This window comes from Macadamia integrifolia, chromosome 4 (assembly GCF_013358625.1).
Source record: "Macadamia integrifolia cultivar HAES 741 chromosome 4, SCU_Mint_v3, whole genome shotgun sequence".
Lineage (NCBI taxonomy): Eukaryota > Viridiplantae > Streptophyta > Magnoliopsida > Proteales > Proteaceae > Macadamia > Macadamia integrifolia.
Genome location: NC_056560.1, coordinates 26,980,676 through 27,032,341, shown reverse-complemented (window position 1 = coordinate 27,032,341; position 51,666 = coordinate 26,980,676). Strand labels below are relative to the sequence as shown.

At 39.1% G+C, this 51,666-nt stretch overlaps 4 protein-coding genes across 6 annotated transcripts; all 4 read left to right on the top strand.

The window, feature by feature from the left end:
• The first annotated feature begins 12,465 nt into the window (after positions 1-12,465).
• On the top strand, positions 12,466-31,270 carry LOC122075682 (topless-related protein 4). 3 transcript variants are annotated; one of them, XM_042640812.1, is made up of 27 exons: positions 12,466-12,624; positions 12,719-12,754; positions 12,855-12,978; positions 13,123-13,302; positions 13,496-13,609; positions 13,716-13,874; positions 13,990-14,161; positions 14,251-14,374; positions 14,899-15,011; positions 15,148-15,316; positions 15,482-15,591; positions 15,695-15,764; positions 16,022-16,095; positions 16,286-16,381; positions 16,461-16,556; positions 16,704-16,831; positions 16,965-17,202; positions 17,309-17,473; positions 17,542-17,640; positions 17,806-17,955; positions 27,771-27,881; positions 27,965-28,141; positions 28,217-28,345; positions 28,449-28,544; positions 29,494-29,682; positions 30,424-30,590; positions 30,679-31,270. In XM_042640812.1, the coding sequence occupies exons 3-27, from the start codon at positions 12,899-12,901 to the stop codon at positions 30,875-30,877; spliced, it is 3,405 nt and encodes a 1,134-aa protein (XP_042496746.1). In that variant the 5' UTR covers positions 12,466-12,624; positions 12,719-12,754; positions 12,855-12,898; the 3' UTR covers positions 30,878-31,270. The 3 variants fall into 3 exon arrangements, with proteins under 3 accessions (XP_042496746.1, XP_042496744.1, XP_042496745.1); XM_042640810.1 differs by having other exon boundaries at positions 14,896-15,011; XM_042640811.1 differs by having other exon boundaries at positions 12,469-12,624; positions 12,722-12,754; positions 14,896-15,011.
• A 146-nt stretch (positions 31,271-31,416) lies between these two features.
• Positions 31,417-33,314, top strand: LOC122075684 (SNF1-related protein kinase regulatory subunit gamma-like PV42a). The gene is made up of 3 exons (XM_042640814.1): positions 31,417-32,373; positions 32,478-32,829; positions 32,904-33,314. The coding sequence occupies exons 1-3, from the start codon at positions 31,946-31,948 to the stop codon at positions 33,228-33,230; spliced, it is 1,107 nt and encodes a 368-aa protein (XP_042496748.1). The 5' UTR covers positions 31,417-31,945; the 3' UTR covers positions 33,231-33,314.
• Positions 33,315-38,357: 5,043 nt separating this feature from the next.
• On the top strand, positions 38,358-41,230 carry LOC122075683 (probable clathrin assembly protein At4g32285). Its single transcript, XM_042640813.1, has one exon. It carries the CDS (start codon positions 39,023-39,025, stop codon positions 40,952-40,954), a length of 1,932 nt encoding a protein of 643 aa, XP_042496747.1. The 5' UTR covers positions 38,358-39,022; the 3' UTR covers positions 40,955-41,230.
• Positions 41,231-46,817: 5,587 nt separating this feature from the next.
• Positions 46,818-48,317, top strand: LOC122075809 (phosphatidylcholine:diacylglycerol cholinephosphotransferase 1-like). The gene is made up of 2 exons (XM_042640980.1): positions 46,818-47,443; positions 47,528-48,317. Exons 1-2 carry the CDS (start codon positions 47,039-47,041, stop codon positions 47,978-47,980), a joined length of 858 nt encoding a protein of 285 aa, XP_042496914.1. The 5' UTR covers positions 46,818-47,038; the 3' UTR covers positions 47,981-48,317.
• Positions 48,318-51,666: the final 3,349 nt, after the last annotated feature.

The window sequence follows — 51,666 nt, the reverse complement described above, 5'->3', positions numbered from 1 at the left end:
CCCTTTATTTTTAGTGTCTTTAATCTATAATGATAATGATGTATCTACAAGTGTTTTGTCATTTAACGTTTATGGCCTATACAAGGTAAAACTCATGCACCTTCCTTTTTAAGATCTTTTTTCTTTTGGATTTGACCATTATTGCATTATTCTTCCACTAAAAGGAGGGTATGTGTTTGGATATTGATTATTTAAAGAGTATCCCATGGGCTTCTGCCATTTACAAAAACTAAGGTGATGATACACGACGTTGTTGTTGTTGTCTGGATCATAGTCCAATGGAAAAAAAGGTCAAAAGAATGGAAGATGGTTGGTTTTGAAGTGTTAATGACTTTTTAGTGCTTGTTTCTCATAGTGTTGATGTGGTCCCTTGAATTTCACTCTCATTCGATCATGATTTGACACGTCGATATTAGATCAATCATATTGATAATATCGTATTAGTATTGATTGAGATTGATCTTGATATCTGATCAACCTAAAATTAGATATTAAAATTAGGATAGATTTAAAACCCTAATTATTTTTTTTATATTTTATTTTTAATATCTTATGGATACCAACGAATACCGATATTGATTCAATACCCAAGAACTACATCCTTATTCTCACTACATAAATTTAAAGTTAAAAATTGATGTGAAGTGTGGTTCATCTTTTTCTTTCGAGAAATTGTGATTGGAGGGTCACGATAAGAAAGGTCTTTTTTTTTTTTTTTGGTAGAAAGGATAAGAAAGGTCATGAAGTGGGATTCGATCACCTAGCCATTATAATCTAAGGCTATTATTGTTAGGGCAAGTGGATTCTTGAAGTGGGGTCCATCTTCCTTTACATAGTTTTCAAAAAGTGGTTGCATTAAAAAAAAAAAAAAGAAGAAAAGGATGAAGAAAAAGAAGAAGAGACTCGGATTTTGATCCAAATCGGAATCGGTCTATCTAAATCCTAGAATCAGTTTATTCTTGGCTTCCAAAGTTTTCTAGTACAAATATTGAACAAATCAGATCAATCAGAATTAGGATCAACCTCAGCCTCGACTGAATCCCGATTATTGAAACCGTGGTTTCATTGCAATTCTAATTTGTTTGGGATTAAGTAGGGTTCAAGGTCAATTCTTCGTGTTTCTGATAATCCAACATTCCAACTTTTGCTGTAAACATTTAACCACAAAAAGGGAGCTAGTGAAATATAATAATAATAATAAAATCCTGAAAGGTTTTCAATCCATTCTATGCATACCTCCTTTTGCCATGTGAAAAGGTAATATATGTGGCAATAATTTCAATCTTTAGAAATCTAGCAAATATAATAGATTGGGCATATATAGTATTTCATATATGTCCTGCAGCTTTATATCTTTTTCTTTTTCATTCATATCTACATATTGTTATGTACCCTTTCTAGATTTTTAGAGCTTTGTTTCATCAAGTTGACCAATTATCATTTGAGATGGAACTTAACACATGAGAAAAGGACCTTGGGATCTACATTCAATTCCTACAAATTTTTATCGTGTCTAACCTATCAAGTGACAGGAAATATGTGTGATAGATAGAATAGAGATTCACTCTCTTTCTCTCTCTAACACACACACACACAAAACCCTTCTAATTCAATAATTTCATATTGAGAGAGGCACTGTTTGTTTCAAGGTGAAATATCATAAAGTAAACTAAATTAGAAAAAATTTTTATGTTTATATATATATATATTTATTTTTTTATTTTTGGAAGGGGTAAGGGGTGGGGGGGGGGGGGGAGTCAGTGACTTCATGTATGTGCTACTACAATCTCTCCCATATGAGGAGCTTAGACATAGATCCAGGCCAATGTATAGTCTGGTCGATAGAGCTCATTTTTGCCATCAGGGTGGGCTCCCTCATGCTCATTATCTGGTACAGGTCTCACTAACATCTCTAGCATATAGCCATATATAGGAGCATGAAGGAGCTCACCTTTACCTTAGGCCAGCCCACACACTAATCTCTATCCAGACTTTATGTTGCAGCTAGATCTATTGACTTGTATGCAGGGATATATATGAACCTTGGTGCTAGAGATGGGATTGGACCGATCCATGGTGGTAGATCCCAATTAGCCAGCACAATGGATCAGTGTTGGCTTATTGGGAGTAAAAAGAGTTATGTAGTGTCACATCGGTTTGTTCAAGCCTTAGTATCTTCATGTACTTTCTCCACTTAATGCCTTAAATTTGGGATTCAACAACCTTCAAATATGATATCAGAGGCCACGGTTCCTTGATACGTTTTCTTGAGCATTTTCTTTATGTATGATGATCTCTTATTCTACCTCCACGAGGAATACCTCATTCCCCCTATACACGTGGGGGTGCATTGGGACTTGGGAGTTATGGTTCTACATTTTTGTTCAGATCCTTGATATATGCCTTCATTTCTTGAGAAATTCTCCACAAGATTTTAGGTTGGACCCTCCAACATCCTTATCGACCTATATGTCCAATCCAACCCCAATGCTTAAAACTTAATTACCCCCATGGGTCAGCAGTACTATTGTACAAGTGGAAGACCGATATCGATACCAATTGGCGGTGTCAATAATGCATGGTATTTCTTTGAAGGAGAAAAGAATCCTATCTAGTTGTCTGTGATCTTAGGCCTAGACACGGGTGGTGAAATGAACACCCTCCTCTCCCCTTCCCTCCATATTGATTGTCTAGGTGTGTGATCTCTAGCCCTTGCGCTGACACAAGGGCACGCAATCAGATAGCATTTTCTCTCTTTATTTTTAGACAAACATATTCGTATAGCCAAAAAAAAAATCATATAAAGATAGGGTTTTAGAAATGGTGTGATTTCCATTCCAATTTAAAGATTCCAACTCATTGCATGATAGATTTTTAGTCATATAATAATATCCAAAAAAAAAAAAAAAACATATAATGATATGACCTTTTGAACTGGTTGAGCCAAGAATGGAAATATTCATATTCTGGGAATGTAGATTTGTGGAAAGGTAATCAAGGAATAAAGGGCAGTCTCTACAACATTGATGGACAGGAGAATCAGATTGAGATCCAACATTGATGATTAGATGATCAGATCAATGGTTTATAAGTAAGAGTAGGATCAGCATGGGTAGTGACCCATTTGAAAAAGGCTACCACTTTCATTTTGTGAAGTTTTCTTTGGTATGAATACAACTTTGAAGTACATACTCAGAAAGGATATATTGGAAATGCAAAGAATGTCTACGATCTTAAGTAGAGTATCAAGTGAAATGACTTAGCTCTCTTGCATCTCTGATGCAAATGCATCATGATTAATAGATGTCATAGGATTACTCCCAATTGCATCGTAAAGAATGTCTACGATCTTAAGTAGAGTGTTAAGTGGAATGACTCAACCCCTCCTACGTCTCTAACCACATGTGTACCTATTGCATATTGCAGTGTTTCAAACAAGTTCATGATGAAAGCTTTCCTATTATGTATACGAATGGCTATAATTATACATTCACCAAACGGATAAATTTTCTCTTAATATTAAATTATATTTTGGAATTATTTCCTATGAGACCCTATGAGATTTGGGTTTTAATTGATAAAAGAGAACATGGACATTCCTTGGAGCTTTTGGTGTAAGAATTATCTCTAGCGAACAGAGATAGGAGAGGTTAAGTAAGAGAAATGAGAGTTGAGGAAGAGGGTGTGTGAGTTTGTGGGCCCTCTTGGAGGATTCTGGCTTTCTCTTACTGAAGCGCTCCATCACTAGAGAGGGTACTATTTATAGGATATTGATGAAGAAAGAAACCACAGCTTATTGGTGATATTGTGGGCCATTACGGCCCATACTATGGGATCTAGTCCCTCCATCTTACTTACATGATTAGTAGCAACTTGATGCGCAGCCCTTATGATCTACCCACCCAAAATAAATAATACAAATTTAGGTGAGGACCATCCTAGCCCTATTGCTTATTTATAAAGTGAAAAATATAAATAAATATATGAACAAATAAAAATATGAGAATATTTATAATAAGTGAGGGGGATAGGGATGCTAGCAGGTTAGCTCGGAATTTTATGTGCTAGCGAGATTTTAACCGTAGGATTTGATCATCTTAAATAAAACTGTTAGATTGAGAAAAGAGGTCCAAAACCTTCAATCTACTGCTGCTACACGTTACCTCTCTCCTAAATCTATCTCCACCCTCAGTCTAATGATTCAAGCGACGCACGAAAGCAACGTTCATAGGGTTTTGGAGATCTCCACTCTCTTACTCCCCTCTGCAATTGTTCTATAAGGTCTAAGGATTCATGCCACGCCAGAAGCAACGTTCATAAGGTTTCGAATGTCTTTAGCGTTCATACGTTTCGGATGTCTTTGGGATCATCTGATGCTTTAAGTCCATTAAATCGACTGAGAAGTTTCCCTTTACTTGGAAATAGTTTCCAATTTATGTTTTCCTAATTAAATTGGTAAGCATTCTTTGGTAACTTTGCAGATACCTTGTGAGGAAAGATGAATTTCCTTTTGCGACCTGCTCGATCAATTGGTTTTAAGTCTATTAATTTCCCCTCGGATTCTTGTAGGATTGCGAAGGTTGTAGCAGTAGCAAAGAGCAGGATGAGGTGGGTAGTGAGCCATAGGGGGCGAGGTTGAGGGAGACGCAAGAAGACGTAGGTGGAAGGAAAGAGAAGGGAGGGGGAGAGGGAGCCGGAGGCAGATAGGGTAAGGGAGGTAGCGCCAGAGACAAAGACGGAGAGGAAGAAGAAGGGGAAGGAAAAAAGTTGCAAGAGAGCGGAATAGATAGGTACATACACACTATATTTAATCAATGGCATAGATCTAATCTATCTAATCTAAGGGCCAATAGATGCTAGCATACCTTATTCTTACGTAATGATCTAGCATACCCAACCTTTTCCCTTATAATAAAAACATTCCCATTGAAATTATATCGTTATACCTCTTGCAACATGCATCATGTGGATTTTTAATATTGATTCTCATTAGTATCGATTAATTGGTTTGGATTTATTTTTTTAGGAATATTTATTGAGTCTATTGGGTAAAAACTGAATTACAAGTTTTATGAGATCTTCGGGAAGTAAGACTCTCAAAGATCCTAAAGAGAGAAAACAATATCCATTTAGAAATGGCATGAGCAATAATATTCATAGATCTATTTGCATGAACAAAATAGTAGAAATCAAAGCAAATCTGCAAAACCTGGATATCCGGCAAAATGGTAGAAAATTTTACTGTAGGAGAGTTGATTATAAGTATCAAAGTATAAAAGGTATTTGAAGAGAAAAAATAAAAAGACTATGAAAAAAATTTCCTACAACATAGAGTATTGGAACTAATTTCTATTTTACACTGATTTTTAAATAATTTTTCTCTTATGTTCTAAATATATTGGCCTGATATGAATAATACTTTTTTCAAAACAAACATCGGCGGAGTGCACGACACAAATATATATTCCTCCTAGTATATTAAGCTCACGTAATGCATAAGATGCATGGATATAATGCTAAATGCATAGTCTACACGCCATTAATGGCTATTCAAGTTCATGAATTTGATCATATAGCTTCACCAAAAAAAAAAAAAAAAAAATTCTAATAGCATCAACAAAGAACTGTCCCAGAGTATATATATGTATATTGCGATCGACATAGGATGAAATGTTGCAGTTATTGGTAGCTAGGCATGCCTGCAAATTGCCTACCTATAATTAAAACGATCTTAAATATCAATCAATGGATAAAAAGTCTTCTAAATGATGGGCCATGTTGATGGTGACTCTTAATAGATTTCAAACTAACTGATCAACCTCACATAAGGACTCCACGTATTGACCAGAGATCAGCTCCAACATTAATTAAGTCCCTTTCGTAGCCGGCGGCTTTCAGCATCATTTATATACCATGTGGGAAAAGAATGCTACCCGATTATGCTTTCTACGTCTAAACATGTTATCGTGAAAAGATGTATCTACATTTTTAATTAGATGCATGTAGTAAATGCATTCTCATTGATTCAGGCGTTAGCATAATGGTCATGCGATTAAGTAGTGTTTTTTCTCCTGTATCAAGTCCTTTTATGATATGAACTAACTCGTATATTATTATGTGCTCCGATCACATATCAGCCTATGGGAGTTGATTTCACATCGATTTTTCATGAGAATTGATGTGAATTGATATGATCTTGGGTCTCCTCACCTTATAAGTTGGTGGTTTATAGGGTTAAGTTCTATGAACAATATAAAATTAACACATCATCCAAAAATGAGACTCTGACACTTCAAAACAATATTAGTTATAGCTAGCGAGGAGTGGTGTCTGTAAAACTTGATATTGTTCTTCGGATTGGTCCTGAGACTCAGGATCAGGTTTTCTAAACCGTTTTACTATTATACCTTATGGATCGATTTCAAATCAGTCAGGATTGGGGATTGGTCTAGGCTAATACTGATTCATTCCGAATAATCCTAATCAATCCAATCCAATTTTTTAAAATGTGCACTGAATAGATTTTTATTTTTTATTTTTTATTTTTTATTTTTTATTTGGTAGTTTCATTGAATAGATTATGTGATCAAGAAGGATGAAACTTTCAACCTCTACTCCCCCATCAATTTATGTGATGCTTTTGTAATTTACAAATAATCAAGGATGGAGTTTCTCTTCACCCATGATGAACAAATTAATTCTCTATAATTTTAATGGTGATGGAATGTTACTACTCATAGATAAGATGAGCTTCGCACGAGATGGAGAATGATGGCCCTTAATTGATTCTCTTCATCACCATAACCTTCTCCAATAATTGAACAATTAAATATTTCTAAAAGGTTTGAATCAAGATTTGAACTCTTGCACCTGTTTTAATTCATTTGTCTATTGGATTTTGGTCATTTAAAACTAGCCATAGTCACCCTAGCTAGTGAACAAGGAGACTAAAACTATTTTATATACAATTTAATTAGAAGACGTATGAGTAATGGCTTAAGTTGTTTAATCTACGAAAGATTAAGCTTCATGTATTAGTTATGTAATGATGATTAGATTAATTTGGATAAAGAGGAATAAAATGTAGTTGATGCCTCGGTTGCAGTCAAGTAGCTACAATACCTGTGATAATAAAAGAAATGAAATCTAAAAAGAGTATTTTGGGAAAGGCAATAACCTAGAAGGGAATTTGTAAACCCTAAGGGGAAGTAAAATATTCTATTTTTTTTGCTGCCAATAGGGGTTGCAACTCGGGTAGCAGCAATTTTTTTTTCCGATAAAGAGGTCTACCGTATTAGTCAGGTGTTTTGATTTTGGAATTTTCTTATTGTCACATTTTAAGGTGTCAAATAATTTGGAGAACCTTTTTTTTTTTTTTTTTTTTTTTTACATTTTAAAATAATATATAATTTTTTTTTCTCAACAAGGAAAATTTTGTCATTTCACATGTAGACTCAAAATATGTGCAAGATAATACTAATTTTGATAATAATATAATGATAAGAAACTTTTAATTATTTTTCCCCTAACTTTTAGAAATTAAATTTAAAGAAAAAATCAAAAGACAATCAAAAGAAGGTGCCATTGAGATGGTCCTTTCAACTTTTAACTATCACATAAATTAAGGAACTTTTCGCTATCAAGAAATAAAAGTAGTATTTTCATCACAAGGTTATATTATATAAGAATTTGTTCAACGTCATTGAAATTATTGAGATCATTTTTATAAGAAAACCCTTGAATCATTGTAAAGCTATTTCTAAGAAGTTAGTAAAGAACATTTATTTCACAAAGTTTGTGTATGGAAATTTGACAAATAACCTAAATCTTGATATGTTCTTGTTTTTCCATGTAAATCTCCATTACATCATGGTCATCGTTTAAGTTCACGGTATTGGGCATGATGTTGGTCTTTACTCATATTGATACGATACCGTCATAGATAGGTTCATATCGATCTAGAATTTTTGCCGCTATTTTTCTATAAAAATTGATTGTTTTGACATTTAACCCTTGGTTTGTCCTATTACACCAATATGTATTCGGTTAGGCATCAAGATCAGAGGATGTCCTTACTGATTTGGCCGATCCAAAATCAATACCTCAAACCATAATCATTTCCCACCTTTTTTTTTCATAAGTTTTACTTCACCTATGGAGAAGAGAGAAAAATGGTTTGAACTGGCTTGAACTGAAATTGGATAGCTATCAATTTTCCCTCTAGTTTGGTTTTTAAAATTATAATCCAAAATGTAATAACGGACCAACCTACTTTTGATAGGTTTGACAAACAAGTATTAATTTTCACCAAGGAAAGAAAAAAAATTAACGAGAATTAACTTTTAGGGCAATAATAAAATTCATAAATGTTGTCAAAAGTCATTAATTTGCCATATGAGATAATGAGAAGTAACATATATATATATATATATATATGTATGTATGTATATATGTATGTATGTATATTGTGTGTGCAAAATCCAAATTAGGGCTAGATGAGGGACAAGATAACTTGGGACCCACGAGGGGCCAACAATGGGGCCAACAATGGGGCCATTGGACCACGCTTGTTACTAAGTACTAACCTACTAACTATTATTTCAAGAAAAGAGAGAGTGGGAGGGTCAAACCTTCAACCTTTGTTGGACCTACACTAGAGCCAAACTACCTAACTAACTACCATTGAGCTAGAAACCGATGCCTACACTGCTATCATCTATAGAGTTCTAGCCTAAATGAGTTTTGTAATAATGGTCAAAACATAGTTCAAAGTTTTATCAAATTATTAAAAAAAAAAAAAATCCGTATTGACACCCTCAAGGTGTTAAATAAGTTGATAATCTTAACTTTTTTTTTTTCTCTCATAGTTTAATACACAAATTTTCCCAATGAGAATAATAGTATCATTTCACAGCTTTACTCAAGAAATGTGCATGAAAATGACACATTTATATTATTTTTTTAGGGGATGCAAAATGACACTTTGATGATAATATAATGATGTCACTTTTAGCTTATTTTTGAAAAACCTTTTATACCCCATCTTAAAGAATTTTTGGGAATATACAAGAGTCAATTAAAAGGTATCAACTTTTACACACTAATAGACATGGCATTACATTCTCATGATAGAAACAGTATCAACTACTAATACGTAATATTAAAAACTAATGGTATCTTCGTGATTCTCCCTGCAACTTTGGACGATGGACTTTTAACTTATATAGTATGTCAGTTTGGCAAGAAACTTGACCAATAAGATAGGTGGATTTATTCTATAACATGACCCAATGTTAACAAGTGATATGAGGTCAAAGTTAGAGAATTTTGGAAAGTTCCCAAACCTTTATGAAATGTAGTTAAAACTCTGTTCTTTTAAGTCCTTGACTTTTGAAGGATATTGGAACACAAAATTGTGATAATCTAAGAATTCATTCCACGATAATTGTATCTTAATGCATCAAAAGGTTCTACTAATGAAGTATGAACCATTTTAACATTGAAGTAACTTATTCCAGAAACACAAACAAAAAGGGTTTTCTTTCTCGTCGCTATGACTAGTGAAGAATAATGCTCCACCATTTACCACATAGAAGTAAATGGGTTAGTCTATGTGATAGAGGACTAGGTAAACATCGCATTGGTACAATTTCAACTTAAAATGAATAAAGAAAGTAGATAAAATTATAAAATGTCATTTTTTTTTACTAAAACTTTGAAACACAGTTTGAATTACTTTATTTACGTCGGACTAAAATTTGTTGGTTGAAGTGTATGTGGTGGGGACCTCCTCTATGATGTGAACTAACCAATGTACTACCAAGTGGCATATAATGTGCTATGCATACTTCAATAGGCATAGTAACTTCTAGAATGACCCAACAAAAAAAGTTATCTTTGCAAATTATGTTACCTTATTAGTCTTATAACCTAATCAACTACTTAAAAAGGGACTATTTTTTGACAAAATAAAAAGAGGGACTATTTAAATGACATGACAACACCACTATATGCGTATTAGTCTTCTTTTAATTGCACATTGTCTAATTTGTAAAAGTATTTCAAGTTAAGTACAAAAAAAAGTTTTAAAAAATAATTTGAAAGTGACTCATTAATACATCATTATCAAAAACTATCATTGTCTTTCATTTTTTTCAAGTAAAGAAGTAATATGACATGATTTACCCTCATTCCTCATTGAAAGAACAAAAAATGTATTATATTAGAAAGATACAAAAAATTTTTTTTTTTTAAATTTAAAATTATTTAAAAAATTAAAAGGTCTCAATATGAAAATTTCATTAAAATTTTATTTTTCATGTTTCTATTTTACACAAAAGGATCCTATGCGATATGGTTGTATTCAATTGATTTTATATATGGATTATGCCCTTGATTAATAATAATAATAATAATAAATCCAAACGCGAACGTCTTAGGAAAAACTTAAACAATTCAATTAGTGAAGATTACTTTGCCCACTAGGGTGAGAAAGCTAGGCTTGCTATTCGCAACTTTGAATCTTGCTTAGCAGCTTTCACATCAACTCTGAACATATGCCTTAATTTTAGATTTTCTTAATAAAGTAAAAGCTTTAAAGACAAATTTTTCTTAATAACTTTTTATCAATCTTAGTCATATCTCTAATCACCAATTTTTCTCTTTGAGGCAAGTATTAATTGAGTGACACAAGCAATACATAGCAAGTGGAGATGTCCCTTTCACACACACACACACACACACAAAAACAAAAAAATACAGAAGAAAAAATTCCCCCCTTGCATGGAGTGAACGGAATTGCTTACTTATGCTTTTAATTTTTCCGCCTCTCTATGATTTATTAATTAATCTTTTTTGGGATTGAGACTGTTACCACTACCTCAATCACTCATCATTTGGTGGTGCGTTCCTAATGGAAGAAAATCTGAAAGGGATCGAATCTAAGTCTCTAGGGTCGGTATGAATCTTAATTCCATACCTCTTTTCACTTTCAAAGAAGCCTTATTTTTTTGACCTTTTATTATCCCAAAAAATTGAATACACGTGGGTCAGTGCTATTGGGTAAACGTTTTACCTTGCCGATTACGTAGGTCTTTGTTATGTCCTATGAAGAGTGTGCCTCACGCGCTTGTCCAGGGTGCGTGAGAGGCAACGCGATATACCTTGTTTCTGGGACCACATTGTACGGCTAATGTGCATTGAATGCGCATGCTGGTGGAGAAACCACGGGACTGGATCTAACCGTACAATACATTTCCACGTTTTAGCCGTATTGTGGGTCCCACGTTTTACCATTTCAAAGTCCCTACGTTTGTTTATCCAACCCTTGCATGGCAGCCACGCGGTTTCATAGCGCGTAATATCACTTACCTAATTATACTTTTTTTTAAGCTGTGGGTGGTTAGTTGCACGAGCAACCCCGAGATTTAACATGCGACCAACCTATGCTTTTTTAGTTGAATTACCGAAAACACCCTCAGTCAAACACGTGGCAAAAAAGGAAAATCTTCCAATACAGATAAAGAAAGAGTCAAATGCAAGCTATCAATTTAAGTGGGACCCACTAATGTGGGGTTAACTAGCGAGGAAACTTATGTCTCCTAATGCAGTAGTCTCCACTGTAACATCGCTCTAAAGAAATACTTTTCCAAAGAATTATATGTAGACATCGAAGGCGTCAGTGAAGACTACATCTGGGACCCACAAAAATTGTGAAGTCATCCATCACGATCTTACGTGAGCTCTACCACCTCTCACTACCAAGCCGTTCTCTTTTGCCCAGCCATTTCCTCAACTTTCCTTTCTGTCGCTTTTTCCCAATTTTTAAATCTCCGAAATCACTATCGTATGTCGCGACCTATTTTATTACATTACATCTTCGAATACCAATTCCCAATTCCCAATTCCCAATTCCCAATTCCCTATTCGATCTGAATCCTACGATGCTAATGGACAGAAGTCCAACTAAATATGAAAGGTGATGGTGACCTTTTTTTAGAAACGTAAAAACTAATGTTACGTCAAATCTGGATCAGTTGTTTGAATCCTGCTCATGACTAGACAGTCTCTGTACACCGTCAATATTCAATTCAATATCATGAGATGATGTTGTGGGGTACGGTGCACTGAGGATAATACTGATTAAACGCATGGTATATATTCTCCTAAAAAGTCGTCATCGGTTCACACGAAGGCTTTTTTGGTAAAAGAATAGGCTTAGAAAAAGAACACCCGGTAGCTTCTCCTCGAAGTACCCGCGAATCTCGCCGGATAACCTATTCTCCGGTGATTTAATAACCTACTTATAAGTGAACGCAATTATTACTCATTCAGCATATCAGTTGATAAGTAGATTAACTTATCATAGGACAGTGGACTTATGATATAACTTTTTCTATACTGCCATCTCGCTTTCGTTTTGGGTATTTAATCTCTTTCTGACACTATATTGGTGTTTCACATTTCTCCAATTCCGTTTTTGTAGAGAGAGAGAGAAAAAAGAAAGTCTTGAGAGAAAGAAGAAAGACTATTAAAACGTCGTCTTCGTCATTGTTATCGTCTTCTGCAATTCTTGGTCCGATCTGCTCTTTTTTTTTCTCTCTCTATCAATCAATCGAAGAAGAGGTACACGGACGTCCTCCTTTATTCCTTTTTTACTTTTTTCTATCTATTTTGCTTTTAAATTTTGTTTATTTGTTTTGATTTTTTTTTTCTCCAGAAGACTTGGTTTAATCTTTCTTTGAGAACTGAATTGGTGAGACTTAAAACCCTATTTTGATCCCTTTTTTCTCTGAAGTTTCTTTGCTTTTTATTTTTTTGACTCGGTTCTCACTCGAGTTTCATCGATCTGATAGGGTTTTGATTTGTCACGAGTCGGTTCATCTCGGAGGGGACGAACATGTCTTCTCTTAGCAGAGAACTGGTATTTCTGATACTTCAGTTCCTTGATGAAGAAAAATTCAAGGAAACTGTTCACAAGTAAGTAGGCTGTTTCATGATTGTGTTTTTTTTTTCCTGAGACTTTGTATTCTAATGTCTCTTAAGACTTCTTGCTTGAAATTTGGGATATTGCCTAATTTTTTTTATGAATTTTTTTGTTGGTTTGTTCTCTTCTCTCATCAGGTTGGAGCAGGAGTCTGGGTTTTTCTTCAATATGAAGTATTTTGAGGATGCCGTGACAAACGGGGAATGGGATGAGGTCGAGAGGTATCTCTCTGGATTCACGAAGGTGGATGATAACAGATACTCGATGAAGATCTTTTTTGAGATCCGGAAGCAAAAATACCTTGAAGCCCTAGACAAGTAGGTGGTGGATGGGTTGAATTGGTTTTCTTTTCTTGTTTAAATCATTTATTTGTTATATATTCGTTTTAATGGGTTTGGGGTGTTGGGGGGGGGGGGGAGGGTGGTTTTAAAATTTTCTCATCTTATTTTTGATGTGCAATTTCTTTTAATTGAGGGATAATGAGTCTCTCTTTTCTTAATTTGTTTGAAGGCATGATCGTTCTAAAGCTGTAGAGATTCTTGTGAAGGACTTGAAAGTGTTCTCAGCTTTTAATGAAGAGCTTTTCAAGGAAATAACGCAGCTTCTCACATTGGAGAATTTCAGGTGTGCAAAAACATTGCACCGTTAAGTGCCTGTTTGACTTTAAGTACAAGTGGAACCTATAGTTTAGTGTCTCTTGGAATTCTGACGAGAAATGTCTTACTTACAGGGAGAACGAGCAGCTCTCTAAGTATGGAGATACTAAGTCTGCTAGGGGTATAATGCTTGCTGAACTCAAAAAATTGATTGAGGCAAATCCACTTTTCCGTGATAAGCTTCAGTTTCCCAGCCTGAAAAACTCAAGATTAAGGACCTTAATCAATCAGAGGTAATTCTTACTGCAGGATTTATGTTGTTTTCTTTCATCCATTCGTTGAGTTAAGTACTCCTTGACAGTTGAAATGATGGTCCTTCTTCCTGCCTTTCTTTGTACCTATTTACAGTTTAAATTGGCAACACCAACTTTGCAAGAATCCTAGGCCTAACCCCGACATAAAGACTCTCTTTGTGGATCATACTTGTGGACAACCAAATGGCGCTCGAGTTCCATCCCCTGCCCCAATTATGGGGTCCATTCCTAAAGCAGGAGGTTTCCCACAACTGGGTGCTCATGGTGTAAGTGAAATTAAGGAACAACTTCTGTTTCTTATGAGTGACTAAATTGTTCATCTTCATGAGGTCTGACTTGGTGTTCATTTTTTCAGCCATTTCCAACCGCACCAACACCTCATCCATCTTCTATTGCATGGATGGCTAGTCCATCTCCTGTACCCCATCCCTCAGTGTCTGCTGGGGCAATTGGCTTAACTGCTCCTAATAGTGCTGCAGGTAAATATTGTAGAAAGATCTTCATCGTGAACTCACTCTTCCTGTAGCTGCTGTTTGATATGATTCTTATTGTGTGATTTGAGTTGCACCTATCAGAAGTTTCAGTCATTTATTCCCGCCTCAAAACTTATAGACACATCCCTTGTCTTGCTAATTTGAGGTTATATCAGCTCATAACATATTCAATATAAGAAAATGTGTGCAAAAATTGATGTGAATTTGATATCATATAAGCAAACTATTTTTTTTTTCTTGTGGAAAAGATATTGTGTGGTTAATATGCATGGAAAAAATAAAAACAAAGAGATATGTGAAGAGTTCTGATGATATGTTTTCTCAGGCCTGAGTCTCTGAGATGCCCTATCACTTATGTTATTTCGATTTTGAGTGTGCTTGTTATGTTGAATCCATATGATATGATCTACCTTGTTGGCACCTCAAACCCCACCCCCCTTGGGTGTTAACTTTAGCAAAATTTGTTGAATGATACACTTATACTGTTTGTGTGTTGATAATGGCAGCAGCCATCCTAAAGCGTCCTAGAACTCCTCCTACCAACAACTTGGCTGTGGATTATCAAACAGCCGATTCTGAGCATGCACTAAAGAGGCCGAGACCTTTGGGAATGCAGGATGAGGTATTCACATTTCATTTTAGGCTCTCAAGTACTTATTTGTCTTCTTCATGGGACTTCTGACCTCTACAAGTACTTTTTTGGAGCCTTCATTTCTTTAATTTCTCATTTCTCTTTCATGTTGTGATATTCTTTGTAGGTTAATAATCTGCCTGTAAATATTTTGCCTGTTGCATACGCTAGCCAGAGTCATGCACAGAATTTATACTCTCCAGATGACTTGCCTAAGAATGTTGCTTTCACTCTAAGTCAAGGCTCTGCTGTGAGGAGCATGGATTTCCACCCAATGCAACAGACATTACTTCTTGGTTAGCACTTGCTGCGTGAAAGCATCTGTTACTGTTTCTGCATGAAGTTCCTTTTTCTCTTTCTTATCCTTTTGGATTGTTTTTTTTTTGGGGGGGAGGTATTGGATATTGGAAAAGCTGTTATTTTTAGTCACCTTTTGATTATTGCTTGGATTTTAATTTCAGTTGGAACGTCCATTGGTGACATCATGGTGTGGGAGGTTGGCGGCAGGGAAAGGCTTGCCGTTAAGAATTTTAAGCTTTGGGACATTGGCGAATGTTCTGTTGGTCTGCAGGTATGTCTTCCTAATAAACTCTTGTGATCAGAAATCCTATGTTTGATGCTGCTTAAAACTTCAAACCATTGAGTTGATTCACATTCTTCTCTTATTTATATAGGCAGTTCTGTCTAAAGAAACCTCTCTGTCTGTCAACCGTGTCATGTGGTCTCCTGATGGCACACTTTTTGGTATGTATGCGGGAGAGATTGTCATTTCTTTTACTAATTTGATCTTCTTGTTTACATGCTAAAAAAAATTATGGAATGCTGGAGCATACAAACAACAACATCAAACCAAGCCTTTTCCCAACTAAATGGGGTCAGCTAATGCTGGAGCATATGACATTAAATATTCTAAAATGAGGGGCCTTGCTTTCACTGCTAATTCTGCTTCCCCCCCCCAAAAAAAAAAAAATCCTCTCCCTTTTTTTCCTCTTCCACTTCAGGTGTTGCATACTCAAAGCACATAGTGCATGTGTATTCCTACCATGGTGGTGATGAACTTCGGCAGCACCTGGAGGTTTGTTCCAACAACTATTCTGTATTTATCTACATGGGTAGTTCATCAAATTTTATTCATTCCTCTGTCAATACTCCATACCATTGGACGATTTTCTTTTGGCTTCTTTCCCACCTCTCCCTGCTTGAGGATGATTGTATTTGTTACATAAATGTGGTATGGTTCGTCATTAAATTGTGTGATTATGCAGATTGATGCTCACGTGGGTGGTGTTAATGATCTTTCTTTTTCACACCCAAACAAGCAATTGTGCATTATAACTTGTGGAGATGACAAGGCTATCAAGGTTTGTTTTGTTGTACCATGGCTTTTGATTGGAGGGCTGAGCTTGCGACATCTGTTATTGATGCTCAATATGGGTGCAGGTATGGGATGCAGTCAATGGTTCAAAGCTCTATACTTTTGAAGGTCATGAAGCACCTGTCTATTCTGTGTGCCCACATTATAAGGAAAACATTCAGGTATCGTCATTCTCTGAAATTATTTCATCCAAAGCCACATATTACTTTTCATATCTGTTTTTGTTACCATTTAGTATTTTCTGCTCTATGGGTCTCTGCTGGAATGTGCAGATTGTTTCAAATCCTAATGTTTTCTCTGTATATCAGTTTGTCTTCTCAACAGCTTTAGATGGGAAGATTAAGGCTTGGTTGTATGATAACTTGGGTTCGAGAGTTGACTATGATGCACCAGGACATGCATGTATGAGGATGGCCTACAGTGCTGATGGGACAAGGTTTACATATGATACCATAATTTTTTTTGTTATTCTGGTTTGCTTTTGTCACCTGAATGACAGCTTGGTTTCTTCAATTTATGGTATCTTAAAACTGAACCATCTGTCTCCATTATCAATGGAAAATTCTTAGGCTATTCTCATGTGGGACAAGTAAAGATTTGGAATCATACATCGTGGAATGGAACGAGAGCGAAGGGGCTGTGAAACGGACATATCATGGTGTTGGGAAACGATCTATGGGGGGGATTGTGCAGTTTGATATCACTAGGAATCGGTTTTTGGCTGCTGGTGATGAATCTGTCATCAAATTTTGGGACATGGACAATGTCAACTTGTTGACCACCACCGATGCAGGAGGCGGATTACCTGTAAGTGATAGCTACAGCGTGTTGCACTATGTGGTTATGTTGCTACCTTTAACAGAAGAAGTTTCATCCTATGTCTCTAACCAATTTTATCTTGAATATGTCCTAGCAATCTCCGCATATTCGATTCAATAAGGAAGGGACACTATTGGCGGTTTCAACAAATGAGAATGGAATTAAAATTCTAGCAAATACGGATGGGATTCGGTTGCTACAGGCCCTTGAAAATCGTCCATTTGATGCTACCAGGGTTGCTTCTGGTTCAGTCGCAAAGGTAACTTGTTCATAAAACTGTGCTTAAAAGATACGCTTGTTTGTTGACTGAAGATTATTACTGTGCAGGCACCTACAATCAACACATTTGGCCCCACCACAGCAACAACCGGCACAAATGTTGGAGTTGCAGATCGAGGTACGCCAACAATGGCAATGGTTGGGCTGGTAAGTTAATATCTATAACATTTGGATAAATGCATGCTTCTTGAAGAAAGTTTTGGATTTGTTAGTCAATGTTTATTAACTTGTACTTGTGAATCAGCTCATAAGTTGAGGCAATTTTGCAACATTTATGCAGCCAATTATTAACTTCCTTTGAATGTTCTTCAGAATGGAGAGAGCCAAGGTTTGGCTGATGTGAAACCACCCAGGGTTGGAGAGGATTCTATAGAGAAGCCTAAGATTTGGAAGTTGACTGAAATCACTGAACAATCTCAGTGTCGCTCCATGAAGCTCTCTGATAGCTTGATGGCAGCAAAGGTATCGCACTAATAGAGCTCGTTTATCAACATACTTTTTTTTAAATACGTCCGTCGACATTTTGTTGATGAGAAGTGCAACTTTTTTGTTATTGTGAATGAGATATTTATTGGTAGCTGTAACCAGTGGTGTTGTGTTTCAAAGATAAATGTGTTATAGCTGAGTCTATATTTCAAGAAGTGGGACATCCAGAGGTTAAGGTAGTGTTCTAATTACTTTACTTTATGATTCCCATTAGCATTGTATGAAATAAACAATTGTGTCTGCTATTTGTGTGGTTTTCACATGTTTGCATATGTTCGTGAATTTTCTTCATTGGTAGCGTAAGTTACACTATGCACTGGTACTTCTTTGCAGATAAATTCATGGCAATTAATTTTTGTTTTCAAATGGATCAAGTACTTCTCTATATCGTGGACGCTTGAACCCTGTATTATAACAAACAGGAGATGATGGGTTTGGTTGAACTATTGCTTATATTGTCCTATGTGTTGCCATTCCATTATATATTACTCTTCTCTTTCTAATATCATTTCTCTCTGCCTATCCCTAGTGTGCAACTTGGTCAGGTTTCAACCTTATCCTATTGGTCTAATGCAACTTTAGATTCAATTGTACTAGATTTTCAGTCTGTAGATTTGATTTGACTGAGAATTGTGAGTTTATTCAAAGATGGGATGGCCTTCTGTTGACCCTGTTAAAGACTACTCATGATAGGGGGAGTGCCCCTATCGTGATGTAGTTGTTAGTCTTAGACTATTAGTTTCCTTGATAAAGTCTACTTTTGGTCTTGGTCTTGTATAAGGGTTACTCCTTATTTGCTAATATAATCACATCATTGGCAATCCATGATATGTAGACCGATGCTATCATGTTCAGCACATCCTCTCTCTCTTCACAATTGCAGGTACTGGTTTCAGATCCTAATTTGTTACATGGTATCAGAACCGTAACCATTATCTGTTTTGAGAGTCATGCAGGGTTCTCTAGTTTGTGGTGTACGTTGCCTATGATGTTCACTTCTCTGTGAAACCTTAGTTGATAGGAAGAATATTTAGGGTTTTGATGAAGATTGAAGTATTAGTATGATGAATCATACCTGAATCAGTTTTCTGTTTTGCTTGCTGCTGGAGCTCTTTGAAGATTTACTTGTTTCCATTGTTGATGTCTCTGAAGATTATCATTAAGTTGGTTTGCTGATTTTCCTTTGGTTGCTGAATCTTTCTGAAAACCGTCATCTATTTTTTCTGGTGTCCTTCAGTTGCAATCTGTTGATCTCATGCCCTTGGTATTGTTTGCTGATGCTGTTATCAGAAGAGATTGAAGGACCTTCTTTGCTTGTTGCCTTTTGCTTATGTCATGGCTGTTAATACGTACTGCTATTGGTTGCATTCAACAGGGTTTGGGGTTAGGAACCTCACCCTAAATTTTCAGCTTGGTCAGAGTTTGGTGGAGGAAGATCCATCACTGTTTTTCCACCTTGGTCTCTCGGGGGTACTGTTCTGTCAAAGGTTGAAGAAGACCCACAATTTGTTCTGTCAAAGTTGAAGAAGACCCACAATTTGTTGTGTTTTAATTCCTTTATTTGTTTCACTTACATAGTTACCCCTTCTTTCCCCTGTGTCATCATTACTTCATTTCTTTAGTTCCATATTCACCCCTCTCCTTACCTCCAATCCACCCATGTCCCTTATTTTTATTTGCTTCCAAGTGTACCCCTTCTGCATAATTACAAACCCCCTTTGTGTCCCCTCTTCTTTCACATAAGGGTGTTAATCGGTCAGGGTTTTGGTCAGGCCTAATCGGTCTTCCCCATTTTAGGACCTCACACCATGACTAGCATGTTTTAGTAATCGGTCCTCATAGGCTTGGCATGGTCCCATTTATAAACGGTTGGTCGGGTATTAATATTTAATCGGGCTATACAGGCCTTAAATGGGCTAATGACACATTTATCTTTAAACAGGATTTAAACATGTTGGAGGGCATAGTAAACGGGCTTTAAACAAACTCTAAATGGACTTTAATCATGTCGAGCTAAGTTGGCTATTATTACAATCCCCGATTCCTGTAACCAAACCAGTAAAACAAGAAGAGAGGAAGAAAAGAGAAAAAAAGAAAGAGAAGAGAGAAAGGAGAAACCACAGAGAGCCTCAAAGAGAGAGCAACCTGTGATCAGTCTAGAATGAGGCTGATCGCAGGAACCCTTAGGTATATAAACATAATAATTTCAAAACAATTACAAGAATACCCCCAACATAAGAGAACCAAACCCTAAAGGCTGCATAGGGACCCAATAGGATAGGAATGCCCCTATCGGGTCCAAAAACTAGCGCTAATCCCGATATCAGGCTTAGCGACTCTCAACACCCCTTAAGCTGGAGCATACACACCACCCATGCTCAGCTTGGTACAACCATTGCGAAAACTAGGAGTAAACAAGGACTTAGTAAACATGTCAACTAACTGATCCGTTGAAGGAACAAACAGAGTCTCAATCAGCTTCTTTAGAACAGCATCACGAACAAAATGGCAGTCCACCTCTATATGTTTGGTCCTCTCATGGAAGACCGGGTTACTAGCAATGTAAACTGCAGCTTGGTTGTCACAATACACCTTCATTGGCTTGGTCATTGAAAATCCCAACTCCAAGAGTAACGACCACAACCACATCAACTCAACAGTGGTATGAGCCATAGCTCTGTACTCGGCCTCTGTACTAGACCGGGCAATAATAATCTGCTTCTTGTTACGCCGTGTAATAAGATTACCTCCAACAAAGGTACAATATCTAGTAGTAGATCTTCGATCACTAGCAGAGTCAGCCTAATTAGCATCAGAATAGCCAACTAGTTTCATATGCCGATTAGGACGATAAATCAACCCTTTTCCAGGGGCACCTTTCAGATAATGAAGAACACGGATAGTAGCATCCCAATGGGCTTTCTGAGGAGACTGCATGAACTGACTAAGAACTCCAACAGCATAAGAAGTGTTAGGACGAGTCACAGTAAGGTAAATCAGCTTGCCAGTCAAACTCCTGTACTGATGCACATCCTGAAAAGGTTCACCATCATCAACACCAAACTTTTGGTGAGGATCCATAGGAATATCAACGGGTCTAGATGCTTATATCAGATAGAAGATTCACAATATACTTTCTTTGAGACAGACTGATCCCTTTCTTGTAGCAGATCTCCTTAATCCCGAGAAAATAATGGAGATGACCAAGATCCTTAGTCTGAAAATGGCGGTGGAGATGAGCCTTTACTTCAGAAATATCTGCCTCATCATTACCAGTAAGAATAATGTCATCAACATATACTACCATGACCACCAGCTTGTCACCTCTGCGACGAACAAAGACAGAATGGTCAGAATAGCACTGGGAAAAACCACACGTTACAATGGTGGAACTGAACTTGTCAAACCATGCTCGAGGGGACTGTTTAAGCCCATAAATAGCCTTGGGTAAGCGACACACGACTTGTATTCTCTCCCTGAGCAACAAAACCAGGAGGTTGCTCCATATACACCTCCTGTAGATCACTATACAAAAAGGCATTCTTGATGTCCAACTGAAATAACGGCCAATCAAGGTTGACAGCAAGAGAAATAAGAAGGCGAATAGAGTTCAGTTTGGCAACGGGAGAGAATGTCTCAAAGTAATCAACACCATAAGTTTGAGTATACCCTTTAGCAACCAGACGGGCTTTTAACCGCTCAACAGAGCCATCAGAATGATACTTAACAGTGTACACCCAGCGACACTTAACCAGATCCTTACCAGGAGGTAAATCTACTAGGCTCCAGGTACCACGACTCACGAGAGCATTCATTTCTACATCTATGGCAACCTTCCATCCAGGGATGCATAGGGCATCATTATGGGAACGGGGAATAGGTTTAGTGGAAAGGGATAGTGCAAGGACATGGATGGGAGAGGGAAGATGAGATAATGACAAAGTTATCAATAGGGTACACAACCATGGATTTCTGAGTGTAGGAACGTGCGTCTTTACGATGTGCAATTGGTAAGTCATCAGGTGGAGGAAGAAGATGAGCTTCACCAGTAGAAGACAGCAGTGGAAGGAGTGAATCTTCAGAATTAATGACCTCGCCACCTGGCTGTCCAGTCTTCTTCCTGCACTGATAAACCTATAGGGGAGGTGAGGCATTAGTACTAGGAGCATCAGGGAGAGGTATAAGGGAGGGTATGGGTGAAGGAGATGGAGAAGACCACTCCGGACTAGATTGGGACACCTGAGGGGAATAAAATGATGTGCCTTCAAAAAAGGTCACATCAGCACTAACAAAATTCCTCTAAGTAATGGGGTCATAACACTTATATCCTTTCTGGGTACGAGAGTAACCCAGAAAGATGCACTTAGTAGACCTTGGGGATAACTTGTCAACCTGCATATGCAAGTTATGGACGAAACACACACACCTAAAGACGCGGGGTGGAATAGTAAAACTCGGTAAATTAGGGAACATAACAAAACATGGAGACTTATCTGATAAGATAGAGGATGAAATGTGATTAATCAAAGAACAAGCAGTTAAAACACCATCACACAAAAAATGTTTAGGAACATGCATGTGAATCATAATGGCACGGGCAACTTCAAGAAGATGCCGGTTCTTGCGCTCTACTACCCTGTTTTGCTGTGGGGTATGGGCACTAGTTTGGTGTATCATCCTATGGGTATCACAAAAATCAGAAACATCAGTTTGAGCATATCCTAAAGCATCAGAACGAAAATTTTTAATAGGAATGCCAAACTGAGTCTTTATTTCATTATAAAATTTGTGAAACACATGTAAAAATTCAAATCTTTCCTTTAACATGTACATCCATGTAAGGCGAGAATGATCATCCACAAATGTCACAAAATAGTGGAAACCAAATCTATTACTGGCTCTGCAAGGAGCCCATACATCAGAATGGACTAAAGAAAATAAGGACGGACTACGAGACATAGAGCAAGATGGGAATGACACACAATGATGTTTACCCAACTCATATGCCTCACACTCTAACCTAGGGACAGACTTAAAACTAGGAAATAAAACCTGTTACCTAGAAAGCGACAAATGACCTAAATGACAGTGCCATTGAAAAGAAGTCCCCAATAGCCGTAGCAGAAACAGAAGGACAGCTGTTGTTGAGGTAGTATAACCCATCCTTTTCACGCCCTCCTCCAATCGTCTTCCTCGTGTGAAGATCCTGAAAGACACAGTAAGAAGGAAAGAATGTTACTGAACAATTTAATGAACTGGTTAATTGACTTACAGAGAGAAGACTTAGTGAAAATTGGGGAACATGTAGGACAAAAGATAAATTAATGAATGGAGTAGGTGAAATAGTACCATGTCCAAGGACTGGTGTGGAAGCACCATTAGCAAGGATAACAGAATTAAAACTGGTATTAGTAGAAAAATTCTTAAAAAGGGATGACTCACCGGTCATATAGGCAGAGGCACCTGAATCAATGATCCAAGGAGTAGATGTAGTAATAAGAAGAGTTGAGGTACCTGTGTGGGCTAGGGTAGCAGCGGATGTAGATGCACCATTAGATGTATTAGAGGATGCCTCAAGAGTGTGCAAGCGCTGGAGCAACTGATTGATGTCATCTCGTAAACCAGTAGCTGAATTTCCTGAAGAAGGTGTTGGTTTAGGATCAACTGGGGCCATTGTGTCAGTGCCATCGTCTGACACTGCATGATTAGCTAACTGTGTTGCCCACTCTGGTTTGCCATGCTTTGCCTAACAAGTCTCAATAGTATGGTTGGGCTTTCCAAAAAACGTACAGTGGCAAGCTATAAGATCAGAGGGTTGTCCACTCGATCCTCGACCCACGACCACGACCGCGACCGTGACCGCGACCACGTCCACGGTTGGCATGGAAGGCAGAACTGTCTTCGGTAGACTAATCAGGTTTTGTGGAAGAGGCAATTCGTTGTAGTCGTGAGTAGGTATCATTCAGAGTAGGCACAATATCCCCTGCAAGTAAGTGACCCTTCATTGCCTTTAAGTCATTGTTCAAACCAGCCAGGAATTTGGAGATGAAGAACTTGTTACACTGAGCCTTCAATTTGTCAATGTCATTGGTCAAGGGTTGGAAGACATTGAGTTCTTCAACCATACCTTTGAAAGTACTGTAATATTCGGAAAGTGGCTTGTCTGACTGGCGAAACTGAAACAGTTTTTCATAGATATCATAGATACGGGTCATATTCTTCTCCTGAGAGTAGGTCTCCTGAGAATCATTCCACACTCCCTTGCCAGTAGAATGAAACATAACATTGGCAGCGACATCTAGTTCCACACAATTCCATAACCAAATTAAGATTAATGCATTCTCTTTCTGCCATTGAGCGTAACCAGTGTCAGATTCTTTGGGAGGATCAAAGGTGGTGTAATCAAGCTTATCCTTCGCCATTAGATAAACTTTGACCGACTGAGCCCAAAGAAGGTAATTCGAGCTTCCCTTAAGCTTGATAGATGTAATCTGGACATTCACATTGTCCGATGCAAAGGAGGTAGTGGTAGGGGTAGTAGTTGTCTTGGTCTCAGCCATGAGAGCAAGGAAAGTGACAAGTAAGTAGTGCAGAGACAACCAAATAAGGAGAACTCACCAACCAGATCTGATAAACAGCAGCCAAGTAGCAATTGGACCCCAAGAAACCGAAAAAAATTCCAACCAATGGGGGCTGCTGGTAGGGTAGAGTCGATCTTGATGGGAGCAATCAAAGAGGCTTCAAAAGCCCCTAATAGATTATGTAGATAAGTAGTAAACAGCAGCACATTCAACCGTGAAGCAGTAGAGGCTTCACGCATAGGGCAGCAGCCACAAACACATCAGAATTAGGGGTGGCGGCCATTAAAAACCTGCAGGAATAGGTATCGGCTTCAGCGATTTCAGGGAGTCAAGTCTGAATCCATGCAGCAGTGGTAGGGACGCCTGATTGTGCTTATATCATTATAATCAGGCCAAAAAATTAGAGTAGCAACAGCAATAGGTGGCTGTGCACCAAAGAGGAGTAGCGCAGGGTAGAGATCAGCAGAAACTGTTGATATAAATCCTTGATTTGATTACAGAAGCTCTGATACCATGTTACAATCCTAGATTCCTATAACCAAACCAGTAAAACAAGAAGAAGAGGGGAAAAAAGAGAAAAAAAGAAAGAGAAGAGAGAAAGGAGAAACCATAGAGAGCCTCAAAGAGAGAGTAACCTGCAATCAGTCCAGAATGAGGCTGATCACAGGAACCCTTCGGTATATAAACATAATAATATCAAAACAATTACAAGAAAACCCCCAACATAAGAGAACCAAACCCTAAAGGCCACATAGGGACCCGATAGGACAGGAATGCTCCTATCGGGTCCAGAAACTAGCGCTTATCCCGATATCGAGATTAGCGACTCTCAACAAAATGGTCAGTCTTTGTTAGGTGACTGTCAGGTGGGACTTCGGCGCAGGGAATGACCGAATAGTATTTGGTTTGGGCTTAAGCCTGGCACATTTAATAGACGGGCGGGGTCGGTTTCAGGTTTTCCCAATCGGGCTCTGGAATTGACACCCATGCTTTCATAGACCAAATACCCCTCTAATACCTTGGTTAATTACAATTCTGCCACGCCCACCAGCCTTTTGCTACCTTTGATATATTTACTATTTTTACACTGAGCTCTTAGTTAAGTCTTCTCTTGCTTGGGTGGGCCCTAAATCACATCAATTTGGTGTTGCAATTTTTTGAAGATAAGTACTTGCATGGAGTGATTGTTGTTATTCCTATTATTGGAGATTATTTGCTCAGATTTGTTGAAATTGGAACATTTTGGGATCTTATTTGCGGTCGGTCTTGATTATGGGATTTAAGTGATGCTGGTTATTGTTGCCATATGATGGTGGATTATATTATGGGATGCTCATCTTTCGTGATGCTGGTTATTGGTGCCATATGATGGTGGATAATTCTCTATTGCATCCTCTACATAATTTTTCCATGTGAGGTAGATTGGAGATAATTATTATTATCTGCTCAAGTCATCAATTGAAGATTATTATTATTTATTTGCTCATGTCCTCACAAAATTTTATCTATGAAGATAGTTATAGTATTCAACAACAATCTTATGCTATGTGGTTCACAACCACCTTAGGTTACTTGGCTCTCAGCAACCTTATGCTTTTTGGTCCTCAGCAACTTGATGTTGTTGCTACTCGGTCCTCAGCAACCTGATGCTGCTACTTGGTCTCCTGCAACTTGATGCTGCTACTTGTTCCCTAGCAATCTGATGCTGCTACTTGGTCTACGCTAACCCATTTTGCAGTTTTACCAGTAGTTTGCAATGACCTATATTGTAATTTTAGCTGTCTTCTCTATGGAGAGAACTACTTACTAAATGCCTTCCTTGAGAAGGGCTTATGATGTTGTTGTTGTTGTTGCTACTATAGTATTTTGGATTGTGGTTGGTGTTCTTAGCCGCTTATTTTGTTCGTTGCTCTTTGGTTTGTTCAACATGAAGATTATTCTCTACTTTTGTTGTTAATGATTGGTGTGCTTGAGTTTATATTGCTACTGGAATGAAGCTATTTGTGCTCACTGGCGTCTGTAACTGATATATATATATACATATAAACATACTCCAGCTCGAGGGGGAGTGTCCCTATTGTGATGTAGTTGTTAGTCTTAGTTTCCTTGTTAAAGTCCACTTTTGGTCTTAGTCTTGTACAAGGTTTACTCCTTATTTTCAATATATATACATCATAGGCAGTCCATGATAGGTAGACTGATACTATAATGTTTAGCACATCCTCTCTCTCTCTCTCTCTCTCTCTCTCTCTCTCTCTTCATAATCGCAGGTACTAGTTTCAGAACCTGGTTTGTTACAGACCCCTCAAGGAATTGCATGTGGACCAGCCTTGTGAGCAATTTCCATATTATGTTAAATGTGCAACTGTTGTGCGAGTGCATAAACAACTTGTATTCAGTCTAGAGGTTGGAAAACTGGTGTCAGAGTCTCTAGATCTTGTGTTTAAATCAATTTGAGCTTCTATCGCTATAGCCCAAACCCAGTCCAACCAACCTGGGTCAATCTATTGCATTATGATTGTAGTTAATTAAATCAGACTCAGTTAGGGTTGGATTGGGAACATGCTGTAGGGTTTTTTGGCTTTGGCCTAGGTTGGCTGCAAAAGCTGACCCAACTGGCCAACATTAGTCACTATGTTTTTTCTCTGTTATAGTTGAAAATCTCTTATTTAAAACGAGTTTAGTTAGATGCAAATTTTAGTTACATTGTTGTATTAATATATGAGAAGTGGGTGTCTATTTAGAGTGCTCCTTCCTGCTGGAACAAATTTAAGTAGCTGATTTTGATCACCGGCCATTAAGTGAAAGTGCAGCTGGGGTGTGGTAATTTTCTCTTTTTCTCCGGTCTGGTTGTCTAACCATCATAATCACTTTGTAGTCCTCTTCTGGGGATTGAACTATTAAGTTTCATTTTGGCGTGGCTCAATAACTAGTTTTGATTTGGAATTGGTTTCTGTGTCTTATTATCATTTAACATTGCTTTTGTTCTGTTTATGAAGAATGCTTGCATTATTATTCCATCCCTCCTTAAGTCTCTCTCCCCACTCTGATTGATATTGTTCCATCTTATTTTGATGTTTTCTTGCCATATTCTAGTGCGATGATGTTCTAAAACCATTCAGTTCCTGCCCCCCTCCCCCCGCTCTCCTTTTATATAATTAAATTTTGTGTTACATAATATATAGGTAATAATTTAATCAATCTTTTCAGGTTTCTAGGTTGATTTATACTAATTCGGGACTTGCCATCCTGGCGTTAGCATCAAATGCCGTACACAAGCTTTGGAAATGGTCAAAGAATGAACGAAATCCCTCGGGGAAGGTATTGGCTGAGTTGTATTTTCATTTCCCTTCATTCTATTCATTTCCCACAAATTTGATCTAATTAAATGCCATCTTTCATAGGCAACTGCTAGTGTACCGCCACAACTGTGGCAACCTTCAAGTGGAATATTAATGACCAATGAGATAAATAATACTTCTGAAGATGCTGTTCCATGCTTTGCGCTCTCGAAGAATGATTCTTATGTTATGTCAGCATCAGGAGGGAAAATTTCACTTTTCAATATGATGACATTCAAGGTGAGTTTGTATGGCATATACTTGATATTTTCTTCCAAGTATTGTGGATTTTGACAGTGCTTGGCTCTTCTGCAGACAATGACAACATTCATGCCCCCACCACCAGCAGCAACTTTTCTTGCTTTCCATCCACAGGACAATAATGTCATTGCCATAGGAATGGAGGATTCATCAATTCAAATCTACAATGTTCGGGTTGATGAGGTAATCTTCTTTGTGAGCTGATGCCTACACTTGGTGACTTGAATATGTGAATGAATTACTGGAAACTGAAAGTATTGTAATTCTGCTTCCATAATTTTGACAGGTTAAAAGCAAGCTCAAAGGTCATCAGAAGAGAATAACTGGTCTTGCCTTCTCCCACGTTCTAAATGTGCTTGTGTCATCAGGAGCTGATGCTCAGGTTTGCAAATAATGCTTTTAGTAAGTTTGTTTTTTGTATTTATCTGCATGTGCTAAGTTATATCCCCTAGTAACACTGGATGCCAGCCAAATTAAGACTTTTTCTGTCTTTTTCTACCTAGAACCTCTGAAAAAAAATCTGACCCCTAGTATTGCAGGGGATTCCATGTGGCATTTTACAGCCTGAAAATGATTCCATGTGGTTCTTTACAGCCTGAAAATTAAAGTCCCCTATTTTTTAACATCGTTTAAGTACATGGTGGCCGATAAAGCTGTAGTGGACAAGAAATATGAATACCTAGCTGGTGCATTTCATTAATTGGATCACCGGAATAAAGGTAATAATTGGTCAGGTTTAAATAATAGGTTGTCCTAGAGGGTAGGAAATTATCTCTATGATGGTCCATGTTTAGAGCGACAAAGGAAGCCAATTTTTATTTATTTATTTATTATTATTTTTTTTGAATATATTCATGCTCATATTGTATCTACTACTATGTGTGTGTGTGTATGTAAGCTTGCCATGTGTGAGGGAGAGTGCTGTTTGACAGGAGAGGTTAAGACCCCAGCATCATCTAGAAATTTGTGTACTCCTGTTCTGCCATTTCCTTTTCACTTTAGATTGTGCTGCATTCGTTCTTGGAAAATACTTGCACGCACAACCTCCCTTCCCATGGTAAGGAAATAAGAAAGAAAATCAGTGGATTTTGTTTGCATCAAATCCTCATGTGATTTACTTTGGATGTCACAATGGGTTGGTGAATCTGTTTTATTTTGGAGGGTGGGCTGAGGTTTGTTATATAATCTGTAATTAGAAATTGTTGAAGCATATGCTTTGGTTATGCTAACCTGTCTCTCCTACCAGAAAATCAGAGAAATTAAACAATAATTTGCAAATTTAGGTTTGGATAATAAGTAATTCGTGTCTCCCCCCCCCCCCCCCCCTCCAGCTTTGTATTTGGAGCACCGATAAATGGGAGAAGCAAGGTAGTAAATTCTTGCAGATTCCAACTGGGCGTGTGCCATCTCCTCTTGCAGAGACGCGTGTCCAATTTCACCAAGATCAGATACAACTACTCGTTGTCCATGAAACGCAGATAGCCATATATGATGTATATAAATTTGAGTGCCTTAGGCAGGTATGATGCAATTACTTCAATATTTATATGTAGGATTTACATATTAGTATCTTTTGCACTAATATTTGTGCCATCATGATACCACACATGAATTATCCATGTGTCATGGCATACGCATCAAGTGTTAGATGATATTGTGGCTCAAGTAACTATTGCCTACATGCAGATCCCTGTGTTTGCTTAAAATATTTGAGCATGCATGACCCCCCCCCCTTTCCCCCCTTCCCCCCTTCTTTCTCTTCCGGGCATGGTTATTGTGCATGAGTACCTTCTTGTTTCCATAATTTCTAGGGACATTTTCATGAGTTAGCTGTAATTCTGATATTGCTTGCCTGGAACTCTTGTTTTAAATTGGTTCATGTTGGTTTATGTAGCCACACCTGGCTGTATTAAGCCTCATTTGAAAGGTCTCCCTATGAGTCAGGAAAAATATAACAAAAAGAAAAACCGCTTCTATAGTGGTCTATCTTCAAAAATTCTCTTATCGTTCTGCAACCATTAGATCAGGTTGGTTTTTATCTGAAGAGAACCACTAGTCTTAGGCCCTTGCATGGAAGGTCTACTTATTTATCATAAAAGGAAAAAGGAAAGGAGGGGGAGGGGGAGGGGGAGGGGGAGGGGGGGGGGGGGGGTTTACAAAGTCATGTCATTTAGGAATAGCAGTTTTTCTTTCTTTTCTGTGTATGTATTTTTTAAACTGGATTTTCATGTATCTGATTATTGAAATTTGTTTTCCATCAGTTCTCCCAAGAACTAGGTGGCGTTGTCACACATGCTACATATTCCTGTGATAGCCAGTCAATATATGCCAGCTTTGAGGATGGAAGTGTGGGGATTTTTGCTTCCTCAACACTCAGATTGAGGTGTCGGATCAGTCCCTCTGCCTATCTGTCTTCTAACCCCACCAGGTATGTCCTCCCTGAAGATGACTGCATGAACTTATGTGTATCCTTTTTCCCTTCTACTAATCATGTAATGGTGTGTGTTACTTAACAGCTCGAGGGTATATCCACTTGTTGTTGCGGCTCATCCTTCAGAATCCAATCAGTTTGCATTAGGACTGACTGATGGTGCAGTCCATGTTCTGGAGCCACTAGAGGCAGAAGGAAAATGGGGAACCATGCCACCAGCAGAAAATGGTGCAGGGCCTAGTATTGCCTCTGGTTTAGTTGGTTCAGATCGACAGTCAAGGTAACGAACTGTGAAGGCTAATGATATTGACCAATGACAGCTTGAATTATCTCACCAATCTCTGTTTCCCCATTTTGTTCTATGGGGGAACCTGCAGGATGTAGGTATGGTAGCATGTAGGATACATATGACAGGATATGCTTAGTGTAGAAACTATGGTCAATTGATGTAAATGTTTTCAAGGTTAGGTCAGGGGAGGTTGAGGAGTTGGTGAGTTTGAATCTGGAAATTTGCCATTCAAACTACCAATCAAGGTTTGAGATGAAACAATGGATTGCTCCTTCCAGAATCCCTTTTTTTCTCATGTATTTGGAAAGATAACTTGGTTATTATTATTATTTTTGTTATTCATTTTTTCTTAACAATTCAAAATTTGTCCTTACATTCGTACCCTCAATTCCTTGCACTTTCTTTTACTTTATCTTGATTGTTGTTTGTAAGATGGGCTTTCGTTATGTGTGATAGAACTCCAAATTGGTGTTATCTTGGATCATACTTACATTGTTACCTTCCATCTCAGATTGTCATTGATTTGCATTCAAATGCAGGGTTTTTATAAGATATGGCTATAACTTGCAAATTCCTTTGGCAGAATTGGGCACAAGATCAGTCTCCAAGGACTCCAATACAATTTTAATTTGAATCATCTTGGAATTGCTTGGATTCGGTCGGGCTCGATCAAATGTGTTAGGAATCGGGGTGGGTTCATCAGAATCAGTAGGTCGATTCCCTCTTTACCATTGAATGGTGAATAGTTATTCTGATAACAAGGGATTACACCGTTAATCCCTTCTTTCTCTCTCTCTCTCTCTCTCTATTATATATTTTCATTCTGCTATGTATGTATCTAGTTAGAAACAAATATGATCGCAAAATGGATGAGACGTGCCCAACAGAGTTTCCTCCTTTGCATGTTAAGCTTATCGCCAAGGTGGCAGAGTAGAGTTGCCATGAAAACGAAAGCTTCCGACACGTACTACAACCGTGTAAGATTAAATAATTGCTACATTAAGGAGTAAAAGACAGGGTTCTGAACTATAGCTCTTTCAACTTAGAAGCGTCACCAGCAACGATGCAGATGATGGACAGCAACAGCGAAGCCATTAGCGAAGCTCGGTGGTTGAGGGAGAAGAAGGTGCAGGATCTGATGTTGGAGAAGAGGAGACTAGTGGAAGTTCCCTACACGGCCTCCTTGGCCGACACCCTTAACGCTCTGGTGGCCAACCGAGTCTCGGCTGTCCCTGTAGCGGCACCGCCTGGCCAATATATTGGAGCTGGTGGGTCAATGATCATGGAGTCCGATAAGATCACTGGTGCCGTCCGTAAGCACTTTATCGGCATGGTTACCATGCTCGACGTCATCGCCTACATCGCTGAACAACTCTCTGAGGATCCCGATCAAAGCTTCGATTTGGATAAGCGCATGTCGGTTCCTGTCTCTTCCATCATCGGTCACTCCCTTGAAAGTCTCTGTCTCTGGACCCTAAACCCCAACACCAGGCATGAAATCGAATGATCCAACAACCCTTCTCACTATTTACTTTTTTCTTCTTCTGCCTCTCTTCTTTCTTAGTCCAACTCGTGATATCATCTGCACTTTGCAGTCTTCTAGATTGTATGGAAGTGTTCTGCAGAGGCATACACCGAGCTCTAGTTCCAGTGGAGGGTCATGCAGAGAACATCACCGGAGTGGAATTGGCAGAGTCTGCCACTAGTTACAGGATGCTTACCCAGATGGATATCTTGCGTTTCTTCAAGGCAAACGCAGCTGAGATGGAGGAAATTCTGTCTCGCCCTGTTGGGGAATTGGGAGCGATTGCCTTGTATGTTTTTGGTGTCACATATCGCACCAAAGCCATTGATGCCATTAAATGCATGGCCACTGCTTCCCTGCAAGCTGTCCCCATTGTTGAAGCCTCTGAAGACCCTCAAGAAGATCGCAGGCAACTTATAGACGTGTGTATCCTATATGGTTTTATGCTGTATGTATTCCTTTCTCAACTGCTTATAATCAAATCCATTTCGTGCAGGGGAAGGGTAGGAAGCTCATAGGGACATTCTCTGCAACTGATTTGAGAGAGTGTCCGGTCTCTTTGCTGCAGTCATGGCTGCCTCTTGATGTCATGGAGTTCACCGAGAAATTATCAACAGCGAGAGTCGGTCCTTCGGGACATTCTTCGAGGGAGCTTGTGACTTGCTACTCTGAGACGAGCCTTGGGAAAGTGAATGAAATGGCTGTGAATGGACATGTACATAGAGTATGGGTTGTGGACGAACAAGGTTCGCTCATTGGGATCGTCTCTCTTACAGATATCCTTCGAATGATAAGGGTCTCGCTTGCATCATTAGAGACTTGAGAGATTTGCGATTGTAGAGTGTAGCCCCTCCGCTGTACTTCTGTACGTGTCTTTACAATTTGAAGTATAGAATGCTTTTCAAAACTTTCTGGTGTACATCCTTGGAATTATGTTTGATAGGTTAAAGAGAGAAAAAGGTGATGGATTAGGTCTTAATTATCCCGTTACTTGCATTTGATTTGAGGAGATTCGGGTAAGGAAGGGAGTGAAAGTGATTGGATTTTGGAGAGAGGACTCTTCTGGGTACTCATAAAGGGTGTTCCTCGCGGAGAAAACTGGGGTTTTGGCAAAGAAAACGGCAGATTTGAAGCGCTGTGACGTATTACTCTTCCTCTAACGCCGTCCAACGAAACCCTTTATTGCCAGCTCCGCCGCTACTGTCTCCTCCTCCTAGGCGATCCCTCCATCCCAAACCTTAACTGTACCCATTGGTCCGCTGCGAAAGCACAACCAGTGTCAGCGGACTTCGGACGACAGCCGCCCTGCTCTGCTGGGGCCACGGCAGAACGGCACCCCCGGGCCTTGAACGACTCCGGTGGAACGCATCACCTCTCATTTTTATATATATATTTTTTAATACTCGACGGAATGGAGCCGTTAAGTCCATTATACAAACGGACAAGGACAATAGACAAAAGAAGGGGCAGAGTAACTGAAAGGATAACGGGGGCCCTAATAAGTATCTTAGGGCTACTTTGGTGTCGCAACTTTGTGCTCGCGCTGAGGGGAGCTCCTCTGTAGCACAGTTCTATGCGCTGGGAGCATTCAGACATGCAGTCCAAGGGGTTTCTAACCTTTGGATCTGCAGTATACAGTGTTGAGACTGTGGAGTGCGGAGATCCGCACCCTGCACGTAGAGATGCAATTTTGTGGTGGCGTTGAGTACTTGCTACTACTCTCCGGGTACAAGGAGGTGAAAACGCATGGCAATTAAACTTTCTTGTGTCGCGCTTATGCCGTTGCTTGGTTGATCTACAATCAATTTGATCATGGAGAGAGTGATTGAGAGTGATTGTAGATCGGTTCAGCCTTTGTTTGGTTGCATAGGAACAAGTTAGGTGGGGCTCATGAACAAGTAGGGGGAGGCAACTAAAGAGGTAGCAATCGTTTCGTTTCGTTTAGAATGAGAATGCTTCGCACCTCCGGCATCCAGATTCCAGACTTTCCGGGGGTGGTGGGGGCACACCGAACTGAATGCACCCTGCATGCACATGCACGTTAGTGTACCTCGAGACCCTAGCTAAACTGCGCCGAAGAATGGAATGAATTTATGAGGATTGGGGTGCCATACTGATCTTGGGAGTCGGTGGTGGACTGGAGGATGTTATCAATCCAAAACACAAATAATGCGTGTGATATGAATATATCACCCATGCACATTGGTTAGTTTCGTGAATATTTTGGTAAAATTGAAAATAAATCAAATTGGTTTGAAATTTCTGAAAATATTTATGATTTTTCTTACAGTTGTTAGCACATTAAGTTTTTCCAATTGGCATAACAATCAGATTTGCACCTCTTTTTTTTTTGAATATCTTTTTTTTTTTTTCCAAGGAAAGAGGGAGAGTTTATGGTGTCTTCGTAGGTGAGAAGAAAAGAATGGGTTAATATTGAGGACAATAAACAAAAAATTTTAATATTTTGCGTAGTTATAAATCAAACTTATAGTTTATGAATATATATGACCTATAAAAAATTATAGACTCAGAGAGATTTACATGATTCACGTGAAAATACCGAGTCAATAAAAATTCAAAATCATTCAAATCTGGTATGGTCATTTCTTAAACTATGGCGAGATTTCATGACTCTTGAAAATGTTTTATATCTTCTTCTTACTCAAATCAAATAATTCGCTCGGGTCAAAACTTGATTTTCCAAATATGAACCCAGCCTAAATTTTCTTTTCCTACCACACAAATGTGTGTTATTCTCCCATTAAAAATGTTTGTTATTGTAATGTCAAGATGACAATAATTATGAAATATATTAAAGATTGAAATAGAATTGTAGTTGGATTGCTATGTTTTGGTTAGATGTGTTAGTTTGGCCCTTTCAACCGAAACCTCCCTTGAGCCCAAGTAGGGCATGAAATTTTCTGGTTCTAGGTCAAGGCTGGGCTGGGCCAAGGTTGAGGCTTCAGGCTTTGTCCGCCTATTCTAAGTTATATTATAAGATATGTATCTTAAACTTTAAAAACATTATATACATATATATATATATATATATTGTTATATAATATAGGGAGAAAAAATTCTTTCCATCTAGAATAACCACCACATAGCTCCTATTTTCAGGGGCAACTAAAAGATGCCCCAAACCCCTGAAAGCTATGGGTGTGGGGAATGTAAGACGGATAGAGTTCCTCTTCCCTATAATATTAATATTATATGTAAAGATAATAAGTTGTATAACATATTTTATTAGGGTATTAATTAATGTAAAATTGATGGTATTTTTGTCAGCTAGGCCCAGCCCATGCATCTCCGTTTCCCCTCCCCATGACCAGGCCCAATCAGGAACAGCTCATAGTAGCCTTGATTCAAGGCCACAGTTGGATTTTTCAGATCTCTAAGTCAGGGCCAAGTTGGTCAAGCTCGAGCCCAACTAAGGGGACCCTAGGTTGGACTGGGGTTTTAAAAAGTCCACCATGTTTTAGCAATAGTTTTGGCCATAAAAATTGTTCTTCTATAAGAATGGTGCTCACTAAGAAAGCATGTGCCATAGTAAAATTAGAACAAATATTGGATAAACTACATATTACAGAAGATATATTCTTATATGGTAAATGCTCAGTCTCTTCATATACTAGAATTCCATACCATTATTGGATTACAAAAAAAAAATATGGATACTATTATGGACTGAAGAAATTTTTTTATGATTAGCCGAGGCTGATCTCGAATTTGGCCAATCCGATTTGGCAGATAGTTCCCTTTCGAAAATCTAGGGTTGTGATAGATTCATCCAATTTTGATTTATTCTTAACTGTTTTAAGCCGATTCTAATTCGATCTATGGTCAACTAAGTCACTCCGGGAAGCATCGATTGGCTTGGTTGTGGTTGTCAATGTACCTAAGTCCAGTGAAAGGACTCTTGTTTGATTCTACCGCTCCACCCCTCCTCCACCCCCACACATGTTCACCACTTGGCCACCCTTCCTTGAATTGCAACGCCTACTTCTAGTAGCCTATGGGCCCTCAATAAGATGTGACCCAAAGAAAAACTAGGTCACCTCGCCGCGTTTAATTGGTGTAATAGTACACTTACCACTTTACCTACTCTCTACTTCTCTCGCTATTATTAAATTTTTTTTTTCTTTTTCAAGTTACCATTATTAAAGAATGGGACCATACCTAAATACCTAATCCAACACACCTTTACCCACCATACCTAAATATACACTATCATCATGGAATTGGATAGAGTGAATTGTTGTTTTTTTTAATCAAAATCAGCTGATATCAATTCTGCATATCTTTTCTGAATTATCTTGGTTTCTTGTTTGATCTTTATTTTGAGTCATTTGGTTCTTTTTTTTTTTAGCAAGTAAACAATAGAAAATCAATTTAACTTACTTTGTATAAATAGATTTTTCAACTGGTATAATTTTTATCTTTTTTAATCTTTTCTTCCTAATTTAAATTTCTGGGTTTCAATCAATTTCTTCTGATAGGACCTGTCCCTTATCAGGCTTTTATTGCTCAGTGTTGATTTTTCATATATAAAATAGAAGAAAAAAAGTATAAAAATATATTTACATTTTGGGAAAAAGAACTTTAACTGGTCTTATTCCTTGGGCCCTTTCATAGGTCTCGTGAAATGACCTTTATCCCTATCTGTTCTCTCTTGAATACCTATGTGTACTTCGCCCCATAGGAGGGTGTAGGAAACACAATCAGTTAGCATTTTTCAATCCTAAATTTAAACAGTTTTATCAAATTTCTAAAATCCAAAGTCATTTTCAAACCGAAATTATGATTAAATTTGATGGATTCAAGCCACTGGTCTCATATTTTAGACCCATGTTATTTTGAACCATGGTTCAATTAGATGCACAGTTTTAAAAATCGAACTGGGATTAACCTCAGGACGTTGAACATTCCATATTATTAGTCAATTCCAAAATAAATACAAAAAAGTATGAAGAATACAAAATAAACTGAAAAAACCACATTTGGATTAAAGAATCCTTCTCACTTGGTGTATCAAATGGAGCAATAAAAAATTTTTTTTTTTTTTTTTAATCTCTACTCTTGATTGATCTGATACCGATCCACTAATAAAGTAAAAAAATAAATTATTTAAAAAAAAATTATCTTATCTAATCCAATACTAATATGGATCTGACCCGATTGAAACCGATATCGAGTTTTAAACCCTTGATCAAATGCGAGTAAAAAAGAAATCAAAGTTCTTAGCAACGAGGTACTACAGAGCCAATCATGTGAAAAAGAAAAAATAAAATTAATCCACCTCCATACCCTTTACCCTCAGAGGGCCCGCGGTGTCAGCGATGCTTACCTCCTGTAGACATATGCTACTTTATTACTTTATCCAAAAAAAAATTATTTATGTATTTTGATAAAATACAGTACATATATATGTATTTTGGTAAGATACAGTACATAATGGGAACTGGCCGTGATCTTAGAACTGTATCAAATAAAAATAATGGGACCCACTGAGAGATATTATAGCCGAAAATTAATTAAAGAGAGGATCTTTGATCGTTTATAGGTAGATCAGATGGTCTACAGTTGTGTAACTTGATCTATCATTTTCTGCTAGGATGGAGGAAAGGATCAAACAAAGAAGAATCATTGATGTAGAAAGATTCCAAAGTATCGGTTTGTGATTGGGGTCCATGCCCATGGTGTGGGCCCGGTCTATTCTAATTTCCATTTACTATCCCAAAGGAAGGGAAACCTCCTGAAGTGGATAACAGCCAAAAGAGGTTAACTTTAAAGTATAAAGGGTTAATAAGAGATTTTATTTATTAATTGCCACCTAAGCAAAGCAAAGCAAAGCAAAGAATCCAAAGGAGTTTTCTCGATCGTCTACCTTCTCCTTCAAATAAATGACCCTTCTTCCCGTAGATTAGTGAAGGCGTGAACTCCACGCGCTGTACGGTAATAAAATAAGGCCGGTCACCGCCGTTGAAGAAACTTCCCCCACGCCTCCAAATGAGATCAAATCTTTGATCTATTCGAACGGCTGAGATTTAAGCAGCACTTCCGCGTTTCCATATTTGTATTTTTAATACCCATTTCTCTGAGACTCGCCCACTCCTCCTTGCTTCCTCTACGGCAATTTCGAATATCTCTCTATTATCTCTCGCTCGCTCGAGAGTCGCGATCTGAAGCAGCAGAGGCAGATCTGAGAGGAAGTCGGAAAAGAATTATCCGGAACCGGAGTTTTCGTGATTGCTGGATCTCTGTCTCTCTCAAGTTTTATCCGATTCTCGCGCGGCTATTGTGCCATTCGATCTGATTCAGCTCTGCTTTGTTCCATCGAGTTCGGTCTTTGTCTTTCTTTGTTCAGTCAACCATCAGATCGGAGTCTTAACAGGTTAGATCTATAAAAAGCCCTAAAAACGTTAAATTTGCTTTTTCCCTGTTCACTGTTTCGAGTTTTTCGTCGCATTGTGTTGAGGATTTTGATTACAAGTATCCGTGGAGCTGTTTCGGGTTTATGAACTGCGAAGATCTTTTGTGTTGGAGCTTTATTTTTTGACAAAAAATCGATCTAAGTAGCAGACTAGAGAAGGCTGGTGACAGCAGTCGGTGGTGATGGCACCGAGCACGATCAGGAAGGCGATCGGAGCCGTTAAGGACCAGACGAGTATCGGATTAGCGAAGGTTGCTAGTAATACGGCTCCGGAGTTGGAGGTTGCCATCGTGAAGGCCACCAGCCACGATGATGATCCGGCGGACGAGAAGTATATCAGGGAGATCTTGAACTTTACTTCTAATTCGAGAGGTTATGTAAACGCCTGTGTGGCTATGGTTTCTAGGCGGCTCGGCAAGACTCGGGATTGGATCGTGGCGCTCAAGGCACTGATGGTCGTGCATCGGTTGTTGGCCGATGGAGATCCCGTTTTTCAGCAGGAGGTCCTTTACGCCACCCGGCGAGGGACTCGCCTACTTAACATGTCTGATTTTCGCGATGAGGCTCATTCTAATTCTTGGGATCATTCTGCTTTTGTTCGGACTTACGCCCTGTATCTCGATCAGCGTCTCGAGTGTATAATGTACGAGCAAAAACAGAAAGGAAGCGTCAGCGGCGATGATCGGGTTGCGCCGCGAGAGGATCGATTTAGGTCGCCACCGTCGCGGTATGATTATGATTATGGAGAGTTCAGAGATGAACCGGGATATGGTGGGATGCGTCGGTCGAGGTCTTACGGTGATGTGAACGAATCGAGACGGGAGGAAAAGAAGCCACCTACCCCACTCAGGGACATGAAGCCCGAGAGAATTTTGGGTAAGATGAGTCAGCTGCAACGACTTCTCGATCGGTTCTTGGCTTGTCGTCCCACGGGAGCGGCTAAGAACAGTAGAATGGTTCTCATTGCACTGTATCCCGTCGTTAAGGAGAGTTTCCTGCTCTATGCGGAGATCTGTGAGATATTGGCAGTGTTGCTTGATAAGTTCTTTGACATGGAATACCCTGATTGTGTGAAATCTTTTGAGGCCTATGCCAGCGCGGCGAAGCAGATAGATGAACTTGTAGCTTTCTACGGGTGGTGCAAGGACACAGGGGTTGCAAGGTCGTCGGAGTACCCGGTGGTGCAGAGGATTACTGACAAGCTCCTGGAGACACTGGAGGAGTTTATGAGGGACAGAGCAAGGAGGCCAAAGAGCCCGGAGAGAGTCCGTGAGGCACTGCCACCCCCTCAAGAAGAGGAGCCGGCACCCAATATGAATGAAATAAAAGCACTTCCTCCACCAGAGAATTACAGTCCTCCACAGCCTGAGCCTGAGTTTAAAGCGCAACCACCACCACCACCAGCAGCACCGGTGGCACAGGACTTGGTGGACCTAAGGGATGATGGCACGTCTGCTGAAGATCAGAGCAACAAGTTGGCCCTGGCTTTGTTTTCTGGACCGGCTAATGGCAATGCGAATGGGTCTTGGGAAGCATTCCCCTCAAATGGAGGACAGAATGAAGTAACCTCAGCCTGGCAGACACCGGCAGCTGAACTTGGAAAGGCGGATTGGGAATTGGCTTTGGTGGAGACTGCAAGCAACTTATCAAACCAGAAAGCCACATTGGGTGGTGGGTTGGATCCCTTGTTACTTAACGGCATGTATGACCAAGGCGCAGTGAGGCAGCACGTGAGCACTGCTCAATTGACCGGAGGAAGTGCGAGCAGTGTGGCATTGCCTGGGCCTGGGAAGAGTGCAACACCGGTACTGGCCCTTCCAGCCCCAGACGGGACAGTCCAGGCAGTGGGTAATCAGGACCCATTCGCGGCGTCTCTGAACTTCCCAGCGCCGTCATATGTGCAGATGGTAGATATGGAGAAGAAACAACAATTGCTTATGCAGGAACAGCAGCTTTGGCAGCAATATGCGAGGGATGGGATGCAAGGCCAAGTCAGTTTGGCCAAAATCAGTGGCGCTGGATATGCTGCAGGTCCACCACCAATGATGCCATATGGAATGCCACCGGCGGTCAATGGCATGGGAGCCGGCGGGTACTACTATACACCCTACTGATTTTTCACCCTACTGAGACTGATTTTTGCTAAAACCATGTATGAATTGATGCTGCAAGTCTTTTGCATTTGTTGTTCCTGTTCCTTTCAATTATATATGTTTATTTGTGCACTTAGTTGTGTGTTGGGAACGGAGGAAAGGGGAGGCAGGAGTAAGAACTGTGTTCATCTTACCTGGGATTTTGTTATAGTTGTTGAATATGTATCCATGAGAAAATTTCCAATTTCTTTTGTTATTTGTTAGCTTATATTGGGATCTTAGGTTTCTGTTCTTGTACGTGTGGTTTCATCTGTTTGGGCTTTAGCGATCTGTTTAGCCATTGCGGAGGATTCTCGGATCCTCTAAAATGTGTTCCAGAGGTAAAAGCTTTTCCATGTTGGCTATAAATAATTTGAGAGAGGTTTCAGTGAGGACGATGGGTGGTGAAAGGTCCAGTTCCACAGAAGGGGGGAACGGGTGGTTGTGGCAGGAACCTCCTAACTAAACTTTTCGCTGTCAATGGTGGTTGTGGCCGGAACCTCCCAACCTTCCTAAAACATTATGGAACTGACCTGTTGCCCTTCTAGGATCCAAAATGAATAATGGGCGGTTCTCAGATTAAGTTTGTAGCAAACATCCATTTGCAGGTGGTTTCATAACTCAGATATGCAAGTTCTGATTTGATCTGAATCTATGAAGACTCAGAGGAAGAAATAATCAATTCAATGGCCATCCTGGTTGAATTGAGTAAATAATGTTTTCCCACGGGCGTCCTATCATATCATATTATGTATAGTAAGGAAATAAAATTAGAGAGGTGCCGCTTGGATTTATTGTGGCCATGTCTTCACAATGAATCCCACAATCTATCATGTTTTTATTTTTTTTATTAAATTCAACCACAATTATATTAAGAAAAAAAAAAAGGTCTTCTTTCTCATCACTATGCTGAAAATACGTCGGTGATCATGTCCATAGAAGCACCTTTTTACATTTTTTTTTTTTTTTTTGGGTGGGGGTTTAAAAGTCCTCTACCAGTCATAGAGTGAGGCAATCAACAAAATCAATAACAGGCTATCATGAAAAAGGCCAAGGGAAAAATGATGGGAGGAGAATGAAATTTAGAGCATCTCATGACTACTGATAATAACAGTCACCCCTTCAGAAACTGCTAATTTTTTTGTGTAAAGCTAACGAAGTCATTCTCCTATTAAAAAAAATCTGCCTGCATGGCTCATGTAACAACGCAAGGCTTCTGAAAGAGAGAACCCATGGAGGTTTCCAGCAGGAGATAAAATTTCACATTTCAATGGAACGGGTTGGTCATTTCATCCTTCTACCTGGCAATTTTCTTTTTCCTAGATAACTTTATATTTGATGACTTTAGATTATGGCACTACATTTTTTAATTAATTCTCCCATTGACTTTATATAACTCTCCAACCTTTATTGTGAGAAGAAGAAGAGCGTTTTCTTTTCTTTTTCAAATTTGGGCCAAGTTATCCTTCAGCGGTTCCATTTGACCATGTCATGACATAATCAATTCCCACCACTTATTGTTTACATGGTCGAAACAACCCAAATCTGACGGTAAGGATGGCCATGGTGAGCAGATTCCTCCACCATTGGTTAAAGAAACTTGGTGCTTTTTCTGTTCTATGAACAAGAAATAGTTGTGGACTCCATGCAAGCGATTTGCAGGTCCTTAAGCTGTCATGTGACAAGATTTCGGAGCCATGCATTTAAGCAGAGAGAGAGAGAGAGAGAGAGAGAGAGAGAGTAGTGGCCAGGCTCTCCCTTCAACAACCAATGGCGCATGGAGGTTAAGGACACCGACTGACCGACAAGCTCCCTTCCTTTTGACTTATGCTAAAGTAAATGGGATTTCCATCCAATTAAAAAAAAAAAAAAAAGTGGAAACTCAGAGTCACACAATCATGTTTGTTGAAAATATCAGCCGCACCTGTAAATTGTAAGGTGTGTCATGGCTCATGTGTGGAATGGAGTTCACATCTTCTACAGTGAGTGATGGAATACGATGAGTATCAGGTGACAAAGAACATTTAAGCATGTTTCAAGGGGTTCTTAACCACCCCATGTTCATTCACCAATATAAGATTTGCTTTTTGGATCTTTCTTTTTAAGGAAAAGAAAAAAAAAAACATTTAATGCGAGGGCCCAAGGGAAAGAGATGTCTCATCTGACACCTATGGTATTAAGTGTTAGAGAGGATAACTGTGAAGATATAAGTGCCACGCCAACATCACCGACAGGGAACCATGGATACAATGGGCCAATGGGCCAATGGGCCCTGGATGTAATACCTATGGGCCGGGCTCCACATTCAGTTCTATGTGGTCGTAACTCCTAATGGGCCACAAAATACTTCTAATGCTCTTACTTTGCCGCTTTGACTCACGTTTGACACTGCGAATTAAGGATGTCCTTAACCCGGGGAAGAATGTTTACCAAAAAAAAATATTTGGATGAATATATCTAATAATATTAGTTTGTGTTTGTTAAAAATAAATAAATATATAAAGGGAGAAAAAATGTTACCCGATAGTATTGCATACGTTGAGAGACATGAGGAAGTGGAGCTGAGGCATGAGCATCTTTTCATAGCTGGTTTCACTATCCCATGTGTCTAGACGTATCAATATTGAATTTCTAATAGTAGATCCATAATCAAAAAAGTGTTTGTGATTGTTCCAGAAGAAACGAAACAAAAGATACCTTAGAACTAGGATAGTTATTGTATGAGGCCTACCCAATGCTAGATGTAGAGGCGCATAATAGATCGATATGAACATCATGAGTTGTCCACAACACTATCAAATAGCTTTCTTTTTTCCATAAATGAAATACTGGTAGTTGCCTAGTTGGTTGTATTTTGTGCATGTTAATCATTAACTCTTTAATTGGCACCCAATTTATTTATGTAAAAAAATAAGAAGAAATAAAGAACATGGAGATTCATAATTAAGGTTTTAAGCACTGGTAGCAAATCAGAGACCATTGATCTTGAGATGGGTGGGCTGATCTAACCCTAACCTGGCCGGTTGATATTATAAAGGATATATTAATGGTATTAGCCAGGGGCACAGGGTCAGGTGGATGGATGATCAGCATCATCTGATATTGAGATGCAATCCTGAATTTTAAAGTCATCTAAATGGACATTCTCATTCGACCTTTAATCAACCGTGATGTTGGGAAGATCTTGGAAGAATGTATGGATCGGATGGACTGTCAAAAATTCATCTGATCTAGCCGATAATATTAATTTTTGCCCAATTTTGGGGTGCAATTACATTTGACTCAAGGTAGTTGAGAGCCACAATACCAATATCCAAACGGTAGCCAGTGCTCTTTGACACTTTGATGGTCCAATGGACAATTCATAGGACCACCTGAGTGGGGCCAAATTTTCACGTTTAAGGGGTGTTTGGCCCCCCGAAGTTTAGTGCACAGATCGATATTTTATAATTTTATTAATTTCTTATTGTACATAACTAAAGATTTTTTTTTTTTATTTTTTTTTTATTTTTTTTATTTTTTTAAGTCTGACCTACTTATAAATAGCTGATTTTGGATTAAATGAAGTCATGTTGAAGTTTACCATTTTTTTCTTATTGGAATTAGGGTTTTGGTCACCTTGTGGATTCAAGATGAGTTGTTAGTCCATAGTCAATACTTCCTACTACTTCATGGTGGCACAGATAGAAACCTTCAACCAAAATAATAATAATAATAAAAGATAGAAACCCATTGCTTCTATTTGCCGCTTATTTCAAAACATGCGAGTTCCTCGAGGCTCGAGCGGTCATTTGGAAGTTGATCCTTTTTTTTTTAAGCGCATGTATGGTGGTATTGGTTTCCTCTCGCTTAGTGTGGAGGTTTAGGCCCATATATTGAGCTACATATATATATATATATATATATATATATTTTTTTTTTTTTTTTTTTGTTATATCAAAAAGAGATTCATTCATTCGAACATGAAGAACGCATGGTTGTTAGGAGGTGCATGTTTAGTTATTATTGCTGTTGTAACATGATTGTATTATTTTTTTAGTCAAGAGAAGAAGGAAAAATGTTGTAGTGGATTTTTTGTATTTGTCACATTGATATTAAAGTGAGAGAATTGCATTCATGAATCCACATATTATTTTGATTAAATTTTTTGTGAGTCAGTTTTTTATCTTGATGTTTGGTAACCTCTATCTTACTACAGAAAATTAGTGAAAATTTATTTAGACTAAGTCCTATAGTTTTTCTCTTCCACTTGAACAATTGGTGTCCTTTTTTCTATAGTTTTGCTTGAATTTGATTTACACTATTAAGTTGTACATATATTTTGTTGATGTGTATCACCGTTAATTTGTACACAAGCCAAAGAATTTATTTTCTCAATATGTGGCAAACAATTTATCGGTGAATTAACTTTTATTTTATTTTTTAGGAGTGGGGTTGTCAAAGCTTGTGGTTAAATTGTAGCGCTTATGTTGTCCTTTTCCAACTCTCAACCATTTTCCGTATTATTCCCATTTGTCAAACTTCGTTCTTTTTTAATATTAACTATATGCCAATGGTAAGGAATATGATGTCATGAAGTTGATGTCCAAAGACTATTTTAAGGGGTGTTTGGTTCGGTAAATCTTTGGGATAACATTCTTTAGAATGATAATTCCTAATTTTTGGAGTTGTTTGGTTCCACTAGGATGACCCTCATAAGTGAGCATCCTACTTCCCATGAATGACCATATTACAAAAGATGTGTTCCAAATCTGAGTTCACCTCAACACTTAAATTCATAATTGAGCAACCTTTTTACCACCTAGTATAAGAGGAAAAAGCGGAAAGACGTTATCTATAGAAGCCAATATCTCAATCCGTGAGAAACATGCAGTAGCCTTAAGGCAACCAAACGATTTTTCAGAAAGAAACATAACTCAAAAGAATGTCTATCAAAATATTAGCATTCATATCCGATACATACACCATTTGATTTACCGAACCAAACACCCCCTAAAAGAACCTTATCATTCTAGTAAAGAAAACACCCAATATAGAGATATAAATCCTCTACGATGACCAATGAGTGATAATGAGGATTTAATGGTTGGGAAGACTCTGATATGTACCCCAGTCATTGGATCTTCATTGCCTCCTGTTAGAAGATTTCTGTGCCCATTGTAGGGTGTAAAATGATCATGCTTCCTCATATCCCATGCGTTGAAGATACTCTTGTACACCTTCCTGTTGACCTCGAAAGCTGGTGTTGCATACGTTAGACCAGCAGAATTCTATCGCCCCTTGTTCAAGAGAGCTGATTAGGTTCACGTATGAGAATGTATGAGAACGATCATGATCCATGGATTTAGAATCAATTTTCTCTCTTCATTTAATAGATTCTATATTCATAGATCAGGAGTAAACGAGAACATTCTCGTATGTAAATCTTTTTTCTTGTACACGACTTCATTCTTATGAGTCACTGTCAATGCATATACACACAAGCGCCCACAATCAATAGGAGAGGACTCACATAAGCATCTTCAACTCAAGGTAGTACCATGATTTCACACTCATCGTGTCTTCACGTAGATACACACCGTCGACACACCGTCGAGTAGGGTTCTTTCTTTCCAAAAATTATTAATTTATGAGCCCTCTAGCCTCTAGCCCCTAGCCCCATGTCCTAGGCCCTATTTCGTGTGACCTCTATACCCTCTCTTCAATTTCAATTTTCATACATGGCGGTGATCACCCACCTATATGAAAAGACGCTTCTAAACCAATAGTAATCCTACAGCTGTGCCAAGTGGCAACTGGTAACAAATCAAACACCAGAAAAGATCGGTGCCTTTTCCTCAAAGACACCTTCCAAATCCGTGCTCTCCCAACTCCCAAGTCTCAACCCTAGAAAAAAAAAATGGAAAATCCAACCTCTGGTTGGTGAGACTTTGTATATGGTGAACAAATTTACTCCCATTCCGTTCTGTTCCCATTGGTATCTCCGCCGCCCTACCCTCACCAGACCTCACCTCATTTATAACGATTTTACCTCACTTTCCCTTATGGAGATTCACCATTACGGTAATGGCAATGAAGGAGATCGGTTGCCATTGTCGTTCTTATGGTACTCTCAGGGACACACCAAGTAAGGAACCCAGATCCTGTAACGGCATTAACGGCGGCGGCGGCGGCGGTGGCGGTGGAGGAGACAAAGGAACCAACATGACCAGGAATAAGAATCTCAAGGTGGGTAAAACGATTACGTTACTCGGATGGACAATGGAGGATGCGGTGGATGTGGTAAGGTACCACCCGATCATATGCGTTTTCGCCCTTTCCTTGCTGTTTTTCATGGCGGTAGAATATACCCTTTTCATGATCCCTCCTTCATCTCCTCCTTTCGATCTGGGTTTCGTCATCACCCGCTCTTTCCACCGCTACTTGTCCGATCGCCCCTCCCTCAACACCTTCCTCGCCGCTCTCAACACTGTAAGTTAATAATGTCCTTATACCTGATTCAATTCCTTCCTTTTGACGACATCTTTAATTTTGTTTATTTTGATCTTCTCTTAGGTGTTTGTGGGAATGCAAATGACGTATATTCTGTGGACATTGTTGGTGGAAGGGAGGCCGAGGGCGACCATTTCGACTCTGTTCATGTTCACATGCAGAGGGATACTTGGTTGCTCGACGCAACTGCCGTTGCCGGAGGGGTTCTTGGGGTCGGGAGTAGATTTTCCGGTGGGGAACGTATCCTTCTTCCTGTTCTTCTCAGGACACGTTGCGGGGTCAGTAATAGCTTCGCTGGACATGCGTCGGATGCAGAGGAGGGAATTGGCGTGGCTGTTTGACACGCTTAATGTGTTACAGGGAGTTAGGCTGCTGGGCACAAGGGGTCACTACACCATTGATTTGGCCGTTGGTGTCGGTGCCGGCTTCCTCTTCGATTCTTTCGCCGGAAAGTACGAGAAGGAGAGCAAGCGTAAGAGAGCTGCTAATCGTCTTCAGGGCGCTTTACTCAAGTAATTATCATAAAAGGGTTCAGGTCCCCTGTGTAAATTGTGGATGGGAATGGAAGGAAAGGGTCGAAAGATTGGAAATTGGAAGAAAAGAAACCAATGCTGCCTGGTTAGTGGGATTGATTGTGGGAATCTGCTGTTGCTTCTTTCGACTTTTCTTGGATGTTTCTGCAATTTTCTCAGTTCTTCTCCGTCATATCTGCATGCAATGTATGCAGTTGTACTTAAAGTGGATGGATTTGAAATCTGGAATTGGGTACTGCAGGGAAAGATTGCTGTCAGTTTTAGTTCCTTCGTTTCATTGCTTATTTATGGGTATTTAGTGCAACTGGCTTTCACAAACACATCCATTCATGGCCGCATGAATTCTCTCTCTCTCTCTCTCTCTCTCTCTCTAGAGTAACCGACCAACAACGGCTCCCATGTGCTTAGGTTGGACCTTGAAGTCCTTGGACGTTCGACTTGGGCTTTACTGCTCTCAGATTTTTTGAAACGAATTGAGATTTCTTTCTGTAAGGGTGTGGAATGGCCACGTTGCCAGCTTGGGAAGGAATCCCCAAAGTGAACCAATGGGGGGCAACAGTGGTCCTCGTCCTTGGAGAAAATGGAGAGAAAATGTTAGAATAAATGAAAGGAAGAATCAAGGGGACAGGGTGGGCATGGATAACATTTTAGCTTGATCTCAGTTTAATCAAAGAGGTATTAGCGATTTTTTTCTAATAATGGTGATCTCATTTGTTGGTGAGCGGGCTACAAGAGTTGTAAAGAGGGGGCAGAGGGCCCCCTACACAACGGGTGTAATTGTTTATACTGTGTGGTGTTAATGCAGTTGTTTGGTACTACAGATCACAGATAAAAAAACTGACCGGATGTGGTCTCTTAGAATGTTCCTTGGATGCCTTAAGTTAATATATTGGTGAGGGAAGGAAAACTTGGAGAGAGCTCTAGTGTTCTGAATGAATTGGTTCCCTCCATTTTGGCTGAGTTCTCCTTTTATCCTGGTCGGTGAACCCTCCTATTGGTTTTTTGAGTTATTGGTGGCTGATCTCATAGCATCTAGTCTGATTATAAGGGTTAACTCATTCGTGGTTAATCTTGGGTTTAGTAGGATCAAAATCCTCTGTTTTTCCCATCCATGTTTTTCCTTGTTTTGCTACCTACAGAACGCGACATGTGGACAATAAGGAGACCAACGGTCAAGATTGGGTGAGGATTATTACATCCGGTGCGTTGGTCTTAAAGTTGTCCACGTGTCTCGTTCTGCAAGTAGCAAAACAAGGAAAAATAGGGATGAGAAAAACAGAGGATTATTTTCCGATTTAGTAACCATAGTCCTAACGGTTAACTCAACCACTGTGATACCCTACTTTTAAAACCTGGTTTACTTACACGGTTGACCCGATTTAACCATGCAGGACTCGAACCAGAGAGGGTTAAGGCGGGTTCTCTATGGATCATGATGACAAGGATGACTTTGAACACATGTTGGCCAGACAAGTCCGAGTCAGTGCTAGAGGAGACAGGTGTACCCAAGCTGTGTACATGCACGTATCATAAGGCCATGTACGGGTAATGCTGGTATGTAGCCGTATCCTAAAGTGTATACATATTATATATCTCGTACTGAGAGTGAGACACATGCTGAGAGTCGAATTCCATCGAAATCTCAATTGTTTGGCTGAGTTTTGACCAACAGGTGAGCGGTCACAGGCGCCCACCTGTGTGACTCACCCATGTGGCTACTAGATATTCTCTAGTATAAATAGTACTTATTGTGTCTTTTTCTTTTTCTCATTTAATGCATTAAAGAGTTGGTGAGAAGAGTAAAGAAGAGAGAGAAAAGAAAGGAATAAAAGAGAACGAAGAAGAAGGAAGGAAAGGAAAAAGAGGAAGAAATGATTTTAAGCGACGCCGAGGTTTGATCTTCTCATTCTAGCATTAGAAAAGTGATCCCAACTCGAGACCTATGATTTGAGGTGAGCGAAGGCTATACTTCTTAAACTTTCACCAAACCCCAAGTAAAACCCTTGATTTGGGTAGAATTCCTTGAGATCTTGTAAATCCCACTTGAGATGATGAATCTAAGGTTTAATAGATGGTCTATGTGTTGATTTTGAAGGTTTAAAGAAGTGTTTACAAGATTTGAGAAGCATTGGTGATTTCTTGATTTAAGAGGTGATTTTGGGGTTTTGGAAGAGTTCTTGAGCAAAGAAGGTAAGATTGCTTTTCAACCCTTAAATCTAACTTAGATCTAGGTTAGAATCATCTTATAAGACCTTAGATGTATGAAAAATGTGATTGAAACAGCCTCATTTGGTTTTCCCAAGGTTGAGGAACGTTTCAAAGGAGAAAACCAATTTTCGCCCCCACAGGTGGGCGAAGCCGCCTGCCTGAAGGCCCCCACCTATTGGGGCAGCACCTCAGTTCTCACAAGCTGGCGGAGACTGGAGGGCGAACCCACCTGCCTGAGGGGGCCCACCAATTGAACCGATGGGCTATCCGGCCCTCCTGTGAAGACTGGTGGGCTAAGACAGGTGGGCTGTCTGGCCCACCTGTTGGCCCACCTGTTGGATTTTTGAGCCCGAATGGGCCCAAAACGGGCGGGCAACCTTCTTTTATGATTTTAAACATGATTTAAACATCAAACATCGTTAGCTCTGACCCCAAGGTGGTGAAATACTAACCTCATTCGCTTATGATAGGTTCCACTACAATTTACATTTCTCACGTCGAATCTCACATGTACCGAAAATGAGCTTTGTACCCGATAGGTAAGTGGGGAGAGGAGAAGACATTTGAATTTATTTTAACGCTTGTTTTTGTATCGTTAAATTGTATCTAGACTAGCCATGTCATTATGCAAATTATGTGTAGATTAATCATCCTCGTATGCCATTCGCACGTATTGCTTGTGCATTCTAAACAAACGATTTATGATATGTGTGTTGTGCTTTACATTATCAATGTTAAACGATTGATGTGCTTATGTGATGAATGGTTGGATTACTGTGCATGATGCATTATTAGACTAGACGTCGTAGTCGTCTTGGAAACGAGTTGATCCAGATACGGCTGCCCTTTCTTGGTTGGACCAGCATGACCGGCTTTGGAAGCCAAGAGCCAAGAAGAACCGGTCCAGCCCAGGGTTTTGGTCCAACAAGGGTTGAAAATAAAATTAGTAGTTTACCCAATATTTTATTTCATGCTTTTAGTTTCCAAACTTGAACGTAGGAGTAGGATTTATTTCCTTGCTTTGGTTTCCTTTTATAGTTGTTTCCTAATTTAGGCTAGTTTCCATTTCAGTTAAGTTTCTAATTTCATGTTCCTATTTTTCTATATATTGGTTGTAATCGACTGAAGATTTAGAGAGCAATTTGATTGTTGAATGAATGTTTGAGTGTGATCCTCCTTTTCCCCATCTCTACTCTGATTTCCCCTCCCTTCCCTAAGGGTTCTCCATCAACTTGGTATCAGAGCCGAAGGATCCTCCTTCGTTCTCTTCCTTTTTCCCATTCTCTGTTTTCGGCTCTACCGTGACAGAGAACAGCAAAAGAAAAAAAAAATCTTCATACTCATCGTCCCAGCTGAAACCCCAATCCCACCCCTTCAACCCTTCCGAAACCCCACCGAGCCTCTGTTACCTCCGTCTCGGCCTTGGACCTCTATCAGCTAAAAAAAAAAAAACTCTGCTGC

Excerpts from the sequence above, each read along its gene's own strand:
- LOC122075682 (XM_042640810.1), top strand. The coding sequence starts at position 12,899 with ATGTCTTCTCTTAGCAGAGAACTGGTATTTCTGATACTTCAGTTCCTT. Across the intron at positions 16,382-16,460 it reads GAGATGACAAGGCTATCAAG|GTATGGGATGCAGTCAATGG; the intron begins GTTTGTTTTGTT and ends ATATGGGTGCAG. Across the intron at positions 28,545-29,493 it reads CATCAGGAGCTGATGCTCAG|CTTTGTATTTGGAGCACCGA; the intron begins GTTTGCAAATAA and ends CCCCCCCTCCAG.
- LOC122075684 (XM_042640814.1), top strand. The coding sequence starts at position 31,946 with ATGCAGATGATGGACAGCAACAGCGAAGCCATTAGCGAAGCTCGGTGG. Across the intron at positions 32,374-32,477 it reads ACCCTAAACCCCAACACCAG|TCTTCTAGATTGTATGGAAG; the intron begins GCATGAAATCGA and ends TGCACTTTGCAG. Across the intron at positions 32,830-32,903 it reads ATCGCAGGCAACTTATAGAC|GGGAAGGGTAGGAAGCTCAT; the intron begins GTGTGTATCCTA and ends CATTTCGTGCAG.
- LOC122075683 (XM_042640813.1), top strand. The coding sequence starts at position 39,023 with ATGGCACCGAGCACGATCAGGAAGGCGATCGGAGCCGTTAAGGACCAG.
- LOC122075809 (XM_042640980.1), top strand. The coding sequence starts at position 47,039 with ATGGCAATGAAGGAGATCGGTTGCCATTGTCGTTCTTATGGTACTCTC. Across the intron at positions 47,444-47,527 it reads TCCTCGCCGCTCTCAACACT|GTGTTTGTGGGAATGCAAAT; the intron begins GTAAGTTAATAA and ends ATCTTCTCTTAG.